Genomic DNA, 65,500 nt, shown 5'->3' with positions numbered 1-65,500 from the left:
TAGCGGCAACAAAAATACATCATCTGTGAATATTTCAACTGTCTAGCTATCACGGTTTATGAGATACAGCCTGGTGACAGACGGACATACAGATGGACGGACAGCGGAGTCTTAGGAGTAGGGTGATAGGGGTCCCGTTTTTACCCTTTGGGTACGGAACCCTAAAAAATGAATTTCTATATACCTAAGTGTTTTGATAATTATTAGATATTTGCTAACCGATCCAGTGCCTACAAAGTATTTTATTTCGCTTCAACGAAGCCGAATAAAGCCTCTTAATACCGGGAAAACTCAATTAATCAATAGATACCTATTGCCAATAATGTAAACAAACCAAATTAGGTACCTTCATTAATTCGTAGTTCTGCACGTTTTAAGGACAATAAATAATGGTCTTATCAACTGGTTTCATAATTTATTTATGTTAATTATTAGTTAAAATATGTTAATTAATAATATTCAGTGAAAGCAACCTTCACAAAAATGTTATGGGTATATCTCATGTTTGTTAGAGTTAGACCACGATAAGTCTGCAACGATGTTGATAGCACACGCAGTGCAAGTGTTATTTTAAACGTCAAACTTCTATGAAATTATGACGTATTTCGCCATAACATTATTCGCCATTACGATTGATGTAGCAGTAGCACTACAACGTCTAAAACTTACAATCGTAGGTATCTTAGCAGCGAATGCGTATATTCTGGATACATTTTAATTTATTTAGTTTTAAACATTTTGATTTCTATCAATTTTATACAAAATACTCTAACTTCATAAGTCCACAGGAATTTATAATATTATTACAACTTATGGTCATACATATTTATCTGGGTCTATCTATTTTTAAGAATGTCCTATGTTAAATGTGGTAAAAATATCACATTGCATTCCTATAGATATTTTCAGAAGACTATGAATGTTATATTAACAAAGACAGAGGAAAACTGATTTGACTAGTAGTCAAATACCCTATTGCATGGACATACCTACTTCGGTTACGTTATCCATATTCATTTAAGTTACTAGGAATGTAACCGTTTTCTGGATATTCCCGGGATCGCACCCACACATCACTGGACAGTAGCCAAGTTAAATACACGTTTGGGTGAAAACGTTTAACGTTTTCAAATTTAATTCGTTACCACGCCTCCGATCGTATGCCGGCTATTACAGTTTAATAACGTGGTGCAGTTCCTACAACTTGATTTGACTGTCGAGGGAAATGTACGCGGTCATGTTAACAAATTAATTTGTTTAATCTTTCATGTAAAGCATATTCCTAGTGCCTAACCTATATTAGTTTATATGGCGGGATACATATTTACAATATTTCTCATTAGTTACTCACGTTAGAAATAAGCTGGATACAAGAGAGGGTAAGAGTCGTAAGACCCGTAGGTACACTACCTACTAGTCAAATCAGTTTCTTTTTTCAAACTGTCAACGATTTGCTACTATGGAATTTATATGAAGGACTTCTGATTCGAGCGCCATCATGATAGTTAGCCTCGTGATTATTTGCTTTGTTTTTTTGCTCATTATTATTGTTTAAAGTGTAATATCGATAGCTTATTATACAGTAAACCAAGTGGTAGTGTGCAGTGAATGGATAATTAATCTTGAAGCGCGTTTAATCACCACTTTGGAGTCAACGGCCGGTAGTCCACGTGCTTCTTGTAATGTCCAGCTATCGCTTTACAAGAGCTAATAAAATCACCGTACTCTGTCTTGTACTAACCGTACAATTTTAGTTATATTTAAAACTCCTAAGACCTTGATACTGGCGAAATAGTCCCACTAGACTGAAGCTATAATTTTAAAAGAAGTAATGAATTTATATGAAACACTAGCATGTTTGTGACGTCACGATCAAATTACCTACTCTTTATAGTTTTATACGGGTTTTAAAATATAAATTGTGTCTAAAAATAACTGCTGTCTACGTTTCTCTATTAATCTTCTGGTGCTTTATTCCATGCATGGTGTAAAATAATTTATTTTAAATACAGTCAAATACCCTACTAAAAAAGGTTTGACTTTTTTGAAGCAATCCAAATAGTGAGTATTATATTCTTTGATCCAAATCACATGAAAAATCCAAAAAGGTAATTGAATTCAACAAGTTAGCCTTAGTTTCGCCTAACAAAAAATGACAACAGGGAACAGGAAAAATGACATCTATATTAGGATCACTAATAATCTAATCAGATTTCTTCCTTCCCCAAAGAGTCGTAAAATCAAACTGTTCTAATACATTTCCATTGCCCCAATGGATCGGATGTCAATAGCTTAGATTCCACTTTCAATGATAGCGCCCTTAAAGGTTTCAAATTCAAGAAGGGTTTCAATTCGTCTTGTTCAAATATATTGATGGAATATTAATTTAGGATGTTTGGCATTGGGAATCGGCATTGATTAGATTTGGCGTAACCTTTGGATATATTTTATTATGATTGATGACTTCTTTACGGATATGATGGTCGTTCTTGTGTTAAGGACAGCATGATAAAACGGTGTCCGTCACTTTCTATCCCGCGGTGTTAGTGACAGTAATTTTATCATGTGGATAAAGCCATCTGTTAAATAATATATTTGACATAAGACTTTTTAATACTTACATATTTTTTATAGGGCAAAAGTATGTCTGAAACTGGCCACATTTTTATTTAGTTTTAATGTGACAACTGTTTTTCCATAACAATTATGAATTGACCACCATGTAAATTTTACTTGAAGCTAATATACGTTTCGCATTTTATTATACACCATCTATAAAACGTACGCCTGCTAAGGGTTCAACTGTGAAAAGAGATGAACAAACGAACTACACAAATAAGCAAAATAAACTTGTACCATAAGAGTTCGAGTTGTAGTTGTATTGTAAGTTAAAAAACATATTAAAACTGGCCTCTCATTCTCATTCATCTCTCATTCTCATTCAAAACTCATTCACGTGAGTTTGCTCGACATGTTTCGCCCGATAACCAACAGCTTTGACAACAGCGCGTGTAGGTGGATCAACACAGACTGCGGACTGAAGCTCTCCGCGAGCGATTGCACGACGAGAAACTACCCTCGTTTTTTATAGCTGGCAGTGAAGGTATGAAAAAAAAATGGTGAGTGTCGTGGAACACTCGGTTGGAACGAAGTTAAGAAAGACTGGTGACGTGTTCATGTTTTTGTCTTGTCTTTTTGTGTTCTCGTGTCTTGGGTCTGTTCTGTTCTCTAGTATGGCTTGTGACGCCCATATTTAACATTTGCATCTATCGCACTAGTATGGTATGTAACGCAAATATCAAAAATTTGCATCTATCGCAGTAATATGGTATGTGACGCCAATATCAAACATTTGCATCTATCGCAGTAATATGGTCTGTTGAAGGCTAAATCTGACACTTGTTTTCGCCTAGCCCCCATCCGCAAACCGTCCGACAAGGAACTTCGTTCCAAATAGGGTAAATATGGGTCCGCCTAAAGCAAAGGGGGCGCAATATAAGGACTTAGAAAATTTTTGACCAAAAGTGAAAATTATACAGGAATCATAAAACACATTCGAAACGCTAAAATAAGCATGTTTTGTAGAAAAAACTTTTTCTCTAAAATCAAAAATGGCCGAGATATTGGACCTGAAAGTTGAGCCGATTTTTAGGACATAGAAAAAGTTCGATGGGTGTTGTTGTCATTATGACCCCTATTTTTTATGATGCTATCGTATAAGACGCTAAAATAAGCATGTTTTATAGAAAAAACTTTTTCTCTAAAATCAAAAATGACCGAGATAATAGACTTCAAAATTGGCAAAGCAAAGGGGGTGCAAAAAGACTTTTAATAAAAGAATTTTTTTTAGTAGGTACAATAACATGTCTGTTCTGGCGCTCGCCGGCCGCTGCCGCGGCACGCTCGCTTCGCTCGCTCGGCTTCGCGCTCTGTTTGATCGCGATCATCGCGGTCAACCTAACACACTCCTCCTCGCTTCGCTCGTCGTCGCACCTATCTTGTCTCTGTTACTTAAATTTACTGTTCCAAACATGCTTATTTTAGCGCCTTCCATTTTATGTCCTAAAAATCGGGTCAACTTTCAGGTCCAATATCTCGGCCATTTTTGATTTTAGAGAAAAAGTTTTTTCTACAAAACTTGCTTATTTTAGCGTCTTCTATACGATAGCATCATAAAAAATAGGTGTCATAATAACACCAACCCCATCAAAAGTCCTGCGCCCCCTTTGCTTTAGTCCAACCTAAATATGTAAGTTTTACTTTGATAATTTGCTCCACCACACATACCAACCGTGTGTTACTTTCGAAAATTTTTCCTCCAATCTATGTATCTATGTATGTATGTTGGTAGTTTTCTGTGTTTTTCTACACCATATTCTCGACATTGTCTCCAGATACCCTGTACTCTGCCACATCAGTCATACTCGTATATGTCTACCGTCAATTCAAAATTCAAACTGGTTCTCACACCCTGGTTCACTGGTGGACTATTTCTTTATTGGGTAAGTACCCAATAGACAAATGAAATTATTTTGGTTTACACTTGTACTTACCTACCCCTAAACCAAAATAATTTTAAATCTAAACAGCTAATAAAAGTAAAACATGCAAATTCGTTACTTCCGGCATTCGAATGTAATGAAAAAAGTTGTGACGCACTGACCGCACCGGTCGGACGCAAGGTGCCTGAAACCGCGTCAATCGTGCTTGTGACGTGTTGGATTCAAGCGCTTCGCATTTTAATTAAGGTCTTCGATTGAGTAAGAGAAATTAACTCATATAGATTATTTTCTCAGGTATATTTAAGTAAATGTTTTATAATTATAACAGTCACTTCCAAAATATTAATCAAAAACAAACGAAAATCAATCAGTCAATGAAAATAGCAGATTGTGTCGCAAGGGAGCAAAATGACAAATGACATATTTCCTAGCAGGGAAGAAAAAGCCCTTTTCCGAATAGGTGATGCGAAATTTTTTTTTCATCACACTCGCTCAGTAAATGTGGAATTGCACGCAGGCTTAGCGGGAACTATATAAAAAATGTTTTCCTTAGAGAGTTATGAAGTTTCTAGTATTAATTCACAGTTTTCTGTTTTTATACTTCATTTTTGTATCGCAAGTGTGATGAAAAACATTGTGTGTAACTCGGGGCGTAATAATACTGTAAACTCGAGTCTATAAATCGCTCCGGTAAGCCGTCGCGATTTAACTATACTCTCGTTTGCAATATTTAACTTACGCCCCATGTTGCACAATGTACTATTGACGCGCTGGCATGTCAATCTTTAACCAGGGACCAGATATAATATACCATACCTGCCTATGGACTTTCAATCCGCTCCGTCCGACTCCGCTGTCCGTCTGTCACCAGGCTGTATCTCATGAACCGTGATAGCCAGACAGTTGAAATTTTCACAGATGATATATTTTTTCTGTTGCCGCTATAACAGCAAATACTCAAAACAGAATAAAATAAATAAATAAGTGGGGCTCCCATACAACAAACTTGATTGTTTAGCCGTTCTTTTTGCGTAATGGTACGGAACCCTTCATGCGCGAGTCCGACTCGCACTTGGCCGGTTTTTTGTCGTCCCTACACAAAAAAAATACCCACGTCGTACTTCATATAGGTACGTGAATTTATAAAGTTTTCAAATAAGGACCGGTAAGGATAGGTAATAACAGAAATCCACTATAATTTTCAGATTTAACTGTTCACAACTCACACACCAACCTGCGTTAGTACTTACCGTTTCTGTTCCAATAATTATCAACAACAGTTCACTCCTCAGTAAATACCGGTTTCGATTCCACCTGACTAATAAATACTTTAATACCTTAGAATAAAGTTCACTAATACCTACGTCTAATTAATTACTCATGGGAATGGTCTCATAGGAAGACTGAAAACCATTTAGGAAGTTTGAAACATTATATTAAAGTCGATGATTGCCGGGTAGGATCCGTTGATTTGTAGCATGTGAATAAATGATGTGTTCCAACTTGAGCAAATATCGAAACTTATTAGCCAAATTATAGTTGTGGCTATAGTAATTAAAGGGTCAAAGGATTGAGGCTTTCCAAAGTGCAGTTAGAATAATATCAATCTTATTGTTTTAGTGGCTATTTGGTAAATATTTTTCGTCAAGCAATTAAATCGGAATATTTTTTGCATTTTTTTTATTTTTAACTAGCAACCCGCCCCGGCTTCGCACGGGTAGTTCAACCAGTTTACACAAAACCTTTACAAATTATACACCTAACTAAACCATCCTCAAGAATCACTCTATTGATAAGTGAAAACCGCATGAAAATCCGTTCAGTAGTTTTTGAGTTTATCGCGAACATACAGACAGACAGACGCGGCAGGGGCCTGTTTTATAATATGTATTGATATTGATATGACGGGGAAATAATGCCTAACTACTCCAAAATACAAAGATAAGTATAAGTAAGATAGGTATCTTAGAGCTAATTTATTTATCAAGTGATCTCTTCAGCTTCACACCACCAATCAATCCAAAAAGTTCACATTATATTAGCTCTAGGTTCTATAACCACTTGTTGTTTGATATGCCCACACCGTACTATAAGACTTCATATATCTGAAATGCTAAACATCAATCTTCCTCGCGTTGTCCCGGCTTTTTTCCACGGCCCATGGGAATTGGGAGCCTGGGGTCCGCTTGACAACTAATCCCAAGAATTGGGGTAGCCACTAGTATTTACGATCTAAAATGCTAAACATATACAAATAATAGTTATTTACGATACAAGTGCGGAAAAGAGGAAATTCGAAACGAGTGGCGACACGAGTTGCGAATTACCTATTCGCACGTGTATCGTACAACGTTTTACAGTACATATGCACGATTTAACTTTCGACATATGCACGAAAAGTGCTCTTTACGCACTAGTGCGAGAAAGTAGCACCATATGTACTGTAATAGTACATTCCGATGCTAGTGCGGAAAGTATGTCATTACTTCACGAGTACCGAGATATCTTGCTACGAGCCGCAGGCGAGTGGCAACTCGGGACGAGTGAAGAATGACATTTCCGCACGTGTATCGAACGACGTTTTTTAATACAGTTGCGAAAAAATAAGAAAAACAACAAGCAAGGAATTCGAAACTTTTATATTATTAATTCTGTGACATCATTGACATTATGAAGAGGTGTTTTTTTAGCTGGGTGTTATTATTATTGAACCCACTTCAATGAAAGTTTTTTTTTAAATGCATGTTCTATAAGACATAAACAATTGTAAATATAAAATATTGTACTATTATTACCGAAATATCGTTAATTACGATTACTTGTGTATCGAACACAAAACAATACCGAATGTTGCCTTTGGAAACTTAAAGCAGAAAGAAAAAACGCCTCTTCTTTGACAGGCGTTCCCACGGCGTTCCGTTCCATTCAGACAACTTATTAAGAACGGTTTTTCAATATTCAATAAAAAAAAATAGACGTGTTATAATGATGAAGAGGTGAGTAATAAAATATGAAATATGTATATTTTTCGTATTTTTACATTAACAGTAGGTTTTTATGTTAATTAAGAAGTTTAAAGGAAACTAATATTAACACTCATCAATAAGTAGTCATGAATTGGAATAAGAGTAAATTAAAAAAAATTGGAAAAGTAAAAGCACTAATTCGCGAAAACCAACTTTCCGCACGCTAAACAGCTACTACGTAAAGTAGCACTTTTTGAGCAACTGTATTAAACAATATATTCAAATGCAGTATTAGTATTAAAGCTTTGTTGCGATACGGAGATGATCAGAAAATAATGAATAAATGAATGGTTAATATGTAAGGAATCGAATGGTACTCCTTACTTTCTCCTTTTTGGAAGTTAAAAATAAACTTAAATTTTGAAACTTTCAGGTCCTGTATTTTTTGTATTATTTTATTATCCACATTATTGCTCATTTGCTATTTTACTAGATTTTGTTCTAAAATTCAACATGTGTCATCATCCCTATACCACCCTAACCCACGAAGTTATAGCAAGATTAGTGCCGCATGCCTCGGTCTGAGTCCTAATTGTGCATAATAACTGCGCACAAAGGTGGGAAGTTACGTCGCGCGGTCTGCGGTCCCACCTAGCGTCGGAACAATTTGCGGCGGCCAAGTTATGCCTGCTGATAGACGTCTCCTATATTGTTTTGAGCGTTTTAGGTTGCCATATGTGAGGAAGTTAAGAGACAATAATATATAGCCGCCGCCATACAATCGAAGGTACGCTCTCATTTTAAAACGACATAGGTACTGAAACGTGGTATGAACTTTAAAGTAGGTACCTAACATACTTTAGAAACTTAATACAATGAACATTAGACCGAGTAGAATTAAGTTTGACTCGCAAATCTTCTTGAGACCCTAACGCTGCGTCTTACGTAGGCGAACACTCGCGAACGCGAAGCGAAGCGGCGCGACGCGGTGGGCCCAAAAGGCGTACGCGTTCGCAACGAAATATAGGTATCAAAGGATTGATTAACCCCGGTCCGCGCCGCGCCGCTTCGCCTTCGCTTGTTGTTCGCCTACGGTTACTCTTCGTAGCGTAACACGTTAACTACCAGCTATCCGCCTATAGCCTAGCGGGTTCTCTGTTCGTAAGCGATTTTCGCTACATACGGTTTTTCCCGTGCTATCGGCTAAGCTCGTAGCGCGTAGCGATCCCTGGCAGTGAATGTGTTACAGAAGATGTAGTGCATAATAATTGTTTTCCATCGTATTTTCTCGGAAACGTTCGTATTTGTCATGTCATGCCTTTAGTCAACCTCAGTACTTTTTGTACCGAGACTGACTGAAATATGAAGCAAGACACGTTTGTACGTTACCGTGAAAAATCGATGGAAAATAATTATGTACAAAGAGCAGTTTTCAGCGACTTACCTAATTTTGAGACAGTTCAGGTCAAGAGGAAAAGGAAACCCAACGTAGCTCTGGGTTGCCTACGAATATTTCAACGCGCCGCTACTGTTAATGAATACTTGAGATGGGCCGAATACGAATATTCGGTTCAGCTCATACCGAACCGAATATTCGGTTGGGCTAAAACGTTGAAAACAAGTTCATTCAGGTCCGCGTTTTGCTAAGGACTGCCTGTACGTAGTTTATGTAGCTTCAGGTACCATAGTGAAAAAAATACAGCGAATTTAAGTTTTTCATACAAAACTCGTTTGTGCTCTGTTTCGTTTGTTTTATAAACTGGAGCTATATAAACTAATTACATGTATAAAATATTACTCATGTCATTGTATGTAGCTATGTGCAAAGTTTCATCCAACAAGTATAGTTTTAAAATGAGAACAAAACTCCGTTTGGATGGGAAGGTGAAATTCGGCCGAGTTTGCTGCGATTCAGGATTTTCACTACACCGAACAGCGCTATCTTGCGGTCTATTTGTAAACTAAACAAAGAGTGTAGGCGTCTGGGGCAGCGATTGATAATATGGGGTCATTATTCTAAGCAAAGATAGATATAACTCCGTAATAGATGGATACAGTCTAAGGAAAAAACGTGCCTCGAAAATCACGAAAATTTGACTCTCGATCAGATGGCGCCACTAGTTTTGGCCTACACTCGTATAGAGGGCGTTGACTGTTTCGTTTGTTATTTATAATTTTAACGCATATCAGTGAAAGAAAATGGGTCAAAATCATATAAAAATAATTAATGCAAATAAAAAAATCATTTATTCATATTTAAATACATTTTAACGTATTTTTATAAATCTTAATTTTTAGTTTCAAAGTATGTCGATAGTATGGCAGTGAATTTACAGTGGTTACAAAATTTACTATGACAGTACCGCTCTATCTTATTATATCCTCATTGTTCTAAGAAAAACCTTGATAGCGCGATTCAGGATTTTAACTACATGGAACGCCATCTAGCGGGCTGTTTGTAGACTAATCAAAATGTGTAGATTGTGTAGGCGTCTGGGGTTATTATTCCAAGAAAAATCTTGATAGCGCGATTCAAGATTTGAACACCAAAGAACAGTGCCATCTACCATACGATTCGTAAACTAACAAAATCAGTACTCGTCTGGGATCTTCATTCCAAAGAAAAATCTTGATAGTCAATATAAGAACTTCACATAGACAATAACCCGTTGACATTATTGTCATTTTCTGTTGAAAAATTGGCGTTTAAAATTTGCCAATTGCTCATTACTGTGGAGTTTCTTTTATATATTTTGATAAGAACGGTACTTTAGGTAGCAGCTATCTGCATGGCTAGCACATCTTGTGACTCGCGCGAAGATAGGTCGGCGCCACTGGATATGATGATCGCGACGAGATGTATGAGCTGTGCCGTGCTGAATTTAAATTAATAACAAAAGGCAAAAATATTATATAATCAAATTTATTTATAATCCATACACAAATGGACACAAAATCTCATACGTACTTCAGCAATGTTTTCATAATCGAACGTATAAAAACATTGGCAAAGTCTATTAAATAAGTATCAATAAAAAAATTACATAAGAGGGCCCTAGCATATGAGGCATATGAGGGCGATTGCGTAATTCTAGGTTTTCAATTCTTATTCTAACGATTATGATCTAAAACTTACATTCTGCTATGGTTCAAGTTAATTTTGAGTGCATTTTCTACAATTAAAGTACAGAACGTGCAAGGTCTATGTTAGAATGCATTATGTATATCATGGGGCCTGTCGAAAAAATTAGTACCAAATGCAAAGAAAATATCCCTGACACATTTCATGGTCACCCTTAATCACTATTGTTAAGATTATGATGAAAAATAAGGGTGGAGTCTTAAAGCCGTTCTCTTTTAGTAACCTAGTGTCTAAATGCGAAAACCTTTCCTTACAGTTTGGCGTCAAGTTGTATCTACATTGTACAACCGTTAGAGATATTCACTGCTACATCAACCATGGATAAATCAAACTATTCGCTTAAAACTATAGTCCGGAGAAATACTAATCACATTATCATTTAATTAAATCAAATACTTAACTATGCTAAACAAAATTAATATATGTACTATCTATCAACCATACGAGCCACAATGGCATCAACCTTAATTATAATCAAACAATTTGAATGAAATAAAAAATGGCAGTCAAATACTAAAAATTACTTTAAGAATACATGCCTTATATGATAACAGGACAGTCTTATCCTTTTAATTAATTAAATAGAAAAAAAGATATCAAGTATAAAATGTGTAACATAATCTCAAAAACATTGATTAGGAAGAAATTAAAATTGCTAGTTTAATATTTAATACCGATTAATACATTTAGCTATATAATTTAAAGGCTACAAAACCTTACAAAATGATTTACCCTATTTTCCGAATAAACTCACGTTTCGCGTGAAATAGACCGATATCCATCAACGCAGGGCTTCTTCCTTCGGGTATCATTTTAATATATCGGTGGATTTGATATTCTGCTATACTAGCATATAACATAATTATAATAAATCCAGTAAGCTCTTCAACTTAGCACCAAAGTAATTTTGAAACTTATAGGCGGTTTATGTCATTATAGTTGTCTAATACTTTTCAAACGAAGTCATGCTAATATATATTTTAATTCCATATGACAATGCATATATTGGCAACACTGAATTGACATAAAGCTGCTTTGTGTATCACAGGTTTCTCGATCATACATAATTGTAATTCTCACATGTTCCAGAGAGCCTCGATATGCTCCTACATTAATTCAGGAATTTAATTTTGATTTTGATTAAGAGATCTAACTGTTAAAGAAATGTGTCGACACGTCGGTATAATTTTATTTCTCCATCCTGGACTAAGAACTGGCTTAGCGCAGCGTGGAAAGCACATTATCTCCTGATTACCGATAAACAATGACGACTTTACATTTAAACATCAAAATTAACAGGAAAACGCGGGGTTTCACGCGTTTCGACAGTTATTATTTCAGCAGTTTCGTTATTCTTGTGCTTATATACTCAAACACACCTTACCAGTAGAAAAAAGCGCGTAATTTATTTTTAATGGGAAGAACTCTTCGCGTCTTCTTTTTTTTAAATTGCCGCCTTTGTCTACTGACAATAAGCCGGGTGGGTGTGCAACGGGTACGTAGGCTAGGCTAGGCTAGTTTAGAGGTCTGTGTCGTACCAGGCCGCCACGTTGTTGTTGTCGTGCGGCGGCTCCGGGAAGGCCAGGTCGGCGGAGGCGGCGCCGGCCCCCTCGGGGTCGCCGATGTCCATGTCCATGCCGAACCCGCTGCCGATCTCGAGGCCCTGCATCGAGTCTATCGGTATTTGATCGTATCCTAGAACGTGACATCCATCATTATTACTGTGAAACGAGGCGTATTCGTTCCCAGAGACTAAAAAGATTTCTTTAACATGTGCAAAAAACATTTTTAACTGCCGTTTTAGTCTTTGGGATAAAACAAACATGGATTTAAAAAAGAAACAAAACTTACACTGAAACAAATTCATATACCGCATTGTTTTTTTAAGCTGTATTATTTATGGTTCTTGTAAAGCGAGAACTGTGTTTACCTTGAAGCCTACACACTACGCAATTTATTACGTAATTAAGTATTACAAGCAGTGTTGGCCGAACGTTAATTGCAATTAACCATTAACCAGTACAAATTTACGTAACAAACGGTTACAGTTTACGGTTCAATCTGTACTGGTTAATGGTTAATTGCATTACGTTTCGGCCAACACTGATTACAAGCATGTTTTTGTTCCACACAATTTTTAAGGAAATGTATGTATCTTGTTTTTCTGGTCAAGCATATTTCTGCCAAATAGCTTTTTGTTTTCTGATTCTAATAGTAAGCACAACACTCACAATCGAGCTTTGTTAATATTTTACACTAGTTACAGCCAAAATATATCTTATAGAATCACCAAGCATGTTATTGAGAGTTTTATAAATGTTAGTCATAAAAATATACCATCAAACAATAACACAAGTAACATTCCCTTCACCTGTCTAGTGATAAATAGGTCCCGGATTAAGCTGCATGTAAAGAAGAGAGAAAAACAATTAAACACCCGCTTATAAATAACCTTTTTATACTCAGTAGGTAACTTCGCGTGCTTATGATAGAATGATAAGGTGTAGATACTTGAAGGAGAGAAAAATAATATTTTAAAAGATACCACACCAAACAATAGTTGTAAATAATGCTCAAAGACAAATTCGTGTTGTGAACATGTTCATTTCATTATTTTCACTAAAATACCATAATAACGCTCATTATGCTCATATAATTTGTATGGATTGAAGGTACACATAACTGATGTTTTGACAGCACGATTTTAGCTTAACGTTCAGTACTCTATTAGAACTTTATGGATGATTTATGTATATGTATAATAGTTTTAGTCCACAGTCTAATGTGTTTACTCCATCATGGTGATCGATGACATGTTAACAATAATTTACCAGCAATGGGATTACAACCGAGCTAAAGTAGTTTTAAAATAGCCAGGTACAAAGCATATCCGATAGTAGTACTGAAGACAATTGTGTTAGTTGGGTTATCTTAGAATTTCTACATGTTATAATAGACAAAATAATTATAGAAGATATACATTAACAGTCAGAGAACTGATAATAGAGGGATTTAATAGCCGAACCCGATGGAGCTGCCCTGCTGCCTTTTGTTTCTCGGTAACTTGATTGTCAAGAGCTCATGTTAACAATAAAGTTACCACAATATATAATGGCGTGTAGTGATGTAGTTTAGCTGTTAAAATCACGCAATCAATATTTTCTATAACTGCGGCGTACGTCTACTACAGCTCTTATTCATTATTTTGTAATGTGAGTATAATATGTGTAATAAGTTTCAAATATCTACACGTTAGAGGACAAACAAGCTGGTTCAAAGTGTAGGACTTACCTTGTTGATGGAAGGACGGTCGGGTACCGTACAGCCCTTCATATCCCTGCTCTGGTCCGAGCATGTCCTAGCAAATGGGCAATGTACATCAAAATCAAATAAAACAAGGCTAATACTACCAAACTAGATGGAATAAAATATTAAAGCAAGGTCATTTTACGTTTCATCCCTACACTGACATCGTTCTATGAATAAGTTTACCATCAACGAGATATATTGTCATTTATGTGATAACGTCTAATTGCACCTTATTCAAAAGTACTGAAATTGAAATATTTATTGCAGACCGTGGTCCATAGTGTGTTAGTATAGGTACAATTAATATTTACATAGGTAATTAAATTTTTGTTACTGAGCTGTAAGTCAATACATAACTTGTAATCTTGCTATACTTTTTACGTGTACATTGTATTTTTGTAGTTTTATGTTTATCAAATATTTCATGTATCTACACTTGTTTAACTAGAATGTAAATGTAAGGATGAAAGAATTACGTTGCAATATTACTTCTTCATACTAATTGTGGAGTAACAGAAAATAAATCAAGACACTGAACAATAAAACAGTCTTTCACACTTAATTAACAATCAATAAATACTGAACAAAGCTGGGTAACTAACTACACAAAAAAACATCTGTCACACATCTTGAGAATCAGCATAATTTGTGAAAGACAAAATGGGAGGATACTTCGTATTCTAACCGCCAGTGACCGTTAGAACAACATGCGTAATGTAAAGACTATTATCAGCTTCGATTTGAAAAAGAAAATTATAAATCCGTTAGTCTTTTAAGGCGCGCTTCTTATCATTATTGTAGAGTAGATGACACGGACATTAGCAATCTCATTTTATGTTTCATCAGGTGCGTATGACAAGGTGAATAGAAAAGTGTAAGCGTAAGACAAACTCTTTGCCTTGTCATTCACTCGTCAGCTCTCCACTTACATACCTAAATGCAAGTACGGGATAAGTTTCACCAAAAACTCTTTGGTTTTACGCAAAATATTTTCGCTCTTAGACGCTTACTAGATGGCGTTTTGGTAATAAGAGCTCAAATACACGCCGAGACCTCGCTAAAACAATGGTAAGGAACGCGCTTTTTATCAGTTACTTACTTTTATTCATTTGGTCTTTCTGTAACAGTTACTAACATCGGTTCTTACCTGTAAATCGGGCTGCATTCCAAGATCGTTGGGCCACATCTGGTGGTCGTCGCGGAAGAGCGAGTTGGTGAGCTCCATGGAAAGTCTTTTCTTGTAGTCGTGGGGCTTGTCTTCGGACATGCGGAACAGGACTGCGGCTGCGTAGGTTGCGACTCCTGGAAACGGAGATTTCATATGATGACTAACACATCACGACTATTTTAATGTATGACCATGTTTGAAATATGTAGGAATCTATACAATTGTATAGATTCCTACTTTATTATTTGGGATCGTGAATATGTATAGTGTGTATTAAGTAAGTAACACATTATTGTGTAAGATCTACAATTAAGAAATATACACCACCATCTCTTATTAAACACTGACAAATCTGTAAGAAAACTAATTGAGAATGAGTTGTCTAGCTGATTCGAAGGCAGTGTAAGAAAAGAAAAAAAAAATGTAATATTAGTAGTTAGTGGTCACCTTCGTTACGAGAATGCAGGAGCTCAGTGAGCGGCGCGGTGGCCCCCTCCGCCTCTATCATCTCGGCGCCCTCCTTGTCCGCCGCCAGCTCGCACAGCACGCCCGCTGCCACGCGCTGGAACATGTACAGTGGGACGTTGTAGCAAAGTCTTAGTATAGTCGACTCCATACATATGTAAATATACATTTGTTCACCTTCATCCATTGCAATATGGAGAAAAAAATGTATACATATTTATGAATTCGACTGTAGTCAAGATGTAGATCAACTTGTGTAAATTTAAATATAATCTGTTCATATAACAGCCAGATATAGGAATTCATCATCCAAGCTACATATTTTCTAGAAATACTATTAAACGAAATTTTGTAAAATGCCCCTAGTGGGGTCTACTTCGTTTTACCGACCCGCTTCCCCAATCTCCAGGTGCTCCTGAGCGAGGATGTGTAGTGCTCCAACAGCGACCTCTTTCATACAAATCCGTCAGCGGCGACCATCCCGGTATTTCCCTAGACATATGTCCGATATGTTGCCGAGACGATAAGTCGTTAAGGGTAGCGTTGAAGCGCATCACCGACCTGTATGTTCTCGATCTCGTTGAACAGCAGCTGCACGAAGATGGGCACGACGTTCTGCTGGCGGATGAGCTGGCGGTTGAGCCCCTCGCGCGCCAGGATGTGCAGCGCCCCCACGGCGCCCTCCACGATCTCCTCCATGCGCACGCCGTCCGCGTACGCGCCGCCCGCGCCGGCGCCCGTGCCGGTGCCGCCCGGGACCGAAGTGCGTTGCTAAAATTACAAATTCATGTTTATTGAAGACGAAGACGACGACGCTATAATATTTCTGTAAAAGGATACCAAGAGATACTTCGAAGCCCCAACTTTCCAAATGTAAGATAAAGCGATCCACAATACAATCATCGCCATTCGAACAGGATTAGAGCTTCTAATGTTATTAAATCTCGGTCTTCACAAGGTTTCTGCCTTCCTATACAATGTTATAAATGTTGTAATGCACGGCCATGAACACTGGCCGCAATGCCGCGTCCAACCGCAAGTGTGCATGAGCCTTAACGCCTCGGCCATGAAACGCCCGCTAAGAACATGCACGTTCGAAGCGTGCGTTCCATGGCCCTCTGGTAGCTAGAATTATATAAGAGCTTCGTGTCTCACCCGCTGCGTGTCGTTGAAGGCGCGCATGAGCAGGCGCACTAGATGGTGCACGGCGCCGTGCTCGCGGAGGGGGGAGTGGTTGGCCGGGCACAGCGCTAAGTTGCGCACCAGCCCCACCACCGCCTTCACCAGCGGCCAGCGCGACGGCGGCGACAGCAGCTTCACGATCACCTGGGAAATACGAGAGTTCTTAGATATGCATCAGTATATCCATCCCAGAAACCACTAACACATTTGGCAACCTGGTTGCAGTTGCTAAAATATTTGTTTTTTAAATGATGAAAAAGATATTTATTCTATACAGTAGTACGTTAGTCACCGGCAAGCCGTAGTGCAGGCGCACGGCGTTCTGCGCCATCTCGCTCTCGACGTGGCGCGAGGTGAGGTGGCGCAGCGCGCACACGGCCGGCTCCGTGATCTCCTCGCGGTCGCCCGCCGACACCACCGTGCGCACCAGCGCGTCCACTCCGCCAGCTTGGCAGACGGTCACCTGAGGAATCATTTCATTTCAAGCCGATTCTCAAACAAACGCGCGGAAATGCTACCTAAATGCAAAGTTTCATAACCCAAAAGACAAATTCAACACCCATTAAACAATAGCCTAGGGACCGACGCAACGCCCTGAAGGTGCTGCTAGGTGTTGTCCGCGCGGACGTTGTATCGCGAGGCACGTACGGCGAATGGATACTTTGCTGGCCTAGGCTGGCAATGTTGTATGAAAATCCAATGCCAGCGTTCCATTTATCACAAATATAAAGACATCAGTTTCGCGCATGTTGAGGAAACATAATAATAATATGCAAGTTAGCCTACAAGACAAATAAGTAAAATAACCCATCATAAGTTCATTCTTATTTGACGATCGGTGTGTCTTACTCCTTTGCAATAAGTTTCCGAATTATCAGTGAACAGTATGGACAATGGTACATTTCTCTCACCTTATTATTGCGTTGGTGGTTGCACGTCGCGTTGGACAGAATGCCACTGCGCAAGTGACGATGTTGACGTCCATGGAACCCAACACCTTGTACCAGGCTGGAAAGCAGGTGTTCTCTGACCATTGGTGAACCTTACTCCTTTGCAATAAGGTTCCGAATTTCCAGTGAACATTAGTAACAATGGTACATTTATCTTACCTTATTGCGTTAGTTGTTTTGCACGCCAGGTTGGACAGAATGCCAGCTGAGTTTTCCCTGACCATTGGTGAACCTTACTTCTTTGCAATAAGGTTCCGAATGGTCTGTGAACTGTATGGACAATGGTATATTTCTCTTACCTTATTGCGTTGGTTGTTGCACGTCAAGTTGGACAGGATGCCAGCTGCGCAGGTGACGATGTTGACGTCGGTGGAGGCCAACACCTGTACCAGGCTGGAAAGCAGGTTTTCCAGCCCCTCAACCTGGGGAAACGTCAACTATCACCAATATTAAAGTTGTTTATTATGCTTAAACTAGAAATATGAATGTAATAGTTTTACAGTTGCTGATTTATTGTTTTTACAGGCTGATTTATTATTATCCAGAATATAACTTATGTTGTCATTCGATTATAATAATATTATTTGTTATTATACTTCTTCTTTAAGAAATTATCAAAGAAAAAATATGTAATCATATAGTAGTAGTAGTAATTAATTTATTGTACACCACACAGAACACAGGTTTACATTAAATTTACAGAAATAGAGGTACAAAGGCGAATTTATCCCTATAAGGAATCTCTTTCAGCTAACCTTCGTGTAGATGAGATGAGAATTCAAATCATCAGATAGACAAACTTACGGAATGCACAATATCATTTTTTTTATAGTTATGGCAATATTTGGTCTCCATCATCAGACTAGCTTGATTAACCTTTTCGACGCCAATGACGGATATATCCGCACCGTAGGTCCAACGCCAAAGACGGATTAATCCGTCACAGACCATAGAGCAACATAGATCTACGTGCGTATGCATAAAGTTCAATTTCAGTTTAGACACATCGATGCTGATTGGGATTCAGTTCAAATATTAAGAAGTGGTTATTTAGCTTCCAAATTTTAATTTATATTTATACAATCCCAGTAACTAACACATCAAGTTAAAATTAAACTGGTAAAATGATATTCATGAATCATTAAAATTATTCGTAAAGCATATAACTCTAAAACTAGACTGATAAACAAATGAACTAGATTAATAACCAATTCTATTCCACGGAATTTGTGTAGCGTTATATTTGTTTTACCTTAGTGGCAGCATCGGACAAGTTCCTCAAGGTCCAGAGGCAGTTCTGCACGAGGCGGCCGCTCGGGTTGCCGAGGTGCATGGCGAGCGCCTGCATGCCGCCGGCCTCCACGATGGCCGGCTTGTTGCTCGAGCACACGGAAAGGACCTGTGTTTAATATTGGATAAGAAACATCGTAAATCCTTTCAACATGATAAAATAGAAAGAATCTGGGTCTATAAAAACCCCTCGTGAAAAGTCATACCTTGCTCTTAGAAACGGCACAGAAAGCTTTTCTCCGCTTCTTGTATAAAAAAAAACATACGGGTATTACCCCTTTTGATACCCAACCAAATTCTTACAGGGTATGCTAGGCTTTAACTCCCTTGAGATACGGCGTAATGTCAACCTAATACATCTCAAATATTAAGAGAGTCTTACTGCTTGGACTTGGTGGCGAAGACGACTACCGTTTTTGTTCCCGACAACTACTTACGTGGTCGTAGCCATCGCCTCCAAGCGAATGGAACCTTTCACACGATAGCACACCAGTACCAGTACTCTCCAATCGTCCGCTCCCGGACACTCCTCAACATTTTTTTATCTTTTGCACCTGACTGTGACTTGTTGGCGACAAAAATCATAAACGTTTTAAAGAATTTTTACGTTTTTGTGAATCAACATAGGTAGCTTACTAATTATTGCCATATTTATTTTATAATTTTACATACACACACACACACAGCTTTATTAATTGCGTACGTCAATGTGGAAACTTTATAACAAATTTGCTAAAAACAGAAACATTTACCTTCAAAACTCTCGAAGTAGTCCACAACAACTTTTCGTAATCGTAAGAGCGCATGATTCGCACTAATTCGATCGGTCCCTGAGAAGCAAGAATGATCAACTTCGATTCCTGATTGCCATAGGCCAAGATCTGGAGGCAGTCAGTCACAATGGCTAGGAACTTTACGTTGTTCCTCTGGAGCAACGCCACCATCTTCTGAAGACCGCCAGCTAAGCGTACGGCCATCTTGGAGCCATCTTGATGCAAGAGTAGGTTATGGAGGGTGGTGATAGCGTAGAACAAGACTGATTCCACAGGAGAGCTTAGTAGTTTGACGAGAGCGGGTATTCCGCCGCTCTTGAAGATAGCGAGTAAGCCTTGACGGTGGTGTGACAAGTTATGCAAGGTCCCGACGGCTCCCTTGGTAGTCTCGAGGTCGTTGCTGTTGGATATGGCGCGGACCAAGGCGGCCACCATTTGAGGAGAGTTCATGATAGCGTGGCGGGAGGCTTCCTTCTTCGAGAGCTGGTGGACCATCATGGCAGCTTGAGATACTACTACTTGATCTTCATCGTTCAAGAGCTTGATCAACTCAGGAATGGCTCTGAAAGTCATAATTCTGAATGTTCAATCTGATTATACCTACATACAAGGTAGAGAGTAAATCCACCATGATTATGAAATTCATCGAAAAGTGTTTAATTTTGTGAAAGCTCTGACACCCTTTGCCTTTTTGGTTTAGGCTTAGGGTGGCTGAAGGAGAATGCCCCTAAGCCTAAAGCATTTCGTAAGGGACATTCAATCAAATCCGTAAAGCTCGAGAATATACTGCCAATTTGTTAGCAAATTCATGAAATATTACCAGACCCAATATCATTTTCTTAGCCTTTTCAGAACTATTAGAAGAACGGCGTTTCGTAAGGGACATTCTCGTGGAATGCACCCTGAATAAGTATGCTTGTCACTTGTCACTAAAATTTAATGGCAAATTGAATATGGCAATTGTATCTTTTTGGTGCAGTAGAAACGCTTCTACATTTTGTTTACCTGGTAGCCAAATCAGCATCATCCTGATAGTTGATCAGGTTGACAACAGCATGCTTCAACATCTGCGAAGGCTCCGATAAGCGCTGGACAGCAGTGGGCTGGGCAGGGTCCAGCTGAGTGGACGGGATCTCAATACCCTCCTCCAAGGTCTCCGGGAACATGGCGGCTCGGACACGCTGGGAGCGGGTCTGAGAGAGCTGCTGGTTCATGTCTAGTGGAAATAAAACTTTATTAGAAACCATCTTTATTCTTATTCATTTGGTAAATTATGACACAGAAAGCAATAAACTTTTATAATATATATATATATTTTATAGATAAAAAAGTTGCAAAACAGAATGTAATTTTTTAAGTTTTTTTTTACTATTTATTTTAAAATTGTGTCATTTGAGCTACAACAATAAACTGGTACTGAACCTATTAGATTTGACCATTGCCACTGTTCATGTATGGCTTTGCCGTTGTTGAGCCACTTTGATAATTTATAAGTTTTACAATAATAAAAGAACTGTATGTTTGTGTTTTGAATAATGGAATGGTTATTGATAAATATAAAGATGTTTCTTACCTTCAACTTGCTCCTGGGTGAAACCCTGGGCAAATCCTTGGTCCAGATCAAACATGAGCTGATCTCCTTCCATTTCATCATCTTCTTTGCCAGTAAGAGACGGCACCTGCAAAAAAATATTTATAATGTTTCGTCTTATCATGTTCTTGATGTCCAAAGATAAAAATTAAATTATTTGAGGCAAGCGTGCGCGAAGAAATGGACCCACGAGCTGGTCTGATGCTGTAAAGTGGATGGTTGGCGGCAACATGCAGTGCATGACCCATATGGCTTTGGCTTATGACCACACAATATGTAGACGGAGCATACATGGTCACGACCCTCAGCAATGAGGGACCAAGGAAGAAGAAGAAATTATTTGATCATCCAACATCAATTCCAACCAGAATGACTCAATAAGATTTGCATTGGTTTATTTCTGAACACCTATGATTACCGTCACTCAACTCAGTGGTACGGTACCTTAACATTGCATGACCACCAAAACATTAGTAGAGATGTAGTACAAAATTGTTTTCCATCATATTATCTCGGAAATGTTCCTATTTACCATGATACTTCAGTGAACGTCAGTACTTTTTGTACCGAGACTGACTGAAATAACAAGACACGTTTGTATGTTTCCGTGAAAATACGATGGAAAATAATTATGCACTACATCTGTATCAAAAAAATCAAGATTTGATTGAACACTGACACTAAAGGAGCTCACACAACCAGTCCGCCGGACAATATCAGCCTGTCAGTTAGAACAAAAATTGAAAAGTTCCGAACAACTGACAGGCCGATATCGTCCGGCGGACTGGTAAGGGGTGGGCCCCTTTAAATAGGTAAAAACCAAGGCCTCCAGTGAGCATGGCAGCCAGTGGCTTTGGTGCTTGTAGCTAACACCATCTCTCTCTCTCTTACCTCTTAGTTAGACAGTCGGGTCTTGTATCAGACCACTCTGTTATGCCTCTATTTTTGTTTTTTATCAAATAAATAAAAAAAGTTGAGAGCATGTCTTTCTAGCTTTAGATAAAATTAATTAACTAAGTTTCACCCCATACAAAAAGCTCCACTCCCCATTTTTGGGGACAAAAAACAAGACAACAAAAAGTAATTTGACCCAGTCACTGTGTCACACTGTCACACATCACAATTTCTAGTAATTATGTAACCTATTCTACTTTCAAACATCACAAACTCAAATATTTAATAATATTACTTTGTACAAAAGTTGCTTAATAAAAGCTTATAAAAAAATAATGTATTGTGAAGATTACAACAAACTACTAGTTAACTTGAAACTTTAGTTTTCACAAACAGGATTTAACTTTTCTTTTTTTTCTTTTCTTATAAGCAAAAAATATTATAATATTTTTTTTGTTTTTTTGGCATCAGAGTAAAGCATGGGTAAAAACCTACAGATCCCTCAAAACCACCCTGTATTGCACAAGAACAAGTACAAAAGGAGGAAAGGGGTTGTATGTATGATACAATAACTAATTACCTGAGTGGCAGCTCCGGAGTTGATACCAGAATCAACAAGGTAGGAGTTCTGCTGCCACAGCAAGGTTTGCTGCTCCTTGCTGGGGCCCATCGGCACGTCAGATCCTCCATAGTTGCTGTGAGACACTGAAATAAAAAATTTGATAATTCAAATTATATATGTGCAAACATCTGCGGTGGCAGCATGGTTCCATTTTTATCGCCTGTCACTATGCCTTTCACTTTCACTCTTACAATACTTACATACATGTTAGAACATGACAGGCATGGTGACAGGTGATAAAAATGTGACCATGCTACAGCCGCTGGACAAAATTATCTATTAGTATGAATATTAAATAATTTTTCAACTTTACTAGTTATAAATCATGTTAATTGGTTAAAGCATTCCCTTAATTATAATGTCAATATGAACAGCATTCATTATAATTTGATCACAACAATAGTTTACCAAAAGTATACAAATTAACAACAAGCACTATAATTAATTGATTCATCACTGATTTACTGGAGCAGACCATGAAAGTTCAAACTGTCAATACCATTGACGTGAGTCACCATAACAATCACAACAGCTCTAAATAGCATACCTAGATATCGTACCTACCTAAGATACAGAACACAGATAATGAAAACATCTATCGTTTTATATGTATTACATTACTAACGGGATATTAGAACACTTACTTGTGCGGCTTTGTGAAGTCGGGATCTGATAGCTCATGGTTCACAGGATGCTACCTGCACCCAGCGTCTGAAAATGCAACAAAACTACTAAGTACACACGCTGCGTCTATCGATTCTTCATTACTAAGTACATACACCATTATAGTTTACATTTTCATTACAAACACTTCCACCTGCCGCAACTTTTATTCAATCCATGGCTAAATTCAACGGGATAAAACAAAATAAACAATTACAAAAAGGGGATCGCGTGAACTAAATACCACACCCGACTTTATTATTTCTATCGATTCCGCGCTTCAACAAAATTAAACGCATCATAGTTATTAAATAGAAGAATACATTCTTACCTTAAAAAATAAGACGCACTTAAATTGTAAAACACGTATTAGAACAATTTGTTGTAGAAAATTATTTTCTCAAGCATTCACCATCCACCGTCAAAACTCTGACATGACAATATGGCGTCCAAATGTGAATGTTTCGATTACAATCGGGGCAGACCGGTAGCTATATTGCTGTCTCGCTCACTAGTCCTCAGATTCTATAAGACTATCTCTGTCTATCATCAAAGAAACGTTTTGCCAACATAAACACCAACGTCGTAACGTTCCATTCCATGCAAGTTATGTCACACATTTCTTCAAAATTTAAAGAAATAGTAATACACAATGTACTAGTACGTATACGGTATACGGGACAAGGCCTCAGAATAATGACTAAAGCAAAGAAGCCGGGCAAAAATAAAAGCTTAGTAAAAGATATCGTATTCACAACACGTTATTACTTTTTGTCTATGAGTGAGTGAGACAACAATCCGCAAGTTCTTTCGTTTTTTTTAGTATTGTCATAAGATGAACTGAGGGAAATGTCAAATGGTCCTATGTGGTTCTATAATATAATCCAGCCAAATTAAATATAAGTTCGTTATTTCACAGGTAGGTGTCAACTGTAACAACTTGACATAGTCGTATTATTTTAGTTGAAATATTTCGGGATGTTTCAGCGGTCATCTTGGTTTATTTTAATTATATTCTTGCTATTCCTGAAAGATTGTTGGAAAACGTGTTGAGTTTTTATTTGTAATGGTTTGAAGTTCCCTTTGTGATAATGTCTTGTGTGATCGAGGGCTGTAAATCGCATACAGGAAGAAAAGAAAATACGCACGAACCGATAACCTTTAATCGGTGAGTTTTGTTCAATTTTGAAGAAATTAATTTATAGGACCTGACCCTAAACATAGAAATCGACATATTGTTTATGTAATTATTACTTGCATTCAAGTCTATATAGATTTTTTCATATATTTTCGAACTTTTCTGCTAAGTATGAAAGGTTATATTTTTGGCATAGTGATGTATCGACCTCAGATCAATAACCTATCGACATTTACAGCTTTCTTATAGTTTGGCCCAGGACTGTCTCATTTTAATTGATGAGTACAGTCAAGGGCATAAATATATATACATTCGCAAAGTCTCAAAAATATGTGTACGCTCAGACAATAAAATCGTGTTCACATATTTTTAAGCCATTTGTCTGGATCGATATTTTTGCCTTCGACTGTACCTATAGTTTTCTTTGTTCTTACTTACTGACAGATTGTGTTTGCCAGACTATAGTTTAATACTAAAAACCGGTCAAGTGCGGGTCGGACGCGCGCACCAAGGGGACCGTACTTTTTAGTATTTGTTGTTATAGCGGCAACAGAAATACATCATCTGTGAAAATCTATCACGGTTCATGAGATACAGCCTGGTGACAGACAGACGGACAGCGAAGTATTAGTAATAGGGTCCCGTCTTTACCCTTTGGGTACGGAACCCTAATAAAAAAGACATTAATGATCATTGTCATCAATGTTCCTTTTATTAATATTGTTGGTCACAAAACTTAACTTTTTATTTCAGATTTACAAAGGACGAGGAATAGGGGATATTACTGCAATGTTCTGCCACCAGAGTGCAGCACTAGCTTTTTTAGTGCACCGTATCGTAACTTATTCATAATGTACCTTTAACAGGTTTTTGACAAGTTTTCAGGGGACCTACCGGAAAACTCGAATCCGAAATTTCGTTATCTAGCTGCCTCTTTATCGCTCGAATACGCAAGAGTAAAAGAGATGTTAGATAACGAAAGTTCGATTTTCTTGTTTCGCGATAGACCCTCAGATTGTGATAGTGGCGCCACCTACGCCGAGTTTCGCGTAATATTCCCTATTATTAAATAAAAAAAATATATTACACGTACGTTTTTTTTTTTCATTTCCTATTTGGTACAGTCAGCTGCAGAGAAAAGGTACCCCACGTCCATACTCATTTACAGAACTTTGTATGCAGGGGGGGTGCCTTTTCTCTGCAGCTGACTGTACATGACTAGAAACTATACTTAGTCTATTAGCATTAGAAAAAACGGTAAACCATTTCCACGTGTCTTTTTATTGACAAGTTTTTTTATAAATATAGCAATATTTTACTTATGAAAGCAAAAGTATGTAAATAATCGTATATTATATTTGTTGTGACTTATTTTCAAAGTGTTTTTCGATAAAACGACACGTTAAGATCGCTCGACTTCTTTCTAATGATAAAAAAACGAGAGGTATAGTTAGACGGTTCTGAGTGGTAGACTGCAAATGAGATAAAAGCTATATTAGGTACATGCATTAATCCTCATATCAGGCGGCTCTTTGATTCCAAGGATTGCATAATTTTTATACTTTTTAATGATTTTTAGAATATGAAAATTATAAAAAGTATAAAAGTTATGCAATCCTTGTATTCCACGCATTTCATTTCATTTCAACGAGCCGCCTGCTACAGATTTCTTGAAATTGCCGCGTTTTTTCAGGTTCAACTTTCATTAGCCAGACTATTATCAATTTGCCAATTTCGTGATTATTCTTTTACACGGCACATAAACTTATGCATAATTTATCGATATAAAAAGTCGACACAGTGACATCCCTAGCAAATTATCAAACTTATGACACCGTACGTAAATGAGAAATAACAAGCATATATGCATCTCTTTTCGGCACATTATCTAATTCGTAAGGAAGTAAAGTACGGGTATACATATTTGCGAAGCATTTTTGCCCGACTTCTATGCTTTAGTCATTATTCTGAGGACAAGGCATACAAAAGGCTAAGGGCGGTAAATTCTTCTCTTGTACCGCCCGTGGCCCGTGGCACACACAATGTTTTTCTTCACACTTGTCAGAAATAGAACATTGTGCATAGGGGAAAGTGAAATATTGCAAACGAGGTCTTTTAGATCAAATGCACGACAGCCGCAGGCTGGAGTGCATTAAAACTCGAGTTTGCAATATACTTACACCGGAGTGACACACAAGTAGGGCGGCGGAACAGGTTTTAGGTTACTTTTCGTTCATGTCATCTCGGATATGTGTAAATATGGTATCAATGCATTCAGTATAATGACCTGAACACATATATTGTATGAGATTGATGACCAGCCTAAAGTGATATGAGGTGGGGGTAGTTTAGTGAGTATTATATTCTTTGGGGTAGTTACTGTGATGTCATTATTAAGATTACCTCCTTGCGTAGAAATTGAGTAGATGATAGAAAAAACTATATACCACTCTGTTTTCTTTATTTGTAAAATGCTGACAAAAAATCTTGTTGTCAATTGTGACAATTAACCAAATAAAACTCGCGAATAGTTTGCGTTGTTATATATTTTCTTCTCTTACAGATTGAAATGTAATTAAAGAAAACAAGATAATGTCTAGCCCTTCCGCTTACAGCTTTAATTTTAGTTTCTCGAGGAGTATTCCAGATATTAATACCTTTCTAAACAAGTTTAAGGAACGTGTACTATGCAATCTAGCAGAAAGTATAGATGATGCCTATAAAAGTCCTTTTCCTTCTTTTGCTAACAAGAAAGCTTCAGTAACTGATGAAACTTGGCTGCAGGACAACGAAGAAAGATTCTTTTTTCTCACACCTAATGAAAAATTGCAAAAGTTTTACTATTTATCGGAACTTGGTTTTGTTTTTAGCATGATCTACTCACCTGATGGTAAATATTTAATTGTAGGATATTCCACAGGACTGATTCGGGTAAGTAGTTAAGTTTGTATGCTTCCTTTAATAGATTTGCCATCGCCTTTTATCTATGTAACATGTGAATAGGTAGTTCGTTACCTACATTACCTACCCTAATAGAGACAAGTAGGTGAACGCAGCTGCAGCCGCCACAACAGAACGCCTAATCTAGTAGGACTCGACATTGATGTAGGCGACATGGACGAACTAAATGCCATACTTGAACCTTACGCCAATCAAATTCAAACATACTATGAGCAAGAATATCATCCAAATAACTCTTGGTATCCTTTATTTTACGAAGGACAAATAAAACAGGATGACAAAGATTGGGTAAAACAAAACTACGAAACGTTTCTGAAAGGAACTGCGAACGAAATATATACGTACAATAGGTGGTATCATTCGGATTCAGGTTATATTACGGCATTGGAATATGCACCTAATGGTTCTCATATTATCGCTGGCCATTCGTCTGGATTAATACAGGTTGGTGAACACGATTGATAAGTAGCTACATGACTGAAAAAAGGGTATATTAGACTTTATCGAGTTTTGGAATAGGTACCTAATTGTAAATAGAGAAAAGTAGGTGAGAGTGGAAATTGCATTGTTTGTCTTGTGTCTAATATTAACAAAATGACTGTTGAGTAGGTACATAGGTAGGTGGGTATACCTAGTAACGTAAAAAATGTAGGTAATGAGTTGTATAACACATGTAACAATAGAATGCCGTTGCATTACAGGGTGTATAATGGTTTGAATGGAGTACCTACCTACCAATATATTGTGCTTTTTATTGAATCTTCGACCTTCCTGCTCAAGACCGTTCAATTAAACATCGACCGTAATGTTAGCGGTTCTCTTGGCCTTATTTGCCCAAATATTTGTATAGGATTGCATCTCTTTCCCCAGTTAGGCTTTTTTGATTTTTGAGTTGATTCATAATAGCTGGACTGAGATTTGTACGGAAATGTCAAATTTTTCAATAAAATCCGGGCCATTTTTTGTGAACCTTACAAATAGATGACAATATAATTATTATGTTAGTATATGAGATGTTAATGTACCTAGTAGTAGGATGGAGGATTTAGGTTATATAGCTAGGAATAGGAACAGATATTACAAAATGTCTCATCGTGATACTTTTCAACCTTATTAAGTTATTAGGTACTTCTTTCGTCTAGCTAAGATCTAAACCCCCGCGCTGCGGCCGTACATTCTAATTTCAGAAGAGATAATAATATAATACAACCGTCTCGTTCCGGGGAAAAAAATTGAAGAGCTTAATTTTTGTTAAGCCTCCTTACCTGCCTTATCTACCTGTTCCTTTTGTTGTTTGTTGTGGATAGGATAGGTACCGCAGCATTAATTACGTCATACCTTTAATGGCGGTATTTGATAACCAAAGTAGAATTGAGCAATTAGGCATGGTATCGGTTAGTGTTTAATATTTAGAAATTGGGTTGTAGATAGACTGGAAAGCAAATATTTCACTAGACTTATAAAACTCTATGCAAATATTTACCAAATTCTCCTGTTGTTTTCGAACGTTCAGGATAGGGGGCGATCTATCCTTTGGTCGGATACATTTTGCTACCTTGCTGGTAAGAGGAATAGGGAAACCATGCCTTTTTCTGTCCTTCTCAGCAATAATTCTCCTGAAAAGGAATAGTTTTAATGATCCCTATAGCCTAAATGCCCACCAAATGGCATAAATAAGGAATCCTTAATTATGACTTGAAGACTGAAGTTGATCTAGCGGCTGAACTTCTTTCTGAATTTTAATTACATCCCAAGTGAACTAGTATTTGGCACCCATGTACGAGTAGATCTCAATTCTTATGCTGGCGAAGTCAACAACGACGCATACCTAGTATTCTTAATATTGAACTTGGCTCTCATTTCACATTTGATGGTAGCTCAAACCTTGTCAAAAGACAGATGGACATAATATGGCTTGCGCCTTTTATAGTTGGCTCAAGATTCTTTCTGCTGCTGTTGGCATGTTGTTGCTGATGTTAGGTAACCATATAATTATGCCACATTATGATGGAAAGCAGATGCTGCAGAGCCTGTTATTGGTAACAATGTTCGTTTTGCACAGATGCACCATGGCCGCACGGGAGCAGCCTTGTATACTCTGCGTAGCATCCAATTTCCACCAAAGCCTATATACGCCCTTGAATACAGTCACACGGAAGAACGAGTCTGCTATGCTGCCTGTGTAGATGGAGCCATTTATCGCATCGAAATTCCTTTCGTAAGAATTTATGCTGAAGTAGACTACAAATACGAGTCATACATTATTATAATCAAAAACATGTAATCAATTTCAATCAAACGATTTTTGTTGTTTGTTTGGTAATGAGGTGATGAGATGGGACGATCTTTTGCTGTAGCTATCGACAAATGTTTTACAGTAAAAAATATGTATAATAGGTCTGTTTTAGAACATTTACCTGTGTATACCAAATTAATTTTGTTTTAGATACCAGACTTTGCGGTAGAGGATAAAAAAAATTACGGCATCAAGGCAAATCCAGGCTTAGATTGTTTACAGATGCAATATCATGCAGCTCCAGGACCATCATCGTGCTATGCTCCTTTTATTACACGTTAGTTGATAGATAGATGTTGTCGATTAATAGGTAAAAAATATTTTAAGGACTGGTTAGCTTTCACTCGATTCCAAGGCGCACTGTCCTAATCGTCTACGATCTTAAACTTCCAAGCGATATCGAGGACCTTTTTACCTAATTTAGTAGAGTTAGATGTGCTCAGAAGAATTTTTGACACTATGCATGTGGCTGTTTTGCCTGTTTTCTATCACCGCACCGTTCCTATGTAGGTAACTTGGCACTTATTGCAATTTAGGTGTCGCAACGTACATGCACAGCCAGAAAAGTAAACGAAATGCTTGGACAGCAAGCATCAACTATCTACTTTACGTGCAGAACGATCGCCGGCGCTCGCTCTGGGGATATCCGCAGACTCCGCCAACATGGTTGTCGGCTACGGCGACACCTCCATAAAAGTGTACGACATGGAGACACAGGCGGTAAATATTCAGCTTTTATATATTTAACAAAGACATATGTAACTCTGTACCTATAAGATGAATAAAGTCTAAGTAAAAAACGTGCCTCGGAAATCAAGAAAGAGTCATTCTCGGATAGATGGCGCCACACCTTTGGCCTATGCTCGGCTAGATGGCGTTGGCGACACCGTTTGATATTTAACAATTTTAACATATCAGTGAAAGAACATGGGTCAACATCATATAAAAAAAATAAAAATAAACATGTATCCATAGGTATATTATGTTATGGTACGGGTAATGTTAGAAGCTTGAAACGAACTTAGTTTCCATAAAAGCTCACAGTTAAATGAAACACCTACAATAATACGACAGTGTTACTTGCATCGACTTTTATTTACTCAATCGGACGGGCTGGATTTATGTTCATTGAATATTAAAACGTGGAAAGGTGTGAAACAATACTTTTGGTTTCGACAGCTGTTCAATTTATCGTTATTAGCTTTTACTATTCACGAATAACATTTTATGCGTTAAGGCGTTATTTATTTATTTCATTTACTTTTGCTTAGTACTTAACTAAATGTCAGTGTATACCCGCCCTTTAAGTATTCTTAGACGTGTAAAGTAGAGTGTCAAGATAACTCTGTGTTTTAAATTTGACCGTTAAATGTAGATGACGCCGTAGGTTCGGCATCGTACAAATGTACTGCATAATTGGTTTCATGTATCTCATGCTCTGAAAGTGGGTCGTTGTTGTTCTAAAAAGTGCGCAGAAAGTGATACGTTTCTGCTCTAGTGCAGAAAAGTCGTGTACTCCTCTGCGTCTCCGTCCCACGAGCAACTGGGTGGAAACAAAATGGAAAAATAGTGTCTTTATTTCCCCGCCTGGAACAATTGGTAATTGTTCTAATTTTATTAATCCCGCATTCACCGCATTGAATCTTTTTCAAATCAAAAATGATATATCTATGTAGGTACTAAGTAAATTGTTAAAATAAATCATTATTGATTTCTTTTGTTGAGTTGTATTTACTTGATTTCATAAGGCGGAAACTGAAAGGAACACACAAAAAAATGTTTTAAAACCTTACACTTGCGTAAATGAGCAAAGGCAGAATCTTATACAGCCACAGTTAATTAATGGGTTATTACAGTTATTTATATATTCACGAAAATAACATAAAGTACAAGATAAATAATAAGATAAAAATTGCATATTTTATTTATTACATATAAATCTTTTAATACTTTTATTATGTTGGCTGAATGAGTAATGCCAATGACTATTGGGAGTTTTAGAACGAAAAAGCCCGCTGATTTTCATACTACGATGAACAAATTATTTTAAAATTACTGCAGTTAAAATATGTGTGTTTTGGTAAATATTGCAATCTAAATGTTTTCGCTAGGGGTTATTTATCTTCACACATGTAGTCTCCGATAGCAAGTAAGTCCTAAGGAAAAAAACATGGGTAGGTCTATTTATTTTATATACTGATTTTGCAAAATTTTCTTGTCTTGTTTGGTTTCCTCGCATTCGATATGAAAAGTAGAGTGTTTAACTCGGGTGCAAGGCACCATTTCCGACTCGGACTATTGGCGCTCGAACGCAGTGAGAGTAATGGGTGCCTTTCAACACTTGGTTAACAATCTACTAATGCACTACATCTTGTAGCTAGTACCTAGGCGATTTTGGCTTGCTAATCTGGCAACTTTTTACTGTCCCCAACCGAAATATGTATCAGGTTTGCACTTTAAATTTTATTTATAACAACATGTAAATTTGCGTTTTTATTACCCGCGATAATTTTCAAATAATCTAATTTATATCTCGACCACTTGTTACGAGTGTGCGTAAAACGTAGCCCCCATAAAACCGACGGCTTAATCTCAGTTTATGGCGTTTCGTAAATTCAACATTACAACGGTTTAACGGTATCCTTGAGAGCCGCCTTTAATCCTTTAAAAACTGGGTCACTGGTCAAGGATTACATTTAAAGGATCCCCGAGTGTAAAAGTTTATAGTCCGACAAGAAATTGTAGAACATAAATTAGGGCGCCACTTCCTACGTAACTGTCACATTTTTGACGTGACATTGCAACAATTTAGTATGGGATTTTTTTAGTTCCTTTTTATTAAATTTATACTATTTATGTCGCACTATAAGTGTCGCCATTCGCCCTTAAAGGTACATATTATAATTATAGTTTTGATGTTTAAAAAGATATCTTTATATATTTTCTCGACTAAAGTTGCTTGACAACTTAGGTACATCAATTCTCAAGTCGTCTGAATTTTGCTAATATATTGATAGGGGTTCATGTTTATTTAAACTTACCGTTCTAGTCGTACCCTCAACTACAAATTGAAGTGGATTTTGAGACCACTTTATGTTCGTCTGTTATTACAGACACTCATTTAAACGTATACATAATGTACTTCACCGCTGACACTGTGACCTACTCTATACATAATTGAAGGCATGTTTACAAAAACAACATAACTACACTAGACATGATTTTACAGGAAACGAAAAAAAGCTAAAAGTTAGTGGAAATAAATATTGTATAGGTGATTTTAGTAAGTGGCCAATAGTCCAGAAATATTACGATTAGCGATTACACATTTCGTCACTTATGCTGTTTTTGTAAAATTTTGTTAGTTATATTCTTTTTGTAAGAAAATAAAACAACTTTCTAAAGAAACTATCTTCTTATTCTATGAAAGAGGTACAGGCTTATTTTACTTACCTAACTATGTGGATTTATTTTGCTGCTGTTGTCATCGCTATCTTTGTAGCTTGGCGGAACAGGCTTTGGGTTACTTTTCGCTCAGGTCGTCGCAGACGGATATATTTTGTATCAGTACATTCAGTATGATGTCCTGAACACAAATATATGAGATGACAAGCGCGAAAGTGGTGGGGGTAGTTGCTGTGACGTCATAAAGTCGGCAGTACAAAGTTTTTTACTTTTTTTAATCATACCGCGTGGGGTACCAAATGCTTTGTGTGGGCTGTGCGAGTAGATCACAAATATATAACATTTTGTAACATTTTCACTACTTCGTCGCTTAGTCCCCATAGTACAAGCTATAATATATATGCTTAGTTGGGGATTGGTCGATCTTTGTAAGATTGTCCCAAAAATATTTATTTATTTTATTTGTAAATATTACCTACAATGAATATGTATAAATGCGAAGATAATTATTTACCTCTTTTTCCTCTTTTATACTTACGCTATTTTCCTTACTCCCAGGCAATCCGTACATACAAAGTTCACAAGCTGCGTCTCCAGTTCATCCCAAAGAAACTGCAACGCATGCACTTCGGACAGGTGTGCGCCATCAAGTGTCACGACGACAGGCCGTTTGTCTTCGCGAGTGCGGCGTGGGACAAGACAGTCAGGGTGATTTAAAATACTGCTTATTTCTTACTGGCAACCAAGGCACCTTACATGATTGATGAGGGCCACGGAACGCAGGCTACAAGCGTACTCCACGCTAACGTCGACCGCTGTATAAGTACAAAACAAATGTGGTTATGACAAGACGCTCGCTCAGAGCGTGCGTTCCGTGGCTCCCGGGTTGGAGGTCTAAGTAAAAGGTCATGCTTTCTACTCCTCCGCTACGCTCTTGGCCTCACTAAGTCCAACATGCATTCACTCTTGACGATTAGTGGCCATAAGTGTACAGGAGGTCTCCACGGTTTGACCTCGGAAAATAAATCAAAAACGTAGATGGTGGTAATTTTTGCGCTTTGTCGAAAAGTTTGGTCAATCATGTAATGTGGTACTAAGATAAGAGCTAAAGCATAGCATAGTTTAGTGGCAGAAATTAAAACCAACGGCTGGGTGCCACAACACATCTCTAATGAGTTTTTTATAGATCTTATTCTATAACTAGCTGTGCCCGCGGCTTCGCCTGCGTGGAATTCGGTCTGTGTCAGTAAGCGGCTAATTCACCCCTAATTTATCTCCCTGTCCCCTGGAGACAGAACTTAAAGTAAAGTTGACAGATGGATACGCTAGAGGACTGTAGTCCAGATAAAATATTTTACAATTAGGTACCTACCACCAAAGATAGATATAACTCCGTAATAGATGGATACAGTCTAAGGAAAAAACGTGCCTCGAAAATCACGAAAATTTGATTCTCGATCAGATGTCGCTACTACCTTTTGCCTACTCTCGTATAGAGGGCGTTGACGGTTTCGTTTGTTATTATTTAACAATTTTAACGCATATTATCAGTGAAAGAACATGGGTCAAAATAATAAAAATAATTAATGCAAATAAAAAAGATCATTTATGCATATTTAAATACATTTTATCGTATTTTAATAAATCTTCATTTTTAGTTTTAAAGTGTGTCGATAGATGGCAGTGAATTTACTGTGGTTACAAAATTTACTATGAAAGTACCGCTCTATAATATTATATCCTCTTTGCTACCACTAAATAAAATTACACTCCAAAATGAATATTTTTTTTGCCCTTATTCAAATTTTTGACATGATTTAAACGGCATAGAGTAGTAGCTGTATATCGAACGATACAGTACCATTTTTGTATTTTTACTTCCTTGACTGTACCTGAGCAAATCGGGTACACTACATAATTCCGAAATTTTTTATTCCGAATTTTAGAATGTCGAATTTTATCATTCCGATTTTTAAATGCTCGACCCATCAAAATTCAGACTGTCATAATTACGAATGATGAAAATCACGAAGATTTATATTTCCGAAAACCCAAAAAGCCGAATATTGTAAATTCCGAACTACATAATTCCGACTATAACAATTCCGATGGTGGCAAACACCGAATTTAACATTTACGATTTTCAAAATCACGAATTCGGAATTGCCCTTATTCCGAATTAACGTGATTCCTATTTTAAATATCCCAATATTCAAATTTCCACTTTTTTGGCAACAGTTCGTTTTCTTGGGGGGTCGCAGTTCTAACCTAACCTAAGCCACTTTTCTGGCAACAGTTCGTTTTCTTGGGGGTCGCAATTCTAACCTAACCTAACCCACTTCTGGCAACAGTTCGTTTTTTTGGGGGTCGCAGTTCTAACCTAACCTAACCCACTTCTAGCAACAGTTCGGGTACGCAGGTTCGCAGTTCTGTCTAATTTATTTATGCCGAATTTTAATGCCAATAATATTTTATGCCGAATTTAACATGATGCGGCACGACAGGTACCCGTAATAATTACTAAAACATGAGTCTTCGTTTGAATATCACGGATTTCATTTTTCCGATCTTGTAAAAAACCGAATTTCTGAATACCGAATTATTTTATTTCCGATCGGACAATGATTTTTCGGAATTTAGGAATTCGGAAAAAAAATATTTTCGGAAAAGTGTAAAATCGGAACTTTAAGCTTTCTGTCAAGTGACAACCGGATTTTTAGTTTTCGGAAATAGCACATTCGTGATTTTATTCCATCGTGTTTTTAAAAATCGTAATTTTGATATTTCGGACTTATAAATAATCGGGATTATGAAAGACGTGGTTATAAAAATCGGAAAAACGTATTTCGGAATATTTGGGTGTTCCCATCAAAATCATGTCATCCAAATCGGTCCTCCAGTCAAATCAGTCTAAGCATGACGCCGGCGGCGGGCAGCGTCTGCCCCCTTTTTTTTTTTCGGAGTGGGAAATGCATCTGCCCCTACGACTTGTTGATGGTCATAGCGAAGCAGACGCTCAAGGGGACCTGTAGGCGCTTGAAGCGGAACGGGAAATTGCTCGGAATGAGGGGGATACGCGGGATGAACACGGCTTCTCCGGCGCCACACTCCGTTAGGATCTGCGCCTACATATGTATTACGTACGATGTATTTGGGATCACAATCGAACTCGCGCTGGCTTGCCGTTTCAGCCGGAAGCGAAGCGACCTGCCTGGCTAGAGCGCCACTGAGTCTCTCACCGTGGTTTTTCTCAGACTCCTGAGACCGTGCCCCTTGTGGCCGCAATGCATTGCGAGACTTTTGCGAAAGATTCGATAACGCGTTTAAGTCCCAAATCGTTTGACATTTACTGAAAAATGATTTTTTTTAAAGTACCCACCTTCGTGACCATTATTAAGAGGAAAGGGCACGGCCGCTTCTCCATGCAAACGCAGTCTCCATTTTTTTGGTTAAAAACTACCCTATGTTCTTCCACGGGACTCAAACTATCTCTATACCAAATTTTATCTAAATCGGTTTAGCGGTTTAAGCGTAAAGAGAAATTAAAAAAAGTTTTTTCATATTTTTTGTGTTTTCACTCGGGAATGGTGTCATTTTGATATCATAAATGAATTCGGCATACCCGATTTATACAAAAACGATACCTAACTTGGCCTAGTAGCTAAAATGATATAGTTATCAAGATAAAGTTTTTACCCCTTTTTCACCACCATGGGGGATGAATTTTTAAAAACGCTGAAAGTAATTTTCTTGCTTTTTAATATAATAACGTGTTGCAAAGTTTTAAGTTCCTAGCTTAAAATAAAGTTTGCACCCCAAGACAAACTTTCATCCCCTTTTCAACCCTCTGAGGGGTTAAATTTCCAAAAACGTCAAAATTAGTTTTTTTGTAATCCTCTATCATACCTTTCTAAGAAGTTTCAAAGCATTTGTAATGGATTCAAACTTTCAACCCCCGTTTTAACCCTGTTAGGGAACGAATTCTTGAAAACGCTAAAATCACTTTTCCTGTATTATAATAATATGCCCATTATACAAACTTTCAAGTAACGCACTCAAAAAAAAATTGATCTCCATACAAACTTTCAACCTCTATTTCACCTCCTTAGGGGATGAATTTTCAAAAACGCTGAAATTAGTTTTCTTGTATTTAAATAATATATCTTCTTACGAAGTTTCAAATTGCTAGCTTAAAATAAATCTTGAACCCCATACAAACTTTCATCCCCTTTTTTATCCCCTTAGGGGTAAAATTTCTCAAATTTTTATAGCCTATAACCTGGCCGTGGATTTTTTCGACAGATTAGTAAAGTTTGCATCAAAATCCGTTCAGCCGTTTTCATTAGTTGCGCGGTCAAATAAACAGACAAACAGATAAACAGACAAACAGATAAACAGACAAACAGATAAACAGACAAAAATTCTAAAAACTGTTGGAATGTGTTCTGTTATCGATTCTAAGTATCCCCAGCCAATTTTTTTTCGAATATCTTCCATGTACAGACTTTCGACACTCTTCCGCTTTATTATATGTATAGATGCTCGTATTATTATAACGAGTTGCCTACCCACTTAACACTTGACTATCCAATTATTCAAAGTATTTTCCAATATCTAGAACAACTTCGAACTAAAATTGTACAAAGAACAAAAACAATTTAACGGCCATTATAAAAACTACGTTAAACGAAATCCCCTTTATTAATTTTCCCGCAAAGTGTACAAAGCCTTTTATAAACTAAAAGTGTGCTTAAATACCTGGAATGTTATTTTGTTGCTGAGATATTAAACTGTGCCGCTTAACCTTTTGAAACCTTTTGCAAATTTAAACAGCCGAAAAAAAAAAACGAAATGAAAATGTACATTTCGGAACAAGACTTCGTAGCAGCGGTTGTTTTAGCACGAAAGAAAACATAAAGGTGAATTCAGATGGGAACATTTTAATCACGCTGGCTTTCTATTAAAAATGAAATACATAACCAGGTACGTAATTAAACTATCAGGCATATTTTGATTTTAAAAATTGATACCAATATGCTTCAATGTCAATAAATTTCAGTGAGTCCTCCTTGCTATCATCATATATAAGTGCGAGAGGGACAGCATTGTTGCTATTATAAAATCACAATAGGTACTCGTTATTATAATATAATGAAGGTTTTAAATTCGCTGTTAACATTTTCGCTACGACCCGTGCGTGCGGTTGCTTTTTCCCGCTCGCTCTGACCTTTTCCGACGTTGCATTTTCTAGTCGAATTGGTGTGAAGGGTGGCATAAAAAATACACACACGCACATATAAATACCTTAGGATCCTTTAAAGTCTCATTCTGCCACATATGTACCTTCTATAAATTCCGTATCAAATGCTCCGAAGACATGCTATTTCATTTCATTTTTGCTGTCAGGCTATATAATATATATGTAATATGTAGGTACACGTGACAGTCGAGTCGTGACGCGAGGCAAATGAGGAAATAGCAAAGGTGAAATATGTCGACTTCTGCGCACTCACCTTTAAACCAATATTGGATTTATGCTAATACCTCACTCAATAAAAGTCGTTTAAAAGTGTTATACTATGCCTCACTCAATTTTACGATAGGAAAAATAATTTGTGCCATTGTACTCATAAGGATGTTGTGTATTAATAGAATTTCTCGCTCGTGTACTAAAACAATTTAACATACAAGTATCAATGCAAAAAAAAAACTCCTATATTTTTGGTGTTGGTCATTGTTGTCTCCAGCAGCAATAACTAGTACCGGAATCAGAAATGCATTAGCTACCTACGAGTAAATTAATTAGTCCATCTGAAAAATGCATTAAACTCGAGGGTAAATATATTGAAAAAGAAAAATACTTCTATTGTTTTATTTAATTAGCAAATACTTCATTCCGCGAATATTTGTACCTCCCCTCGTACTTTAATTTTTTAACACTTTTAGGGTACTTGCTTCCCGGCAAATGTCATTTGCTATAAACGACTGACAGTCTACCTTTTAAGCCGAAAGACAACATGCTATGGGTCAGAGAAGAATATTGTTCACGACGCAGTAGTATAATATCGGCTCTGTTAAAGTGTACCTTCTATACATGACTACATATTATATGCAAGATTTAGCATGCTGCATTTCCCTAAGCAATCTTCATTCCACTGCAATATCACCTGTGAGTCGGTGACAAACGGCACAAAAGCTACCACTAAACTTGTAACTTGTAAACCCGCTTTGAATAAAACATAGCGGACCTAGGGCAATGACCTATGGTTGTTTTGTGGTGACATAGGGCTGTTTTTATGATTTTTATGGATCTAGAAAATTAAATTGTTAGTCTAAGGGTCGGTTGCACCAAAGCTTCGGTCACCGTTAAACTGTTTGCCAAATTTTATTGTACATTAATTTTCATAGTTCTCTACTGATTGATGATCAGGCCCTACCGTGAAAAACGAAAATTGAAATTATCTGCCTCTCTATCGCTAGAATTTGTAAGAACGATAGAAAGGCAGATTGTATTATAAATATTCAATTACACTCTGTTTTAATAAGCCGATGTTCATAACGACGATAACACGCTCAGAATATGTATGACAATAAGGTTGAAAATAATATCGGTAAAGTAGGTTGTGGTTGACTCGTAAACAAGGTAGTAATATAATTTTTAAGAAAAAAAAACCGACTTCAATGGGGGATGCCGCTGAAAGCATTCTTGGATTCCAGACAATGAAATGAAAAAGACAGCATCTTTTGCCTAATTATGTAGAAAAGGAGGTAAACCGACCCACTTTTCTAGTAGCATTTCGTTTTTGTAAGGGTCGCAGTTCTAACCTAACCTACTTTTCTGGTAGCATTTCGTTTCTGTAAGGGTCACAGCTCTAACCTAACCTAACCTACTTTTCTGATAGCAGTTCTGTTCTGTGAGAATCGCAGTTCAAAACCCACCCACCCACCTAACCCACTTTTCTAGTAGCATTTCCGGGTCCGGGTCTGGGTCCGGATCCGAGTCCGGGTCCGTGTCCGGGTCCAGGTTTGGGTCAGAGTTCGGTCCGGGTCCGGGTCCGAGTTGGGGTCCATGTTCAGACCCGGGTCCGAGTCCGGGTCCAAGTTTGGGTTTGGGTCCATAAGGAAGAGAACAAATCGCCAAACGTGAACTATGTGTCATTGAATAGTTCCATTCTGATCATCATCAGCAGTTCCACTTCATCAAATGTCACTTTTTTAAATGTAAATGCTGGATTTGTTGATGAAAATACAAAAATCACTATATGTATGCCTTTCACATTTGAGGAGTTCCCTCGGTTCCTCGTGGGTCTCATCATCAGAACTCGAGCTTGACAAAAATATGTCTTAAAAACTTAAGTTGCTTAACAAACATAAAGAAGTGGAATAATCGCCAAACGTAAACTATGCGTCATTAAAGATTTCCATTCTGATCATCATCAGCAGTTCCACTTCATCAAATGTCACTTTTTAAAATGGAAATGCTGGATTTGTTGATAAAAATACAAAAATCGCTATATGTATGCCTTTCACATTCGAGGAGTTCCCTCGATTCCTCATGGATCCCATCATCAGAACTCGAGCTTGACAAAAATGTTTCTTGAAAACCTAACTTGCTTAACAAACATAACGAAGAGGACAAATCGCCAAACGTGAACTATGCGTCATTGAAGAGTTCCGTTCTGATCATCATCAGCAGTTCCACATCATCAAATGTCACTTTTTTAAATGTAAGTGCTTAATTTGTTGATGAAAATACTAAAATCACTATATGTATGCCTTTAACATTTGAGGAGTTCCCTCGATTCCTCATGGATCCCATCATCAGAACTGCTTTTTGACAAAAACGGGACCAATCTGTATGTATATACTTACAATCAAAAAAAGAATTTTCAAAATCGGTCCAGAAATGACGGAGTTATGGAGTAACAAACATTAAAAAAAAAAAAAAAAACAAAAAAAAAAACATACAACCGAATTGAGAACCTCCTCCTTTGAAATCTTGAAGTCGGTTAATTAGAGGAAAAGTAACAAGGAATTTACTTTGAGGCATTTTTGCAATGGGATGTATGTCGTGGTAAAATATTTTACAGTAATAGGAACATGTTTTATAAACTGTCCATCGCTATCAAACACTTGTCTGAAATGTAAACTTCAGTATTTACTGACGATTATTTTCACAATTAAATTTGCTAACCCTACGTCATCTGCCGGCTCAAAGCATCTCTGCCGAGATTAAAATATTCCACTCGGCGGTGGTTAACTGCTCAAATTATTTATTAAGCGCTCCTATTCACCGTTTTGCGCCTCTACAAAGAAGTTTATCCTGTTTTTGTTCATCGTTGTGAAATACGCTGGATGCCCGCAATGCTTCAGGAATAACGTGTACACTGTACACACATAGTTAGATACGGAGTACACTCAAGAGCAATGAAAACGGGTGAATATTTGCTTGCGCATTACATATCTATAAAAATCGAAAGTACTGTTTTGTATCTCAAATTATTGCACAACATGTACGAGTATAAATATTATTAGAAGTATTAGAACAAATTAAATTATTTTCAGAAAAAAATATTAATTAATTGATTTAATTTAATTTAAATTGTTTTCAGTTTATGTATAAATAAATTTGAAAATGCACGGAAACGAGTAATTGACTTATTTGAACTCCAATTAAAATGATTCAATTTGACCAATTGACATTATTTTGGTTTTCTTTGCAATGGAGGAGTGTTCAGATATTTTGTGAGCACTGTGACCTCTCCTGATGACAAACATACATTTAATTAATTAAATTATTATTCTTACAGATCTGGGACACGAGGTGCCAAGTTGGCTGCACGATGACGTTCGAAGGGGTTAACGTGTGCAGTAACAGTATTGATTTTAAAGTATGTATCTTTGTTTATTAAAGTTGTACATACACATAGCCCGGCACAAGAGCAGACGATTCAACGGAGCCACGCCGTTCTGTCACCTTAGTAGTATTTTTTTTTTAATTTTATGGACGTTAGTCTATAAAGTATTCGTAATATGGGCCTTGTAGCCCGAATCAAAATTTAAATAAATAAATAAATAGTGAGTTTTTAACAATTTAACATAATACAGAATCAATGTTTTTAACATTCGTTTATTGACGAGCATTAGTTTTAGCATTAGCATTCATAATAACTTTTATTATTATTTTAAAGACAAAGCATTAGATAGGATTAGGTGTATTGCTGTAAGTATGTTATACATTTAAATAGTTATTTACGATACAAGTGCGGAAAAGAGGAAATTCGAAACGAGTGGCGATAAACTAAAACACGACCGCAGGGAGTGTTTAAAACCGACACGAGTTGCGAAATACCTATTCGCACGTGTATCGTACAACGTTTTACAGTACATATGGCCCTTTAAACTTTCGACATATGCACGAAAAGTGCTATTTGACGCACTAGTGCGAGAAAGTAGCACAATATGTACTGTAATAGCTATTTATGCAGCAAGTGCGTAAAGTGTATGATTACCGCCGACTTGAATTTTATTCACGAGCGAGCAAAGCGAGCGAGTGTATAAAGGAATACGAGTCGAAAATCATCTTTACGCACATTTATCATACAATGTTTTACTATGCATTGTGCGAGTAAATAAAAAACATATCATGGCAAATAAGTTTAATTATTAAATCCTAGTGTTTTAAATCGACACGAGTTGCAAATTACCTATTCGCATGTGTATCGTACAACGTTTTACAGTACATATGGCCCTTTAAACTTTCGACATATGCACGAAAAGTGCTCATTTCCTCACTAGTGCGAGAAAGTAGCACCATATGTACTGTAAAAAAAAATTTAAAACAAAAAGCACTAGTGCGGAAAAGTAGTACTTTCCGCATGATATGGCTCCGTAGGAAACGCACTTTTCGAGCACATGCATTGTAAAACTCATTCTGGTGTACATACCTTACGTTCATGCATTTAAGTGCAAAATTCGAAAAAGTTTTCTAACGCAAGCTGCGTTAGAATACTAACCCCGCGTTGCCTGCATTTCATCGAACCATACCAAATTGATTTATCAGAATAATTTGTCTTACTTAATTATCATTAAATATTTTAGGCACACTTTTGAAATTTCTTTAATTAAATTGTTTACAGTTCTACTTCTGAAACTGTTTAGAACAGGTAACAATACCTAAAAATAGTATTTGAAAATTTATGCGAGTTTAGCAAACGACCTCTGTTTGATGTCTAGCCTTTAAACTAGGCCCAACATTAAACAAGACCATAGATTACTGCCCTAAGATAGAACATTATAATGATGGCTAACATAACAAATAAGCACTTTTACTAGTTCGCAACGCGCTTGTGCCTTATAACAATGCATCATCGACGTTAAGTAATGTGCGTTAAGTGAAAATAAAGATTTTGAAGTGGATCGACAAAATATATTCACGAAGCAATTTAACTCCACTTTCTTAATGCGAACTTTTAGTGAAACGTGGATGCTTCCATCGTCTATATACCTTGATAAACACTTTAAAGCAGGTGTGAATAGTACGCTCTTATTGAACTGACGAGTTTAGACCATAAATCTACAACATAGATGGTAGGATCCTATAGATGTGCTATTCGCGTGCACCCGCGAGGGACAGAACATACGCAATGCGACGAAATTAAAAACACGTTTTAAGATTCCTGACAAGTGACAACATACCAAACATAACCTACGCAATTTGGTCGGGTTATTTGTTGTGTTTGTTACCCACCATAAACCATAATTCACGGTGGGGAATAAAAAAATGTGAGACTGTGTGACAAGGACACACAATGATAACGCTCTCCCGGCTACTACTCCTACTGAAAGATAAATGAGACTATCTCGCTTGGTCATTTCCTCCCACCACATGACTGATCCAGTTAAATACTATAGTTGGTCAACCAAATCTTGTCAGTAGAAAAAGGCGCGAAATTCAAATTTTGTGTGCGCCCAAAATCGAAATGAGTTCAGAAATAATATTGTGTAACAGTAGGCCGTATAATACATTAGTAGATTGTTAACCAAGGGATGAAAGGCACTCATTTCTGCCGAGGTATTTTGGCGCTCGAACGCAGTGAGTGCGCCAATAGTCCGAGGAAATGATGCCTTTCACCCGAGTTAAACACTCTACTTTTCATTTCGAATACGAGGAAAGTAAAACGCATGTGTTTATTTAAAAACATGACTAAGTATACATTTTTATAGTATTTCTTGAGGGTACTTTTAATTAACAATTCAGACAAAAGTATCATTATTTATGGAATGGAGAGTCAAATATCAGAATGGAAATTGTATAACAAATCCATTTAAACTCAAATTTAAATTGCGTATCGTAAAAAAATTAAAAAAATCGTACTTCGAACGTAAAATGCTCTAGTGCAGACACGTATCATTTTCTGCACACCTTTTAGAACAACAATGACCCTCTTTCAGAGCATGAGAAATGAAAAATATTATTATCACCCACCGTATCTGGGCGTTTTCTAAAATAAATATTGAAAACCTGATTCTTTCAAATCTGGACATTCTTAAGCTCATTCAACTCAGAATCGACAGCATTCTCCATCTTGCCATTAAAAAAAGATGTCCCAAAATGTCCATTCCATCATGTCACGTTTTAGTGTGAATTTTTTCCACTTGTATGTGCGTGACGTAGTGGAATGTGCAATTTTCATACAAATTTTTGGGACATCAGGATCTGTGAGACTCAGGTTTTCAATATTTATTTTAGAATATGCCCATCTCCGGAATACCTACAGCTTTTCTTATTTTTCAGTCCGCTAACCTTACATTATTGGTACATTTAAGCGGCCGCTACCAAGCTCAAAAGTGGACAGTTTTTTCATTTGTGTGTCTGACTCTTTGGCACTCATGAAATGGTCACATAGGTACGTGATGAATTTGCTTTTGTATACACTTCAGTAGGGAATATAACGCGAAACTTTGCGAAGGGGGCGCCACTACCACAGTCTGAGGGTCTATCGCGAAACAAGAAAATCGAAATTTCGTTCTCTAACATCTGTCACTCTTGCATATTCGAGCGATAAACTAGAGGCAGATAGCGAAATTTCGGATTCGCGATCCCCGGTAGGTGCTCTGTAAACGAACCGCCTTGATGCATCAATGTCATATTTTATTATCTCGGAAAACTTGTCACAAAACTGTTAAAGGCACAGTATGTATAAGTTACTCTATGGTTTACTAAAGGGGCTAGTGCTGCACTCTGGTGGCAGAACATTGTAGTAATACCCCTATTATATTTAAGAATAAACGTCATTTTATCCACACCTGTAGTTTCCTCACTTTACGTCCGGTTGAAACTAGAGTCAATTGCTGTATACAGGGTGGGCACAGGGATTTCGACACACTTTAACCATGAATTCTAGTGCCTATTTGGATAAAAAAAAAGTAATATAACAATGCCATAGAAAGCCTAATTTACGAGATATTCAATTATTTAAGTAATTTCGAAGTTAAAAAAACTCAAGGCTAACACGCCCTTATGTGACGTAATCATACATACCAAGACACAAACAATCACACATGCAAAGCAGAAGTGTTAAAAATAGTAAACTTACCTCACCTGCTATAAACTAGTGTCATATTGGTGTCGCATGTTGTCTTTTTCACTCTTTCAAACTAAAGATACGTTCACAAGTTAGTACTATCGTTAATTGATTTATTTTGTTCCAGAAATTAAGTAAATTAATTAGGCAATTTTGGACCCATGTTGATATAACATTTTTCTTTCGTAACACTGCCAGGAATCCACGGTTAAAGTCTGTCGGAATCCCTGTGCCCACCCTGTATATGTATACAAAAATTCTGTATATTTATGCATAGAGATAGCTTAATTAGAATCGAATAATTTGTAGGGGCGCTTAGGAGCGGTGAGCACAAGTTGCCTTATATGTTCTATCTTGTAGGATGTAATCTATAAACTAAACAGATTAGTAAAGACAATTTATACGCCAAGATCAAATTAATTAAGCAAAAGGCATAGTAATTATATTTTATGACTATAAGTAATTTGGCTCGACTTTTCTCTAATACAACTTTCGACGCCTTAGAGAAAATTTAATTATGTGATTGAAAGCGTTACTAAAATGTTAATGCCTAGTAAATAACAGCTCCAACCTTTAGTTCTCATAAGTGAAACAAGGCAGGTGTGTTGACTATAGGCATAATTTGTAGTTGTCCACAAACTTTTACTTTCACAACTGCTTTGTGAGTCTATTCTCCTCATATGTTAAGTTTGTCTAATATTTTGAGCGGTGCCCAGCAAAGCTAATACAAAGCGCTTTTAATTAAAACTTGCTGTTACTTAGTGGTCTTAGGTTTAGGGATGTGTACGTGTAAGTCCGAACGGATTTCAATAGCCATTCAAAATTATTTTACACAGATAATAATTAACAAAGCGATAGCATTCCCGACGTCAGCAAATATTTGTATAAATGTTTTTAAAAGAAAAATTGTAGCTCTCTTCATCTTACCGCTTTTTAAATGACCCTTTCAGCAAACTATAGGTAATCTTAAAAGTTAGAGTCATTTCGTAATAATTTGTTACGAAAGTGATTGGCATTTTGCCTGCCCACAGATCATGCCTGCCAAACCAAAAAGCAAACTATACTTCTTTAAGATTCGTCTCACAATGTTTTCAAGAGGTACTGTAGTAGTAGTAAATGTCAACTAAAACTTCGTAAGTACATAAATTCCGGAAAAATCATTGGCCAGTCAATCAACTCGCAAACAATCACTCGCCAGGGTTCAAACCAACGAGTTTTGTACAGAAAGGCGCGTGCTTTACCCCTCGTCTAATGCTCACGTGCCTTAAGAAAGTATTATACGTAGTTGTAAAGTGTTAAGTGAAAACTGTATGTAAAGTGTACTCAGACTTTTTTATAGGTTCCTAACAAAGTGCAACTTTTTTATCTGCCGCAACCCTACTAGTGTTTCATCTACAGTTCAGTCGTGCCTCGACACTCGTTATAAAGTTTGATGCTCTTAGTTCGTACTTTGAGTTGAAGAATATTATTTTCGTACTTTCATTACTTTCAGTTTGTAAAGCGATTTCAGCTTTGCGGTGCGCAGACAGGTTGCCAGCAGACTTAGTTGACAAAGTTCCATATTAACAGAGTGTAAGGAGTAAATACAGTAATCTTTCGTCGAACATAAAATTTAGGATGTCACCGAATGTGTCTCGAACCAACCAAACCGGATTAAACCGCGGAAATACATTATTCGTCCACTCAACATTGGCAGGTAACGTTTTATACATTTGAATTTAGGTAGTGGTATGGTAGCCTTCTCAAAACAATTTGGCGTAAGCAATGCGTACACAACCGCAAATATTCATGCTTGACGTCGAAATTTTGGTCACAACGACTGTTTGTTCCTATTAATACAACCTAATATGGGCTTGTAGCGTTTTGTATCGTCATCTTTCGTCTCGGGCGAAGTGTCGCCCATCCCTTAACATCTCACTCACCTAATATTGTCTTCGGTTACCGCGATAGTTACTCATGAAATAAAACTATGAAAACGGATTATATCGCGTATATTGAATTTATAATACATCCCGACGTTTCGAACTCTTTACAGCGTTCGTGGTCAACGGGTGACTGAGGAAAAATTACAAAATGCAAAAATACCCACATACTAAAATAATGAACAATCATAGACTACAAACTTTAAGGCTGGTTGTACATGCAAAATCGGTTCATAAGGCTAGTTATACACTATAATTATTTTTCAAGTAAAGATATATATATATATGCGATAAAAATAAACTATGCCGGCTCCAACCCTACACCACGGACCCGAGAAGATTTAATTCACTCCTAAATTGTAGGAGGGTATCCCAATATGGGACCGGCAACAAACTCGGCGGGACACATCTTTTCAAAACATCAGAATGTCCAGCATCATCCAACACTACGGTCTCACAGTCTATGTCTCGCTTGCTCCTTTATCAGGTGGACTACAGGATCCCAAGCTGGTGGTAGAGAAAAGCCATCTTCCCTATTAAAGTTTGGATATTTCTTAATCTCAATGGCCTCGCGCAGCATTCTGGGTATGTAACGCTTCTCCTTGGCAAGAACCAGAGGCTTATCAAACTTGATTGAGTGATTGGCTTTATCCATGACATGCTCACAGACAGCAGACCTAGGTCGACGGTGCTTGACATCAGCTATGTGTTCCTTCACCCGAGTGGAAATGCTCCGTTTCGTCTGCCCGACATATGATAGGCCACACTCACAGTCCAGCCTGTACACTCCTGCAGTCTGTAGAGGGGTATTGCATTTTACAGGCCTCAGGAATTGTGACATCTTCTTCATTGGCTTGAAATATGTTTTTATAGAAGCACGCTTCAAGATGTGGCTGATCCTGTCCGTGACCCCCCTGACAAAAGGCAGAATGGCAGGCCTGCGCTCGACTGTGGGGATCTTAATGTGGGACCTCTGGTTGACCCGCGGTATCCTGAGCTCGTTTGCCTGGAGCGCGCGCCTGGCATGCTGGAGCTCCGCGGCCAGATGCTGGTCATCACATATCCTCTGGGCTCTCTGAAACAAAGATTTGCCTACTGTAACAAGTTGACTGGGATGGTGATGCGATTTGCCATTTAAGTACCTATCAGTATGAGTAGGTTTCCTATACACAGTGCGACCTAGGGTGTTATCAGGATTTCTTTTTACCAATACATCTAAGAAGGGGAGAGAACAGTCTTTTTCCAACTCCATAGTAAATTTTATTTTGCTATGGATGGAATTTAGGTGATCCAAGAAAGTTGAAACACTACTTTTTGGAAGTATAGTAAAAGTGTCATCTACGTATCTTTTAAATATCTTCGGTCGCACAGGAGCCAATGAGAGTGCCCTCTCCTCGAAGTCCTCCATAAAGATGTCAGCGACTACTGGAGACACCGGAGACCCCATGGCCACGCCGTCGACTTGAAGATAGAATTCACCATTCCCACGAACCACGAACCACCACGCTGTAAAGAGTTCGAAACGTCGGGATGTATTATAAATTCAATATACGCGATATAATCCGTTTTCATAGTTTTATTTCATCTCACTCACCTATTCTATCGAATGGAGATATACTACTCCATATAAATCTACTCTGATTCTATATTAATTTCTATTCCAGAGGAATTGTCTGAATACTTAAACGAGATGTTCATCCCTAGTTTTGAGCGCTATCTTGCTTAGTTTGCTTTTACCTGGTCTAAGTTTTCAGCAAAGTTTTGTACAAGGCGAATACTCATCTACCAATGACTAATAGGTACCATTATCGTGGCCCTACTACCGACTAAGAACTTTCGGGACTTATAATATCTATAATTTAGATATGTACCAAGTAATCACTCTAACTCAAGATAAGTCGAATTCTTTGCTCTTCGTTGTAGCATAGCTATTTACAACAGAATACTCATTTACCCACCCTAGGCAAAATAGCGCTAAAAGTTATACCTATCATAGTCTTACACATACGACAGCTTCATCTTAATTTGTGAGATACTTATTTCTGGCGTATGAAATTACAGATTTTAAGTATTTCAGCTCTTGGCGCAACATCCCATCTCACTTTCACTTCATACCCAACTCACTCTCACTGCATTATGACGAATGTGTCTAATTTATCTCAGAACAATGAACGCATCAAGCGTGACGGGACATTATGTGGGTAATTTATTTTCCCCGGTACGCAATAAACATACAATAACATACTCAAGCACGCTTTGCAGTAGGTACCCTCTTTTTCATAAAGCTTAACAAACCTGTATTAAATCTTCTCTCTTTCTAATAAACACTAATGTCCAAACAACAGATAGAGAGAAACAATCATAGAAACAATGATCAAGTTTATCTTTAGTCTGTATTCTCAGTGAACCTTTGTATATATACAAATATAGGCTCGGAAATGCGCATGTGGCACTCAAGGATAAGTGCTCAAAGGAAAAGTCACCACCATGATATTAATAAATATATGCATCTCCAAGGTTGTGCTCAGGGATAGCTTTTTAGGATAAAGCCGACCGACTATTACATAATTATGATTTTCTGTGTAATTGCTGTTATTTACATTTTACTTATAGTTATAATAAGAATATTTAGGTACTTATTCACTCCACGTGTCTTAAAATAAATACTCCTGTCACGATACTTTCCCTAATTAAGGTAAGTAGACAACGTTTTATTATCCTGTTGTTTCCAATATAGGACACGTCTGGGACATTAAGGACCCGCCCGTAAACTTGGCATCCTTACAAACTATACAGCTTAGGTAGGTACAATAGAGGTTCTGGGAGGAAGTTGGTGAAAAGTTGACCTTTGTTGTTATTCTTTTGTCTTTGTAGGCCTCCATTGTGAAAGGATTTAATAAGATAGGTAACAAGTAATTTTTGCTTAAGAGGCGTTTATTACCAGAATAAATTACCTTGTACAAGATTAGATATACAATGTATATGAAAATGAGAGTTGGGTATACGATATAGTCAAAATGTGTTCAATTTAAAATAGGAGTATTAGGTAAAAGCGGTAAGTACTTTGTTTTTGTAATCAACTTAGAAATAGTAGAAGTTTAATTTTTTATGTGACAAATATATAAGATGACTTTACAACATACAAGCATCGAAAATTCGCAGGAATGTGTTTTCCAATTTTAAACAAATCCACTTATTTCTACTTAAGATTTGTAAGATTCACCACAATTCTAATTTATCGTCACGCATTGTATGTCTTGCTATCTTGAGAGAGCTGATTAGGAAGAATGGATTACGCACACAGGTAAAAATAGCATAAGTATTAAGTAAAGCCATTGGAGACAGGAATTCTAATTTAAAATGGCACTGACAATTTCATACCTATAGTTATTAAAGAAGGGACTAACGCGAAATTTGTAGTTTTTATATTGAACTTCTAAACGTTTTTACAAAGGAAAGTGCCATGAAAACGCGGACACTAAATTATATTTGCAAGAGCAGACTCAAACCAAACTCAAACTTGATTAAAGATGGCTTGATAGAAAAAAAACCTGTCAAGTGCGAGTCGGACTCGCGCATGAAGGGTTCCGTACCATTGCGCAAGAAACGGCAAAAAAAACACGTTTGTTGTATAGGAGCCCCACATAAATATTTATTTTAATTTGTTTTTAGTATTTGTTGTTATAACGGCAACAGAAATACATCATCTGTGAACATTTTAACTGTCTATGAGATAAAGCCTGGTGACAGACAGACGGACAGCGGAGTCTTAGTAGTAGGGTCCCGTTATTACCTTTTGGGTACGGAACCCTAATAATCACGAAAACATGTATAATTTTCATTACATTTCAATTACAAAGAGAAGTGTATTATCAGATTTATTGTGGTAAAATGATAAGACCCTCTCGATGATCTTCCATATAAATCGACGTGCGGTACGTCATATCCTTTATTCCCTTATAATTTATTGGCTTCGTAAAGACTTTCTCTTTTTTTTAGAGAAACTTCTGCATAGCTGGCAGTTGGCTACCCACAGAAGCTTTGACAGTGTGGGATATTGCTGCCAAGAAGAAGTTGTCCATCGTGCGTGTGCAAAACCGGCGGCCGGACGTGGACGGGGAGTACATCTACGCATGCCGGTTTTGGAATTCTAGTAAGGTAGGTAGTAAGCTACATTATCAGCATGTATCCGTCAAACAATCTGGACATAGGCCTCTTCCATGGCACGCCACTGCGTCCCGACTCCACAATCAAAAAACACTAGCAAAAATTTCACGAAGAGTCAGAAGTTTTAAATCCCATCGAGCGTCAATCAACTGAAGTATCAATCAACTCGTATACTGAAGTAGTAATTGCACTCGAAAAACATATTGCGCGTACCTACTTTCTACGTATAATCGTCGACACAGTTAACTGACACTTTAATTTAATAACAACTACACAGGGGTCTTTATATAATTTCTTATAAAAACATCACTCGAAGGTTTTCCTTTTATATTCTTAGGTACTTATTTCGAAGCGATATGAAAGAGTCACCTTAATGTGAAATAAATAGAATAAACTCATCAAAATCAATGACATACAATAATAAAAAAGAATTGGAGCTGAATTGATATCATACATTTTCTATTTTCTGTAGCCGATGTTATTGTATAATACTTCAATTATCCTTGGCCGTTAGAGGTTAAAGTGATAAATCAGATTTACAACCTATTAGTTCTCCGTCAAATTCGCAGTTTATAACCCCTTGCAAATATAGGCTTTACACATTAAAAGTACATTAAGGTGAAATGATTGATAGCCCTGAGAGGCTTTCACGTCCCAGCCAGACAGAATGACTAAATGGAATAGGTATGGGATTTAATTCACATTTCGTATATTATTTGACATACAAAGTCTGGAGATTACGTGTATAGTAGAGTGGAACACTAAGCTTAATCTAGTTTCAATAACTACAATTTTTTTTAGGATTTTCAACATTAACAATATAATGTGAGACCGCTTACTACCTACAGAAATGAGCAGTTCTAGACAATTTTTAACCGACTTCAAAAAAGGAGGTTACCAAATTGAAATTTGACGTTTGAAATTGACATATCTCCGTCATTTCTGAGCCGACGTGAAATGTTACTTTTTTGTTCAAAAGTATACAGTTCCAAGTTGGTCGGTCCCATTTTTGTCAAAATCCAGATCTGATGATGGGATCCATGAGGAATTGAGGGAACTCCTCAAATGTTATATAAATCTAGCCATTAGTTGTTTGAGGGTTAATTGGCCGGTATTGATACAACTATTTTGCTTGGCACCGACTTAAAACGTATCAGTTGCCAGCACATATAAACGAGATAATTATTTTATTTTATCGTTTTTGAAGTCAGTTTTTCTTATTTTTTATAATGTTATTTTGTACCTGACTTATGGGCCATTGGTTAGGTACTAAAATATGTTGGAAATCGTGACAAATGACGGAGCTGTTTTATATTACAAATTATAGCTGTAAACCGACACACAGACATCGGGACAGGTGGAACTAAATAAAGGCTTGTAAAATACAAAACAGCCGTTTTACTACTTCGCTTCATAAGAGGAATCACAAATCGAGAAACCCTTCCAAAATAAATCTTTTGCTTAACTTTACGTATTACGTTCACCATCAAGATCGCTGTTTAATTTAAAAACAGAATTACCGCAGAATAAACGTGGATATTTGATAGCGGTGTCTGTCAGGAACAAGCGACCTGCTGAGGTTTTGGCAGTTTGTTTTCCTTAAATTTCTCGCCGGTTCTGTATATACATACTTATATAGGAAACGTGTTAAGAGACAAACAGTAGCGGTGAGCAACAAGGTCGAGTTAATTTTACAACAAAAAGTACACCTCTCGTAATGATACATGGACCTAACTACATACCGTAGCCATCATATTTATGGATGGGAGCGACCAACTGTTTGTTCACAAATATATGAATAAAGCCTTTACTATCAAGATAATTATTTTAAAGCAACTTGGGCGATCAGATATACTTGGTATATATTCAACTAGGGAACAAATCAAATTATTTTATGAAATATTTTTTTATTTGTTTTTTTTTTTAAGTAACTACTATATATAAATTTTAATCTGAAACAGATACCATACACTAAAGAAAAAGTGACCTAGTCAATGGCCGAGGCGGGAATCGAACCCGCATCTTCAGCTTACGCGGCCAACGTCCTGACCACTAGACCACCCGGCCACGGCGGTACCCGTCCCGTTCTCTGGTGTATGCTATCTTTGAAAGGCTAGGCGCCTTTGACCAACTCTAAGGGCGAGCATTCAGAGAATTTGGGACGGGTACCGCCGTGGCCGGACGGTCTAGTGGTCAGGACTTTAACCGCGTAAACTGAAGACGCGGGTTCTATTCCCGCCTCGGCTACCGGTGGACTTGGTCACTTTTTCTTTAGTGTATGATATCTATTTCAGTTTATCATTGGTATATATTAGTCAGTAGCAGTAGTGGATAAGTACCTAGGTAAAGTTGTTACTCAATATACCTGGCGTGTTGTGCTCATTTTTAACAACTCAACGCCTTAGCTACTCCTACTGCTGACTTTACAATCTATAACAATATACCAATTGGAAAACTACTGATGTTATAAGCCGCTTCAGGGTAATATTGAATGGTTTTTGGTGAGATGATTATTGAATGGTGTACGTTGCTCGTGATCGGCAATAAGTACCTATATATAGGTTGTCGATTCGAACGTTAATAACTCCTCATTGACTCTCGTGAGAACCTTCTTTAAAATTGAGGAGTAGTTAAAGGTAGAGCTAAATATATATTTTACTCTTATTTCACCGGGGTACGCAGTATTTATTGGCCGAGCAGAGCGAAGGTCTCCGTTTCATCTTGGGAAAAAATGCTTTCGTATGTTCGGAAGTTTTCTTCTACAGGTCGCATTACTAAACTGATTCACGTGAAACTTTGTGAGCTTTTCACCGCTTTAAGGTCCACTCTTGGACCACCGTTTACCCAAGTGCTAATATTGCTCAACTTTCCAAATCCTCGGTCTTGTATGGTCAAGTTAGATTTGTGTTGAGGCTCTCGATGGTAAAGTTCGGTAGTTACGAGTGCGGCTCGATATTAGATCTTAATTGCTCTTGGAATATCCAAAACTTTACCTAGATAACCATAATTATAATATATAATTGATAACTATAATTAAGAAACTCAGTTTGTAAGGACTCAGGTTTACAATATGTATATATACAGGATATACTTTGCAAGGTTATTCCCCATAAGGCAGTAATCAAATTTAATTCAGATTTTAAAGTAATTTGTTGATAATTATTTGGTAATTATTGCGCTAGAAAAAAGTTCAAAACTATCCAACTGCTGTTCATAAATAACATACAAGGAATAATTTATGGCAACGGTTGCTCTTCAAAAATTTTCGAACTTTTAATTGGCTCATTATAATTTTGTAACTAAAGCAGGATATACAATCTTGCACTCCACTTACTATAACTAGGTCTATGTTTAGTGGAAGACCTAACTTCTACACCATTATTAATTACAGTTACTTACATTTACTTATTTACTTTAAGTTTCATGTTTGTGCACGTGTATGTTTATCAAAAGTTTTAGGATATCTAAGTTTAACATAAACAGTAATTAAATTAGTTTTCAAGCAAATGTTTGAAATATATTAGGTGCTATTAAGAGCTATATATTGTAAAATTTAAAATGAAAACTCGAAATATCCTTTGTAATTTACAATGGCATTTCAAACTATCTCTTTTATTCGCGTTCCACGAGGAGTTTTAGTTGCTGCTTGTGACAGGGATAGTTATGTTGGAAATCTGGAAACTATGCAACATCCAGAAAGTTTTGAACATATTGGTGTATAGCTGGCGCCATTTTTCTAGTGTTATGCATAAAATTAGCTTTAAAGAGTGAGTTTACAACTATTAATAAGTTGGTAACTATTAAAAAGTTTGTGAATCGAGATTAGCTAGGGAAAACTATTACCATGTTCCCTATTCCCTCAAAGGGATAAGTTCGCCTTTGTACATCTTATTATTTGTACCATGTAATTTTTAATATGTAGTTTTGTATAATAACGAGTACTACTACTGCTACTACCATGTTAAAATTTATGATTATATCTTTTCATCTCTCCTATTCGGAAAATTCACCTTTCATAGGCTGATAGCCGGGTCGAAAATTGCATTTCCCACCCTAGGGTGGAAAGTATTTTTTTTATTTGTACCTACTTCGAGCAACGGCTAACAGCCATTGTGCCATATTATTCAGTTAAAAGCTCTCATATGAGCTTCCCCATTTTCAGACCAAGTATTATCGAAATTTAATGTCAATTCCATTGCATTATTAAAAAAAAATTTTTGAGTATTGAGTAATATTCCTTATTTATTTGTCTTATAACTTATCCCTTCATATTACAGTACAACCGCAAGGCCAAATACGGCATCATAGGCGGCAGCGGTACCAACTGCGTAGAGATCATCAATCTTCACAACCGCTACATAACCTGCTCGTACCCCGCTGAGGGCGCGGTGCTCGCCATCACCAGCCACGAGGATCACATAGCCTTCGGCGGCACGGCTCCGGTCTTCAACATAGTGAGTTTCCACGACCCCAAACATGAGGAGTAGCCGAAAGAGATAGACCACGTATACCAGGATTCTGGTGACGTAGTTTTACATGATTTTGAGGATTATGAAAGCGGTGCATCGACAGAGGCTTAATGTTATTTAGACGTAAAAAGAGTACTCCAATGTAAGACCTCGAATTGAATAAAAAATTTAAGCTTGTAACGTTGTGCTTTATGACTAGGTCATATTTTATCTTTTCATCTTCTTGCGTCATTTAGCGCCACTTGCATCATCCCACTAACCCGAGGTTAACCGGTTAAATCGTTAATCCAGTGTCAAATTGTACTGGTAACCATGGTAGCTCCAGGTTTTACCGGTTAACCCCGAGTTAGTGGGATGGTACAAGTGGCGCTTAGAAGACAATTGTTAACCTTAGGAATTCAAATTTAGATGTTTTTCATAAAAAACAGCTCAAACAAAAATGTTGATCAAACAAAAATTCATACCAATTAGAGATAGAAACACGTGTTTCTCTAATCCCAATATTACAAAAGGCAAAGGCTGTAACTATGAAATAATTACACGTATGACATGACACTTAGGTAAGTTTACGAGAGGTTTTCAACATACTTAAAAAGTATTGTAAGGTACCTTACACGTGTCTTGTTAGTCTTGTACAATTTCAATAAGGCAACTGAATACGGAAAGTACTGACCCCGTTATTAAAAAGAAACCTTGAACAGAATGTGAAGGTAAGTATATTGATATTATGGTAAAATAGACCTCGCAAAATATTGGCTTGGATAAGTGTTCCTTTATTGTACCGCAGGGTTTCTTAAAGTGGGTCTTAGGGGTCCGTAGCATGTTTATCAAGGGTCCGCAGTAGGTCAGTTACCTACTACTGTAAACGTAAGTTATGAGGAAATCTTGTAGTAAACTTAACGAGACCTTAGTGTAATGAAACTTATAAAAAAAGTAAATTTAAAAATATAAATAAGGTTTTTTATTATTTTCCTAAAATAGTTTTTGACCGGGGTCCGTGGAATTTTTGTTAAAATTGTGAAAGTGGTCCGTGCCCGTAAAAAGTTTAAGAAACCCTGCTGTACCGGAAAGGTTGTATATGGTTTTGGTAATGATTTCGGGATTATTATTTTTATTTTAGTAAGTATATCACTATATAGTATAAAAAAGGCGCTTTCCGCTGTCTGTATGTCTGTCCCTATGTATGCTTAGATCTTTAACCTTTTGAGCGCTTACCAAACAAAAACGTCACTGTCACGCCAAGATAACGGACGCACGCGAGCGAATGTAGACTTTACTTGAAAGTGTCAAGGTTACTTTGACCGCGTCCGCCATAACCCATATAGTGGTCCATGGCGCTGTGGGCACGATTAGTAACGACCACTTTATAGGTTCTTGGCGTTCAAAGGGTTAAAACTGCGCAACGGATTTTAATGCGGTTTTTTTTAATAGATAGAGTAATTTAAGAGGAAGGTTTATATATTATGTATAATTTGTAAAGGTTTTGTGTAAATTTGTTGAACTACCCGTACGAAGCCGGGGCGGGTCGCTAGTCTATTAGAAAACAAGAAATTCTTACCAACATTAAAACGTTAGTATGAAACCTAAACATAGCAATTTTTAGGTGTTGATGGTTGGTTAGGTACCTAATAAAACTGGTAATTAAATTACAAACTTCTAAAATGTTAATATTACGAGCGCTTAGTGACATGCCTATCATTCATCTTTATTAATTATGAAACTTTGTACGAGACCTAGTCGTGATGTCATCACGGTCTTTAGATATGTAAGTTATACATGTTATAAAGCAAAGTTAGATTGGAATTATAATTATGAATAAATTACATGACTTAATGAATACTCGTTTCGCCTATCTAAACAACTCGCATGTAATATTAAAGCCTTTAATACTACACAAATTACATTTGCACGCGAGCAGTCCATTACGGTCAAAAGTAATTCGTTTCAATTTTGTCAAAGGGAAAACTGGGCTCGTTCGGTAATGGGTAGCGAAAACTGAGCACCGCATCATTTGCACCGTCACTGTAATTATAAACCCCGAGCCAGCCAAATTAAACACAAAAATAACCATAAAAGTCGTTACAGAAAACACGTAACTTCTAAAATTAAACCCTGAAAACAATAGAACGACTTTTAACGGAGAAAAAAGTTCTCGCGGGGCCAACATTGAAAAATTAGACGGCATTGCGAATTCAGCCGAGACTCCAACGGTGAACAAGTTGCAATAGAATTTAAATAAAGAAAACGTTCCGTAACAGCGAGAACTCGTGTGCTGGGCGTTGGTGAACTTTCAACTTTCAGCCGCCTCGTGGAGAGAGCGCCTCCCGACCTCCCCCCGGGTTCCGTACTTGGAGCGAATATTTACAGCGCAACCTAAATATAGCGTGCCTCTGCTCAGCTGGCACGGTGGGAGGGGGAGGTAAACATCCCCTCCTACCGGCCCGGCTCCCGTAGCGCATGGAAGGCCATTCGGGCGCCGGCTTCTGAGGTGAGCGGACGTCTCTTATATAATGCTGAGGTCGTTCCGCGACCATGACCGGCGAGGGTTGCCCGTTCACGATAATAATAAAGTAATTTTCAAGGTTACGTCGTTGTAGGGGTTCTAGACGATAATAGAATAGCATCGTGATGACTTATACAAACCAATATAGGTCAAACCCATTTTGTGGTAATTTATTTACGTCATGTAGGTAATAGAAGCGCTGAGTTGAAAGGTTACGGCAAGAAATTAATGGTGCAAATGGCATAACCGAATTGGTGCCGATGGATGTTTTTATAACAGAAACCATAAATATTGAATGTGTTGTGTCAGTATTCAAATCATAAGATATTTTAATATTTATTAAAGGAATACTGCTTTTATACGAATATAAAACAACGCTAAACAATCGAAAAACAGCTCGAAGCGTCGAAATTTATGCTCTTTCACGGCGACTTTCTCGCCGTTCGGTATAAAATATTGAACACCGAACTTGAGATAAATACCTTTTTGGTGAAAATGTTGTGACAGAGGAAAGCCATTATTGCATAAAGTTGGCACTGTTGGCAGACGTTTTTTATTTGCGTATTTCAGCGTAATTAATTCGTGAACTCGTAAAACTGTGTTTGCTTAATGTAACTCTCCTAGTCCTGTTTAAAGCGAAGTGACTCGGCGGCTACATTTCATTGTGTAACAATTTAGGGTCCCTGCGTTAAATGTTTTGAACGAATTTTTTATGCTCGCATTAAGGATTCATGGATGTGGTTGCCTTAAAAATCCTTTTAGAATTCAATGTTCTTGTTACGTTATTATTGTATGCGAGCAGATCTCACCGCTGTTAAATTAAACACCGTGAAACATCCCAAAGAACTACTAACTATCTGTTATAATCATTATTAATCACTCGCTTTTCTCTAACAAAACCAATGCTATTCCCATTCAACAAAAAAGTGCTGCACCATGATGCCTTTGGCTGCTGCGCGGCACACAGGATGACCGATGTAGGCGTTCAACGTGTAAATCTATCAGGAAGACGGAACCCAAATAACTAACATATATTATTATGTTTCCACGGATACCTCTACTCCTCTTGTTCCGAAAATTTGGGACAAGCCCATTAGTTATCTCGTGCAGCTTTTTAAACACGTAGCTAAATTACGTAATGGCTCCATCTATTTGGCACGTAAGTAATAGCCGGGATGTTCTGACCCGAATCCGTGAATCGATTTGGTGATTGTGCTAATGAGGAATTGATTCTCGTTGTTGGCGCCGCCGGGGATTTCATCTTTTTCCACCCTTTGCTCTTTGATATTAGTTCAGGGGCTTACTCGGGTAATCGCCGACGGACATTACTCTCGGGGATTGCTTTCTTGGTTAGGTATTTTTCCTACCCTACCTACCTAAAATGTTGATAACATTATTGTAATAAGAAAGTTATAACTCCTATAGAATTTGATTGACAATACAAATATCTAAAATGATAACACGAGTATTAATTTAATATATCAATTTTATTATATGTCATGGACTATGAGGATATAACCAAACGGAGTAGCCATTAACAGGCATTCCCCTCTATCGAAAATAGTCGGCCAATGGTCATACACAATGTATGGACTGACGTTTATCTGACATGGCTATTTTGACGTTACGTATACATTTGACGTTCCCCTCCTCCGCAAAAATTGGCAGACTTTTTGTACAGCAAATTCACAGACCTGAAATTTTTATGCTTAGTGAGCAAATTACAGACGTGGCGGCTCCGTTTGGTTGTGGTTTGGTTATATCCTCCTAGGTCATGAGAGCCATTTGATTTTGGTACATAGTGGCAGGCTACCTGTGGATATTATTATTGTATGAACCGAAGGAGGTATTTTTATTGTATGTGCATTGTAGGGTACATAATAAGGTAGGTACATAATTATGAAAAGGTCGATAATCACTTTAATTAAAGTACAAGTACATTCGGCTAAGAGGGGATATTACTGCAATGTTCTGCCACCAGAGTGCAGGACTAGCCTTTTTAGTAAACCATAGAGTAACTTATACATACTGTACCTTTAACAGGTTTTTGACAAGTTTTCAGAGATAATAAAATATGACATTGCACCAAGGCGGTTTGTTTACAGATGACCTACCGGGAAACGCGAATCCGAAATTTCGTTATCTGCCTCTTTATCGCTCGAATATGCAAGTGACAGAGATGTTAGATAAAGAAATTTTCTTGTTTCACGATAGACCCTCAGATTGTGGTAGTGGCCCTGGTGCCCCCTATCCCTACGCAGAGTTTCGCGTAATATTCCCTACCAGCGATTGATAATCTTACTACAAAAAATTAATAACACTAAGCGCCACTTGCACCATTCCACTAACCCGGGGTTAACCGGTTAAACCTGGAGTTACCATAGTTACCAGTACAATTTGGTACTGCGTTAACTGTTTAACCGCTTAAACCCGGGTTAGTTGGATGGTGCAAGTGGCGCTAAGTAATATTATGCCTTGCTCGAGCCAAGACCTTCAAATAACAATATCAAGTATAAATAACACTTTAACCATCACGTAATCTTATTTACTCTGAAAGGTTAATTCATCCCACAAAACGTTCACCCAACTCACCAGATTAGTGAATTGGGGTCTCATTAGTCTTGAGTCAGCTTTCGACGTAGGTTTCCATGGAGGCCGATTCGAACATAACATTAACATTTTGATATAAAAGTGATGTCATTTTGTTATCTTTCGCCCATGCGCGATGCGTCTCGCACCAATACACGTACGAGCAAGTACGAGCGAAATGTACGGGCGAATGAAAGCAAAATTACATCATTTTAATATCGGAATGTAAGTTCGAATCGACCTCCTGGTCGTAGACAATGACTCGCTTGAGTTGAGCGTAAACCTTTTCTTACACTATATTGCTGCGTTTTCTAATTAGGAATGCGATCGATGCAGTAAATGTAACTTTATTACGAGTATGTATGTCTTGTCACATCAGGATGATTAAGTCGAAATTAGCTCCATGCATGAATTCGACAGAGCGTGATGACGTCACACGTTGGACGATCCAACTGACGTTTTCTCATTAGTAGCAAACGTCAGTTGGATGTGAACTAATCTGCAACCTTATGTGAACTAATCTGTCGAACGCGTGACGTCACGTGACGTTTCGCGTGTTTCGCTCACTAGCTTTTTGGGGGTAAATTTCTGTACTTTTCATTTATTATTTTAAACAATTAAATGATAATTTAATAACGGAATTAAATGAATTTGTAACATAATATAACGGTAACAAACATCCGAATAAAAAATATTTAGTTCAAATATAAACTTCATGCATGAGGCTAATTATGATACTTATGATCATTTTGACCAGCTAACATGTAATCTAATTATATGAATGGTAGAGATGCCTAACTTATTTTGGATCAGTTGGTGTATACATAACATAATTTTATTTATTTCCTCTAGTCTATTTTATCCTCAATATTCAGAAAAGCTCATCACTATTATATCATTATCTTGACTTCTAATTAACGTTAAAGACAGTGTAATACCGGCTTAAGAGTATTCATTACAGCGACTAGTTCCATCTCGTCGTAGTTAGCTTTGTCTGGAGCGTGAAATTGTAGGTAAATAAGCACTTACTGAATTATATGTGGCACGAATTGATGAAAGACTAACTAGGTAATTAAATTATTTTACGACAATTAATAGAATTCATTAGGCACCTACCAATAATATAAATATATAAGATATTTCATTAGGAAATGGGGAAATTTCCATAGCACATACTTTACAATGAATCCCTAGATTTGTACTTACAGAATCAGAATTGTTTTTTGCCTCATACCTAATATGTACATGCAAAATGGTATAGGTACATTAAAAATATATATATAGATATATACAAATTTTACTACGTCATAATCGTAACTAGAAGTCCGTAGAATCGTTGTCAATGCAGTTATCTACTATTTAATAAGCGCATAATGTGATGTGGGCTGATTATTGACAAACTGGTTCATAACATTTCTACACAAAAGCGCGTTACAAATTTCATTGAAATATCACATGACTAAGAACCCACTTCAAATGTGTTAATTAAGGTTCACCAACAACTATGTCACCGCACATTTGGCAATCCAAAATTGCCGCAAACCAGTGAAATCCAATATTTGCTATGCAAACGCACTAGCACAGTTTGTGCTAAAGCTAAAATTCTCACTTTGTCCAATACCGACGAGTATCGACTGGAATTCCGCGCTTTGTGCGGAACGTCATGAAACAATGCATTTAATTGAATCCTACACAAAAGGATATTGTTTCATTATTACGACGAATTGCAATAAAATGCAATATTAGAATAGCTATAGCTTTATGTTTTTGATGAGATAGTTATAATTTCCAAGATAGGTATGTCAAAAATCGTAAAATGGGAACTTCTTACCCCCCTTTCCCCCCGGCTCAAAGGCTACGGCCGGGGACTTGATATGTTCACCTCTAACTAGTCCTAACAACGTTACAGAGTCAAAAATTGTGTCCCAAGCATTTCCCTCTATACCTACATTCTTATTGCTGGCCTATTTAAAATGAGTTATGATAAGAAAAATTGCCACAATTTATGAGCAAGTTTGAGCAGGTGACCTCGATAAATACGTCTCACCCAGGCAGCCTCGGTAAGATCGCGAGCTATTTGTATTTTATATAGGTACGCAAAAGACTTGACGTAAAAACGTGAGTAAGACGAAGGGAGCGTCGCCTATGATACAAATTACAAGGGGAGGAAGTAAATGGAAATTCTTGCAATAACAATCAATTTGTGAATCAGTATTGTGAAAGTGAAATCCCAACTTCCTATCAATATTCTAATGAGGATATGGAGAGAGAACGTTCAACGTTGTGTGTAAGAACGAATATGCTGGCCCGAAGGTTTGCTAGATGTTCAAAAGCGGTGAAAACAACTCTGTTTAAGGCATTTTGTTCATCCTTTTACACAGGTAGCCTTTGAGTCAGCTATAACCAAAAATCGTATAATGCTCTGCGAGTGGTGTACAACAACGCCTTCAGAGTACTGGTTGGGCTGCCTAGGTACTGTAGCGCCTCCGCCATGTTTGCAGAGGCTTGAACCGATGGCTTTGCAGCAGATATACGCAAAAAAGCGGCCTCTTTACTACGCAGAATCAGGGATAGCACAAACAGCATTCTAAGGGTGATTGCTGATCAAGTTTGTTGTCCAATAATGATAAGCTTAATTAAATTAATTCTAATATAAATATGAAGTATTAACATAGTTTTTAAACCTTATAATATCTAATACTAACACAATGGGATCACTGTTATCTTGAAAATAAATAATAATTGAATTGCAAAAGTAACTATCTGCCTGCCTGTCTGTCTGTTACCTCTTCACGCTTAAACCGCTGAGCCAATTTACACGAAATAAATTTGCTATGGAGATAGTTTGAGGCCTTGGGAAGGACATAGGATAGTTTTTATCAATCATCATCATCATTTCACGAATACTGTTGCATAGATTGAGTGTCTAAACATTTAGCATTTTCAAGCAAATTGTTGATCGCTTCGGCCAGCTGTCAAAAGAGCCGACCGCCGAAATCATGCACATCGCCAACCTAAACAGAAAAGATAAACTAAGCAGCTACATTGCACGCTAAAAACCGTGCCACAAATACATGTGGGTGCAAACACGTAACTTAATTTCCTTCAGGTAAAAAGTTACTAAAAATAAACGTTACAAGTTATAAATCCAAGTTAAACCTGGTTCAGTTATTTGGGCGCGGCGCGCGGGCGCGGGGCGGGGCGTAGCTGCATCGATCGCGGGCCGTGACCTTGACCCGACCGCCTTCCCGGATGTGCTAGCTTGCCTAGTTGCGGCACCTAGCGCTTTTATTAGGACTGAGTTATCTTTAACTGCTTCATTTGAAACTACACAATACAAGGCTGCCCTAAAGCAAAGGGGGTGCAAAAAAAGACTTAGAATTTTTTTAGTAGGTACAATAACATGTCTGTTCTGAGCGCGATCATCGCGGTTAACCTAACACACTCCTCCTCGCTTCGCTTGTCGTCGCACCTATCTTGTCTCTGTTACTTAAATTTACTGTTCCAAATGATTGATTTTAATTTGTCAAGTAGTGGTTTCAACTTGCGGGTCAAATATCTCGGCCATTTTTGATTTTAGAGAAAAGTTTTTCCTACATAACATGCTTATTTTAGTGTATTCTCTACGATAACACAATAAAAAATAGGTGTCATAATAACATCACTATGATGAAAATTTTTCTGTCTGCACCCCCTTTGCTTTAGTCCAACCCAATACAAGGCCTAACCAATCTTAAAATGGATATTCTGTCAATGTCATCATCATCATCATCCTATCATCTCTGACATATTTTTTGCAAACTCACAGCAAAAATTTCGTAAACGCTATTTTCGGCTTTTTAACGCAATAATTTGTATAGATGTAACAAGGACATTTCATTATTAGCTCAGAAAGGGTTACCTAACCCTTCACACATGAGTCGGCTACTATCCGTGAGTTAACGGT

At 37.3% G+C, this 65,500-nt stretch overlaps 2 protein-coding genes across 5 annotated transcripts; one reads left to right on the top strand and one right to left on the bottom strand.

Moving 5' to 3' along the window:
• Positions 1-10,377: 10,377 nt before the first annotated feature.
• Positions 10,378-23,995, bottom strand: LOC134742164 (armadillo segment polarity protein). 4 transcript variants are annotated; one of them, XM_063675140.1, is made up of 16 exons: positions 23,849-23,995; positions 23,499-23,565; positions 22,813-22,937; positions 21,321-21,426; positions 20,753-20,963; positions 19,727-20,309; positions 18,937-19,083; positions 17,984-18,121; positions 17,027-17,197; positions 16,708-16,878; positions 16,114-16,323; positions 15,535-15,649; positions 15,067-15,221; positions 13,902-13,968; positions 12,982-13,012; positions 12,205-12,305 (listed from the first exon to the last, which is right to left on the bottom strand). In XM_063675140.1, exons 2-15 carry the CDS (start codon positions 23,533-23,535, stop codon positions 13,008-13,010), a joined length of 2,241 nt encoding a protein of 746 aa, XP_063531210.1. In that variant the 5' UTR covers positions 23,536-23,565; positions 23,849-23,995; the 3' UTR covers positions 12,205-12,305; positions 12,982-13,007. The 4 variants fall into 4 exon arrangements, with proteins under 4 accessions (XP_063531208.1, XP_063531209.1, XP_063531211.1 ...); XM_063675138.1 differs by lacking the exon at positions 12,982-13,012 and having other exon boundaries at positions 10,378-12,305; XM_063675139.1 differs by lacking the exon at positions 12,982-13,012 and having other exon boundaries at positions 10,378-12,305; positions 17,984-18,106.
• Positions 23,996-27,744: 3,749 nt separating this feature from the next.
• On the top strand, positions 27,745-56,618 carry LOC134742479 (uncharacterized). Its single transcript, XM_063675678.1, has 8 exons — positions 27,745-28,060; positions 29,679-29,834; positions 30,063-30,189; positions 30,529-30,632; positions 33,876-34,025; positions 42,128-42,208; positions 51,826-51,984; positions 56,271-56,618. Exons 1-8 carry the CDS (start codon positions 27,770-27,772, stop codon positions 56,478-56,480), a joined length of 1,278 nt encoding a protein of 425 aa, XP_063531748.1. The 5' UTR covers positions 27,745-27,769; the 3' UTR covers positions 56,481-56,618.
• The last annotated feature ends 8,882 nt before the right edge of the window (positions 56,619-65,500 follow it).

This window comes from Cydia strobilella, chromosome 6 (genome assembly GCF_947568885.1).
Source record: "Cydia strobilella chromosome 6, ilCydStro3.1, whole genome shotgun sequence".
In the NCBI taxonomy this organism is placed as follows: Eukaryota; Metazoa; Arthropoda; class Insecta; order Lepidoptera; family Tortricidae; genus Cydia; species Cydia strobilella.
Note: the sequence above shows the minus strand (reverse complement) of the source record. Positions and strands in the feature narration are given on the sequence as shown.

Excerpts from the sequence above, each read along its gene's own strand:
- LOC134742164 (XM_063675138.1), bottom strand. The coding sequence starts at position 23,535 with ATGAGCTATCAGATCCCGACTTCACAAAGCCGCACAA. Across the intron at positions 21,427-22,812 it reads ACTCCGGAGCTGCCACTCAG|GTGCCGTCTCTTACTGGCAA; the intron begins GTAATTAGTTAT and ends ATTTTTTTGCAG. Across the intron at positions 15,650-16,113 it reads ACGAGATCGAGAACATACAG|CGCGTGGCAGCGGGCGTGCT; the intron begins GTCGGTGATGCG and ends TACATGTTCCAG.
- LOC134742479 (XM_063675678.1), top strand. The coding sequence starts at position 27,770 with ATGGACGAACTAAATGCCATACTTGAACCTTACGCCAATCAAATTCAA. Across the intron at positions 29,835-30,062 it reads ATCGCATCGAAATTCCTTTC|ATACCAGACTTTGCGGTAGA; the intron begins GTAAGAATTTAT and ends ATTTTGTTTTAG. Across the intron at positions 30,190-30,528 it reads CTATGCTCCTTTTATTACAC|AACGATCGCCGGCGCTCGCT; the intron begins GTTAGTTGATAG and ends CTTTACGTGCAG.